Here is a 60,948-nt window from a genome sequence, read left to right on the forward strand (position 1 = left end):
ATCTCCAAATGATGTGTGATTATTTGTAAGTGTTAGCTTTCTATTGATATATTACTATGTTGGCCGTCATAAAATCTTGCTTTGAAAAAATGGCTTCTAAGTATTCCAAAAAATTGACATAATTTGACACAATTGAGTGATTTATGCAAACATGCATTAACATTAAAAAAATGTATATATATATATATATATATATATATATATATATATATATATATATATATATATATATATATCAGTGGCGGCTACTGGTCTGTCAGAGAGGGGAAGCTCATTTTCGGCCTACATCATAAAATTGTCTATTTATTTAAAAGTAAATTCTGCCCTACGTTCCTTTTCAAGAAAATGGTCTGTGACCCTGTCGTACCAACTAGGAGTCTTTTCAAGTGACTTGACCAGTGTCCTCTCAATGGCCAGCAGAGCTAGGCTGCTTAAACGGCCTTGGCCCATTGTGTTTCGGGTGTAGGACTTGAGTCGCTTTAAACAGGAGAAGCTCCTTTCTACACCTGCAGATGTAGCTCCAATTGTTGCCACTAATGAGAACAGTTTGTAAAGCTGAGGCATTGCACTGTCCAACTCCATGTCTTTAAGGAACACCAAGTAATCACACAGCTTTCCCCTGTTACCCTGCAAGTCCTGATCTGAATACAGGACTTGAAGTTCTGACCTCAGTCTTCCTGAATCAAAGTGATGGCCATAACTTTTCAGGACACTTTGGAAGGCCTCCTCTGGAAATACCTGTCTCATGTCATCAAATTTCCCTGGATTGACTAATTCTAAGAAAGAGCATGCTTTCCAAATTTGAAAAACGTCGAGGAATCTGCTCCAAGATGTTATCAAGGATGGCCATGTACAGATTTCTGCTGGACAATATCAAAGACCACATCAGTCTCAGAGAAGATTTGTTCATATGTGTACAACATGAACACAAACTCAAAATCCTCCAGTTTCCTCACAAAGCCTTTGGCACAATCCAGTGTATCATCATCCATTGTTGTATCTGCAATGATGTTCTCAAATGTCTGCAGGAGACCATCATAATTGTTTGCCACAGTGCTCACTATCCGTGATGTGAAATTCCATCGAGTAGGAGCGTTTCTGGGCAACCTTGAACAGCCTGCAGACTCCAGAAAAGATGTCCTCTTTGTGGATTTTGAAAAAAATGTGGCAAATCCAGAGAGTGATGCAAAAAAAATTCTGCACTCAGGCAAGCATTTAGCCCCCTGTGACAGCACCAGATTCAGTCGGTGTGCATAGCAATGCACAAACATTGCACTGGGGGCTATTGCTTTCACTTTGGCCTGCAGACCATTGAGATCTGAAGCCATGACAGCAGCCCCATCATAGGTCTGTGCCACAAGCTTGTCCTTAAAATTGTAGCCCTGCATGTTCTCATTTAATATTTCAAAAACGGACTGGGCATCTCGCCCCCCCGAAACATCAAAAAATCCAATAAAGCGCTCCTGAATTTTACCTGCACTATCCACATAGCGAACAATGACAGAGAGTTGGGCACAGCAGGATATATCAGTTGTTTCATCCACCTGCCATCCAAAAAAGGGAGCATCCTGAATTTCATCTCTGATCTGATCAGAAACGGTGGCTGCAAGAGCAGAGATCAAATCATTTTGAGTAGTATGGGACATACCAGAAAACACAGTTGAGGACTCGAATTGTGTGGACAGGACAGAGTCATATTTAGCTAATGTTTCTGTGAACTCCCTGTAATTCCCCTTGTTGGATGATTCACTACTCTCATCATGTCCCCTAAATGACAGCTCCTGCTGGCCAAGCAAGGATGTCACATCAATAAGGCGGTTTAGGAAGGCCCTGTTTTGTTTGACTATTTCATTATGTTTAGCCACTTGAATGCGAGCACCTTCATTTATTGCATGCTCAACCTGATCCTGCCCATGCAACTTAATCTTGCACATGCACTCACATGTTCATTGCTCTTTTCATGTCTTTTATATGCCCTGTCAAAGTTAGACAGATCTCCAAACCCCACCTTTGACCAAACAACACATCCGTGAGATGGTTTCATCAAGAGGCATGGCCAGCAGTACATTTTATTTGTCACAGCACTTCCAGTCAGCCAGCTAACTTTGTCATACCAGGAGAGCTGAAAAGACCTGTTATTTTTCCCTATCTTTTGCACTAAATCAATCTTAGGTGTTGATCTGCCCTGCTGTTTAATTCCTAAGTTTTTCCTCGTAAGGAACACTTTCAAATGGCTTCGCCAAAATCAGGTCGACAATATTAGCACCGTCTGCCATCGTGCGCAGTTTCACCCACGACGCTAGCCTAGCCTACTAACGTTATATGAATGAATGAATGAATGAATGAATGAATGAAGGAATGAATGAATGAACGATCTAAAAAAAAAAATATTAAACTCTGTAAAACTGAAACAAGGAATGTGGTGTATAATTGTGTGAAATGTATGATGAAAATCAAGCAATTTCGCCAAGCAAATATCAAAGAAATAGGTTGCAGCAGTTTTTATTTCGACTGAACTTGAGAAATCCGCGATGGGACTGAGCGCGAATAGCTTCAGTGATTCCTTATAGTACAGAATCGCTGTCAGTCAAAAGGAGATGCAGTCTTTCGACAGACCCTCCAATCATCACGCAGAAGATCGGAGTCCGGGCCAGCCCACTCCCCATTCACCCCCAGAGACGCTGTGCGTCCGTGGGCGGGACATAATCGCAGCGTTTATCCAATGACCGTCTAGTTTCGAAGCGCTGAAAAAAAACGTTCAAAGCAGCCCCATTGAAGTCAATGGACGCTGGGCTTCAATAGGGAAATGCACTGTGACGCTGCGGGAATGTATGAGAAGGAATCGAGTCAGCCGACCTGCTATATGTAACTGATTCTGAACGAACTTGTCTTTGAGATGAACGTTTTCTAACGCATTTTTAGTCAATAAAATGTTAATACAATAGTACATATTTGACCATTAATTTTGTGACATTATAAGGGAAGCAGAGCTTCCCTTGCAGTCTTAAAGAAATCGCCACTGATATATTTATATATATATATATATATATATATATATATATATAGTGGGGTGCAACAGTTCAGATTACTCATGGTTCGGTTTATATCACGGTTGTAGGCTCATGGTTTTGGTACGGTTCGCTATATCAAATAAAAATAAAGAAAATAAGTACAAATAATTAAAAGCAAAGATAAAAATAAATAAAGCTTTTCAGGTTTTTCATGCATCCAGTTTTAAGGTACAGAAATTGAATAAAGTAGCTAATAAAATTTAAAACAACATTGCATGTAATCTTCACTGTATAAATTAAATAAAGTGAATTATTAAGTTACTATTCCGTCACGAGCAATGAGTGATTTCCTTATCTTTTGTCGTTTGATTACCATTAAAAACACATTCAGACAGCAGGAATGCAAGGGCTGCTGTCTCTTTAAGACATAATACATGGATCAGTACACTGAAACTGAACACATGCGTTCTTTCTCGAGTGTATAAGTTCACTTTAGACATAACGACTATGCTTGCTAGGATACTCGCCAAGACGGGCATGTTGACATAATTTTGTGTGAATTTGTCTGTTCAAACAAAAGACATGAAAGAGACCTCAATATTTGGATGAGTGCACAAATCTTCTCACAGCACGCGCATTTTCTTTCGTGACTTGCACTCGAATGTTTAAATTGGCAAGGCTTAAATGAGTTTAGTTTAAATGCAGATAGCAACGTGTGCTGTTCAGGTCTCACCTGCGCTCACGCACTAACAACACCTGGGTGATGACGGCGTAAATGACTGGTCATATAAAGCATAGCCTACGGCATCCGCATTGAACAAAGTTCAGGGGAATCCAGAATGCGTATCCATTGACAGAAACATACATTAGCCTAACAGTTTGTCTGTTTTATTTATATTCTACAAGCCATATTATAAATGTGTATGCGTTGTTAGATAGAGATGAACCGTGGTGCAAGTGCGTGCCAAACCGAGTGTGCAGAACGGTATGGTTCGCTTTTTTTTTTTTTTTTTTTTTTTTTTTTTTTTTTTTTAACCGAGAACCGTTTCACCCCTAATATATAGGATGAAAGGCGCCCTGTTTTTTTTATTTTTTATTTAAACCACTAGATGGTGCAAAAACTTTCTAAAACATCCACTTTTCAAGATGTTTACTTTTTAACTTGATCTGGAAAAATAAACCAAACAAAAGTAAGAAAATATCCTTGTCAAATTATTTGAAGGTGGGTTAAATGTGTTAAATTCTTTTGAATTAAATTTTAAAAATCACTGGCCTTAACTTTAATACAACCAAAGAAACATATGGCCTCATATTATTTAAAATAAACTGGTTGGAGTGCATCTCTGCCATTGAGGTATTCACTTTTGTTTGTTTAAATTGTTTTTCAGCTAACAATATTCGTGATGTCATATGTCGATACAAAAGGCTTTTGAAGCTAACGAGACGTGGAGCCACCATGACCAAAGCCTTCAGAAAAGAGGGTGTCTCTCAGAATGCAGTGGCCCAGCTCGCCCCTATCGCAGAGCTGTAATTCGCGGACAGGGTGCAGTTCAACAGCATCAGCTTCACACCAGGGAAGCTAGCCGAGTTTGCGGAGAAATGCAGAGAACACATTGTGGGAGATGTTAAAAAAAAAAAAAGTGTTATCGATGAAAATTAAAAGGTTCACTTTTGCCTTTTTGTCTGAATAAGTGCTAGATAAGTTTGATTGCTATGTTCGCTTTCGCTAAGAGGATGTTTGCTATGTTTATATTTCTGTAATTTGCTACACTGTTTGAACTAAGCTGTTTTCTAAAAACAGACTATACTTTGTTCCCCATTTTTGACCCGAACAGACCCATACCCCTGTCAGAAACACACTATCTTTGATCGCTTATATATTATATTATAATTTATTTAATATTATATTTTATAATGTAATGTATTGATCAAAGCTGAATTTTCAGCATCATTACTCCAGTCTTGGATCAGTGTCACATGATCCTTCAGAAATTATTCTAATATGCTGATTTGCTGCTTAAGAAACATGTATTAAGATTTTCAGAATTCTTCTGATTCTGATTCTTTATCCGAATAGAAAGAACATAATTTATTTGAAATTTACATCTATTATAAATGTCTTTACCATCATGTTTGATCAATTTAATGCACACTTGCCATATAAAGTATTAATTAAAAAAAAATAATAATAATCTTACAAACCCTGTACTTTTGAACTGTATATACACAGTATGTAAAACGATAAGAAAGTGTAATCCTGCCTTGTTGTGATCCTATGACGATGTCACAATTTAAAAGGACGTTATTTATGTATTTAGAAAAAAAACAAAACAAAAAACTAAGTATTAAAAACATTAGAAATATCTGCTTACCCTCCTCAGTGATTGGGGAAATCCTATGGAAGCCCGTTCCTGCCACTAAATAAAAAAATAAAAACAGTTATTATGACTTTATCACAGAATTTTTTGTGAGGAAAAAAAATCTGAATTGTGACTTTATATCACGCAACTGCGAGTTTATATCTCGCGATTCTGACTTTATAACTCGCAATCGTGAGGAAAAAAAGTCAGAATTCTGACATACAAAGTCGCAATTACTGCTTTTATTTTTTTTTATTTAGTGGAGGAAACGGGCTTCCATAGAAATCGATTGGTAGATCATGCCGCAAGAAATGCAAGTTTTGATTCCCCGTGAACGAATATACTGATGCACAGGTTAAGAGAGTCAGCTAAATATAAATGTCTTCTGTAGCTTCTTCCTTTCAGAGGTTTATTGTTCTCAGGTGTGCTTTTAAAGCAGCTATTGGTACTCTAATAACTTTCCCCTTTATGCCAATGCGTTCTACTTCTTTACTCGTTTCTGAAGAAACATTGTTTCAGAAGAATATTGTTCTATTTTAGTCTATTATTAGAACTGGTAGGATTACTGATACAACAAGAAATATGTCAGCACTGCCCATCAATAATTATAAACACTGGACGTCTTCACAGAATATATTTACTTTGCTTTAGCAATATTTCCTTTGGGTTGGTTCATAATTAGTGCTGCTATATTGCGGTAATCTCATATTTATATGGTTACACTATTTTATGGTGTCCGTGTTACTATAAAATTAGACCCTTAAGTACTGAGTAATAATGAGTAATAATGATTAAAGGGTTACTTCAGGATTTAGCATTAAGCTTTGTATTAGTAGAATACCACTAGTATTTTCGAATTAGCGTGCTTTCCCCCTTCATATCAGCCCGAGATGAGAGATTTATGCATTTTTATTCTGTAAAAAAGCCTCCGATGACGCAAAATGACGATTTTTGCGTCATCGGAGGCTTTTTTGGCCAGAGGCTTAAAACTACAGCCAGTAATAGCAGGTAGTTCCGCATTTTTTCACCACGCCCATACATATGCGCTTTTGAGGTTACTCATGGACATAGATCAAAGATTTTATCAAAAGTGGGTGTCAATATATTTTTAAGCTTACAGTAATTAACTTTATTTTGTCTGCAGTGGTCAGTGGTTCATCTCACAAATTTATCGGTCTCTGCAGTCATCTCAACCAATACAGCAACAGGCTTTTGTGGTAACGTTAGCATAAATAGATAAATAAACTCAGTTTTACAGAACAGAGGCTTTACTTTGATAACAGTCAACTTATATGCAACTTATATGTAATTGTCTATCTAACGTTACTTTGCTAAGTTTGCAGTTTTACTGCTACCTACAACACTACATATAGGCTACTGTGTTATCAGTCTAGTATCAGCGAGTCTTACCTCTAGGCGAATACGCTTAGTACCAGATGCCCAGGCTGTTCGTCCTCTGGGAAAGTGAATATCGATGGTATCGCGGTGTCCTACAGAATGGTTCTCTTCATTGCAAAGATATTTGGTTCGTAGTCCTCGTGCTTGAAATGGAGACTACATATTCTGCGTTTTTTTTAGGTTTTCTATAACGGTGTCATCTCCAAACTTCGGGTGTTTGATGGCCCGCAGCCACTGTTTACATCGCTCCAAATCTTTAACTTAATCGGAAAATGATGGAAACTTACTTGTCCTTTCCTGGTTTTGGGTGTACATCCAGGTACAAAGCAATTTAGCACCATTTCGCTGTAAATGTATGAACTAACTCACGATTTATTTGTTTGAATTTTCCTGGATGCCGCCTGTAACCGATAGGCGTGGTTTGGGCGTGGCCTCGCAAGGGTAGCAAAACAAGTGCATTCTGGGAGTTGTTGTCTTTCATCCACATTAGTCAAAAATACATTTTCTGCCTTTTCTCAGTCTAGAAAGCTCCAAATTCAAAAATAATTTCACATTTCTACTACATAAATGACCAATTTTAAATACACATTCATCTTTCCAGGGGTGAAGTACCCCTTTAACTACATGTACTACAAGTGAACTGAACATGTCCCTTTCCAGTCACTGTAAATTTTAATCTAAAAAAAATATAAAGACATAGTGTAAGTATATAATATTGTTTTACAAAAAAATTCCAATCCTCTGTCCTTCTTTTGCACTTTGCTCTCTTGTTTTTAGGTTAGTCATCTGAGATAAGACAAACTTTATGTCATAAGTTGACATAATTGTTGATACTGTTTCCCAGAACGAAAGGTGGAGCTTACGTGGTTAATGAGCACGCTGGAATAGATCCAGTAGGATGTGTCACGTGATTTAGTCCTATTAAAGGAAGGGTAAGTGATTTGTTCCAGTTTTTTTTTTTTTTCTCTTTACTTCCTGATAGCAATCACTAAGTTAAGTGATTGCCATCAAGTGATCCTGTTCAGGATAAATTCACTGTTGAATTTTTACAGACGAGATTTCAGTTTGTTCTTCCTTTCCGGAAACTCTTGAAAATTCATCTAAATCTTGGATGACTGTTCTGTCAGGACCACTATCGTCAAATATGATTGATAATGCATAGAGTTTGTATGATAATGCATAGAGTTTGTATTGGCGGTATGATTCTGTTCTGGGCAAGAACTCCCTGCGCATCCATGCAACTTAGCATGGGTAAGAGCAGGGAGAGCAGCAATAACCCCCCTAGGGTAAACTGAACAGAACCAACATATGTAGATATAATTTAAGTCAATATTTATACATGTTTAACATACACATATTTCAAGAATTAGTTTGATTCAGGTGAATCATAAGGCCAATTCTGACTGAAGAGAGGAGGAGCTGGGGATGGAGGAGGGTAATTAGCTCCTGAGAAATGCAATAGCTGCTGATAATACTGAGGAGCTTATATATGGATGCTGTGATAGGCGTCGTATTCCTATAGGTAGACGGGAGTCACCTGGGAGTCAGCTGATGCCAGCTTGACTAACGTGACCTGCCAGAACTAACGCTAACGCTTGATTTCTGTCAGGACCACTATCGTCAAATATGATTGATAATGCATAGAGTTTGTATTGGCGGTATGATTCTGTTCTAGGCAAGAACTCCCTGCGCATCCATGCAGCTTAGCATGGATAAGAGTGCGAAAATCTGAATGCCATGTTCCTATAAATGTAGTTACCCGAATGAACTAGGGATGTGCACAAATAGTCGAATATTCGAATATTCGTTCTGTAATTAATATTCGAAAAATAAAAATACTATTCGAATTTTACTATGTTCCTTTGCTGGCCGTGATCCATGATAAATCCTAAGCACTAAAACTCGCAGTTTATAACTTACCGGGTGGCGCTTGGAGCATTTTAACAAGTTTATTTTATTTGATCGTCACATAATTTGTCGTCTGCCTCGCAAAGTTTTTTAGATGAAAATGATCTTACAAAATGGAATTACTTTTGATCAAATTAATTAATGAAACCGAGTTATCATAATATCAACACCATAATGAGAAAGCACATGAAATCTAAATACCCGTCGAGTGAGGAAAGACAGCTGTCCATCACTGCATTCACGACAGGTAAGCGCAGCTTTAAGTTATCCCCTAGTGAGCCAAGATGATAACTTATCTGATAGCAACATATGTTTCAAGTTTCGTGGAGGGAGACATATTTACGAACAGAAAACAAAGTGCTGCTGTTAGAAACTTAGCTTAGCACACAGTTATATAGGCTATTATTATCTTTGTGTCTCTGCCAGCACGTTTTCTCACCATAGCATGTAGATATTATTGTTTCTCTCAACATGAACATGTGAAACAATATAAACACGATAACCATATACTGACTCGAGTGTATTATGTACGTTTTGTACAATAACTGGCCCGCTCACGCTTTGCTTTTGTTCTTAATATTTTCTGTTTACACATATTGTTTAATGCTTTGAACTAAATTTTCATATTTATTTGCCTAATTGTTTGTTCAGAAATGGTTACAAAATATTGATGAATATAAAACAATAACGTCTTTCTCGTTTAATTTAAATAAACGAATATTCGAATATTCGTTTTTTACGAGCCCAAATATTCGAATACAATATTTTGGAAAAATGCCCATCCCTAGAATGAACCTAGACCTGCAAGAATCTAGATTAATTTTATTTATTTATTTATTTATTTATTTATTTTTTTTTTTTACTTTTTTTTAATATATGGGGGAAGCTTACACCCCCTAGCAGCAGCAAATCTGATACAACAAGCATGTTGTAAATACAGACTAGTATAAAACTAGTGGTAATCTGGTCGGAGAAACATACACCCATTGCCTAATACATAACTATAATTTTTATTTATTTATTTATTTATTTTCCCAATTTATTGGGGGAAGCTTACACCCCTAGTGGCAGCAAATCTGATACAACAAGCATGTTGTAAATCCCAGACTAGTATTTAAACTAGTGGTAATCTGTTCGGAGAAGCATACACCCATTGCCTAATACATAACTATAATTTTATTTTTATTTTTTTTTCCCTTTTTTCCCTTCCTTTCTTTCTTCAATTTATTGGGGGAAGCTTACACCCCTAGTGGCAGCAAATCTGATACAACAAGCATGTTGTAAATCCCAGACTAGTATAAAACTAGTGGTAGTCTGGTCGGGGAAGCATACACCCACAGCAATACCTCCGAGTTAGGTGCAGCTAGCAATGAAATACAGTGCTTCCTCATCATGAACATGATTTCTGCTCCAGTCGGGCTGATTCCCTCGACAGTGAAGTGAAGACAACAACTCCCACAATTCTACACTCCTTAACAGGATCATCAAGCTACGACGTAGTTAGTGTTGAATAAGAGACCTCTATGTATTTAAGGACAAGCATGTTATAATACTCTGATAAGTTTTAAGCCACAGAAAAATTGCTCACTTAACACAGAAAGTTGCAATATGATCGGATATCATAAAGAGCATAAAACAAGTCTAGACAACAGTTTAAGATAGCATGTAGCTGAATAAAAACTTACCACAGTATGTGCTTAGTATGCAGCAATGACACTAAAAGCTTCAGTAAGAAGCAATTACACGCCTTCCATACAACTAGTTAGCCTTAAAAACAGTTGTTCCCAATAGCAACTATACCTTTAAGAACAGCCTGAGTTTCTCCAATAGCAACTAGTAGGGCTGGGCGATGTATCGAATGCTTTTGTCACGCGCATTTCTTCAGTAAAGCCGGTTCCCTGATTACCGCTAAATCGCCATCACCTGCTTTCAAATGGAGCGGCATTTAATAGACAGAGTCGTAGATCACTGATAAGCCACGCAATATCGCGTTCAATATCGATATGTATCGCCGTCGATATTGAACGCGATATTGCGTGGCTTATCAGTGATCTACGGCTCTGTCTATTAAATGCCGCTCCATTTGAAAGCAGGTGATGGCGATTTAGCGGTAATCAGGGAACCGGCTTTACTGAAGAAATGCGCGTGACAAAAGCATTCGATACATCGCCCAGCCCTAGCAACTAGCTTTAAGAACATGTTCTTTTCCAATAGCAAATATAGCTTTAAGAACAGCTTGTTCCAAAAGCAACTATCGTTTTAAGAACGAGCATTTTCCAATGGCACTATAGACAAACAGCGATGATGTTTTTTTATGGGCGGAGCCTACCTGGTTGCAGAAAACGACAGTGAGCAGTAGCAGTCTATGGAAGCCACGAAATAAAAGAATAAAAAAAAGTTAATTTCGAGTTTATATCTCACAATTCTGACTTTTATTTCTCGCAAACCTGAGTTTATATCTCACATTTCTTACAAAGAAAAACAGAATTGTGAGATATGCTCGTTATCCTGTAACTCGTTATACTCGTTTTCTGAATTGCAATTTATCCCGCAATTCTGACTTTTTTCCCCTCAGAATTGTGAAATAAACTCACAATTGCGAGTTATAATGGCCGAACTGGGAGTCATAAACACGCAAATGCAAGAAAAAAAGTCAGAATTGTGAAATAAAAATTTTATAGACTATGTTTAAAAGTTATCTATGTAAAATGTTATAGGTTTAAATATTATTTCATGCTGTAACTGCTATGTATGTATGTCCTCTGAACTGCATATGTGAATATTGTAATAATATGTAGACTTACTGTTTACATCAAATTCCTGCTTAAATAGTAGACTAATCCTTGCAGGTGTCATCAGTGCAGTCTGTGAAACGGTCTCCATTTAGCTTCAAAGGACGTTTTCAACGATGGTTTTCTTTAAAAATGAAGACTATATTTTTTTGCATTCCGATTCCAACATCCAGAGGCACAACAAAACGTTTTTCTCTTATTCTGTGGATTTTGCACATTTTCCTCCAATTGCTACCGCTATTTTTCTGCAACCACTATGCGCGCGCAGCTGCAAGTGACGTAATTGTGACGTCTGCTCTAAAGAGGTCTATAGACAAATCCGGCGAAACACGGAAGTAAAGCAGCGCCGCCATTACTGCGTGCCTTGCTGCTAAGGAAGTAGCAGAAGTAGCGTGTTGGTCCCGTAGGCTGTAGCAGATGTTAGCTATATAGTTTTTTTAGTACCTATGCTGTCCAGTGATGCCGGGCAGAGCGTGTTGTGTGGTTGGTTGTTTAACAACAGCACAAAACTACAGGCCTGGAATAAAACCGTTTGTGTAATCCACGAAGCTTTGTTGCACATTGACTGCCCATGTTTACGGCCATACGGATTGCACAGAGTTCCTGGTCGAGCGGAGGACCAAGATGTGCGTCAAAAGTGGATGAAACACATAACCGAGATGGCTCATCGCATGCCAGATGATTAATAAAATAATCTTGAATACCTATAAGAACATGTATTTTATTGCTACAACTGGTCGTGGCTAAGGCCATCCTTAAAAATATTTTGGTTTGCCGTAACAGCCAAAAAAATAAAAAATGGTCGGTAGGTCGTAACATCACATTACGTGTATTGTGATTGTCAAAACATTTTAGTAACTAAGCTGAATTTTATTAGGTTTAGTGACATGTTACAATGTTTACATGGTAGGCTACAATTTCTGGTAAGCTACACTTTTTTATTATTTTTATTCAATTATTATTATTTAATTATTATTGTGATTTGATTTAATATTGACTCATTTGGATAAATATTAGCTAGGCTACACAAGGTAGGCATTAATTTTTCTCAAGAAAAAAACAACTCACCTAACTTAATGCTGTAAACATACAGAGAGCCCTATCAGCTGGCAGTATTATTTAAAAATAACAATTTAAATATAATGCAGATATAAGTAAAATATAATAAAGATACAGTACACATATCAGCCAAAACAGGTTCTGTGTGAGGGGCTGCTAGCTGACAGCGTTCGTTCATTTCTGAGAGATTTACCTCAGACGAAGGTAAGTGTGAATACATAAATCCATTTTGAAAAAACATGTTTACAAGAACATAACATTATACGTCGTTTGATGTTGTAATATTTTTTTAATCTGTATTTCTAGCATGTCACATTTACAAGCACCAAATGGTATTTATTGTTTGAATTTCGTAATAAAATTGACAGAATCTGAGAGCTGAGATTTTTTTCTATCATAAGTAACCTGCTCTGTCTAGTCTGTCGGTCTCTGTGTCCTCTTTACTTCGCGATTTTTCTGTGCGTGAGAAAATGGATGTGTAGCGTGAGAGCGTGTGAAAAGCGTCAATTGCGTGTGTCTCACATTTTATTGCATTTGTATTAGCTGTTTGAAGAGTAAAAAAAAAATCCGTGGGTCTTAACGCAATTACAATCGGCAAGTCGGTCGGACTAAAAGGGGAAAAAATAATTAATTGGGTCGGTCCTAAATTGACAGGGTCGGTCGGGTTATGGCAAACAAGAATATTTTTAAGGATGGCCTAATAATGATTTGAAACTTAAGCTTGTGAACATATTAGCAACACAGCTAGTAATGACAGCGTTCGGTTTTATTGTTGTCATCAATTAATACACTTCTTAATTACATTACATTACATTACATTTTTACATTACATTATGTTGTCAATAAATTACCTTTATCGGTAAGTTTTGGCCACTGCCTGACATCATCTACCCATGTTCCCTTTCACCAGACATTTTCTTTAATGAGCAGGATGAACTTTAATTGAAATGTCATTAGAGGGCACCGGCAAGTGTCACACCGTCACACTTCGCAGGCACGCAGTAATGGCGGCAGGCAAGATGGCGGCCCCCATAGAGTTCGCGGCGGATTTGTGTATAGCTTTAAGAAGAACGATGTTTACTATGTGCTGCACCACAGCAGTTCATTTGCACCATGAATCATTGTATTCCTGTCTCTACTGCAAAGCTGCTTGAATCTGCGTTGTACAGCGCTAAACACAGGCGATCTGACCAGCATGTAGTTGCTATACAAAGCACCCCGACCAGCTTGCGCAGCGATCGAGCCGGTTGCCAATGACAACAGATAAGTAACACACATTGCCAATAAGATCGCAAAAGCTTGCACAAACATTTTACTGAATGACTGGAAACCTAAGCAACACTGATAGCCTTAGCAACAGCATGTTGCTAATACCGAATGGCTTAAAACAATGGGCATGAAAAGGAACTTAGCTTAGCTTCTGAAAACATTCAGAGATGATGGAGAGTGACGTGGATGTTTGATCTTCTCTTTATATCCTTCTTCATGCGGGGAGTAAAGATCCATCTGAACGTATTCTTGAGTCAGTCAAATTAGTATAACATCATCGAGTCCATGTCTAATTGCAGCAATCAGAAGCAATCACTTAACCAGTCACTTCCATCAGGCGGCTTATGATCAATGCGGCAAATTTGCGTGTACAAGGGGTGAAATCCATGTGGGGAACGAATCCCTCTCGCTAAATTCCCGATTGCACAATTGTTAGTGAGATGGTGCGTTTTGCTTGTCGAATTCGCCATTTAATTAGCTCCTGAGAAATGCAATAGCTGCTGATAATACTGAGGAGCTTATATATGGATGCTGTGATAGGCGTCGTATTCCTATAGGTAGACGGGAGTCACCTGGGAGTCAGCTGATGCCAGCTTGACTAACGTGACCTGCCAGAACTAACGCTAACGCTTGATTTTTTTTTATTTGGCTTTTAGTGAAAAATAATCATATTTATCCCTTAGTTTTAGTAGATATCCTGTTTTTAAAGAATGTGTTGAATCCCTAGTTCAGCGCTGTCCTGATTTACATCTTTGTTAAAGTCATGAGTTTATTCCATTCAAATCTTGCTTTTATGATATATTTTGCTATATTATCTTGCTTTTATGATATATATTGCTTTTATGATATTGCTTTTTATTGCTTTTATGTTTTCTTTCCCGCTTTTCAAATGTGCAGTAAAATTTAAATGACAGTAAATACATTTATAATGTTAACAAACATTTCTATTATAAATAATTTAAAATAACTCACATTTCTATTTTTCATTTCATATTTCTATTTAAATCTTTCCATTCATCAAATATTCTGGATAAAATTTAAAAAAAAAAAATGCTTCCACGCATTCCACATTTTTATTTTACATTTTAAAATATTTTAAAATAGCAAATGGTTCTTTAAAATCTTAGGGCTATTTCAAAATATTACTGTATGTTTGATCAAATAAATGCAGTCAATGTTCAATATATCATCAACTGTAAAACTCTTCTGTCATGTTTTCTTTTACCTTCTACAGGAAGAACATGAATACTCACTCAGTGAGTTTTTATGCTTTTTTTCTTAGTGACTTACATTGTAGGAAGTCGTACCTAGGTCCTGGGAACAATGTTGGTTGAAGTGACTGTGGAAATCAACAGACATGAAGAGTGTGATTATCATGTCTAGAGAAAATGATCCCTGCATCCACTCCTAAGACATTTCTAATATGTTGTTCTACATGATATGAGATGATGGAGGCTCATTTCTGAGAGCAGATGAATCTCCAGGACTTTACCTCTGTCAGAGATCTTCTTGAGATCCTTTTTGCAGAAATCCTCCAGTTTGTATTTCAGCTGACGGACAGATCGTTTCACACCATCAATAGAGAAGAAAGGACTGAAGGGCTCATCATTTACGCCTGTAGATTCAGGAGGAGCTGAGAGAGACTGGAAACTCTACAGAAAACAGAAATCAAACCTCATCACTTCCACACTTGGGCCAATAGCCTGTACTACTGTCAGATTTGTTGTGTCTCTTGTTGATCTTTAGTAACTCTCCTCTTTTAATTCTTCTCATATTCATTATATCATATTAGAATTATACGTTTTATTGCTTGCCAATTACACTATATGTAAACTTTCTAGGAAATCACATGGATGATCAAACATCGGACAATAACATAAATGTAACAGATCAAGTGTATCAATAGAGTCACATGGCAGAGTTGAGTAGATTTGATCAGGAAAAGCAGTTCAGAGGCAACGAGTCGATTGATGATTAGGACACTATCTCAAGGTCAGGGTTTGTGGTTTAAATAAGCTGAAGCATTGCTAATATACAGCCTTACTTCCTGTTTGAGGACTTCACTGTCAGATTCATTAATGTTTTATGATCTGAGTAAAGAGACGATGGGAAATCTAACTGGGTAAAACTGGCACCATCAAGTCGCTGTAAAAATAAATTTAAATATTAGTGAAGTTTTGAACTATTATTTTTGTAGTTTTGAGCTTAATATATCTTTCAGAAAAATTTTTCCTAAGATATTTCTAGAGCTAAAATGCAGCTGTAAGTGCATCTCTTTCAGAAGAAGATGATCAGATGAGAGTTTCTCTGTGTTTCTCTGTGAGTCTCTTGATCCACTATGATCCTGTTCTTCTAGATCTCTATTACCTACAGGAAATGGACGTGATCCTGTGTGTGTGAAAGCTGCTCCAGCTCTGCATTTCTCCTCCTCAGATCATTGATCTCCTTCTCCAGTCGCTTCAGTCGTCCTTCAGCTGGACTCACTGCAGTCTTTTCCTGATCTCTGATCCGCTGTGTCTCCTCAGAGCGCCTTCTCTCAATGGAGCGGATGAACTCAGTGAAGATCTTCTCACTGTCATATCTGTCCAGAAGCTCCGTCGTGTCCTGTGGGCCAGGGCTTATTTAAAATGGACTGTTTTAACGTGGAAAAGTGTTCTATGGGCAGACTGTCATGATCACCTGCTGGAGTGCCCTTGTTAGCCACCAGAGGGCTCTCCACCCTAGACTATTGTCTCAAAATCACGAACTCCATCTCCTATAATCCTTTGTCCCAGTCATCAGTGACTACGTTTACATGGACAGCAGTAATCTAATTACTGACCTTATTCTGATTAAGACAATATTATGATTAAAGTGTTTACATGAGTTGCCTTTAAAATATTCCTTTCATGTTCCTTTTTTTACATGTTATATAACATAGATCGATTAAGGGCAAACGTCATTACGTCCCCACGGCATGCCGTCCGACGTTCTCTACAGAATTTCACGTATCACCACACAGTTTGTGCCATATACAGTTTTGGGTGTTTCATTTTGAATCTTACAAAAGCTTCAAGTGCAGTTAATTATTTGACATGCAATATATGTGCAAATAGATACGGAGCCCTGCACATGACATGCAAGAAAAAATAAATAAATTGTGCGCACGATTTACTAATTAAATTCCCTCGATTTATAAATGATATGCGCATGATTTATAAATTGAGGGAACAAATTAGTAAACCGTTCGCACGATTTAGCCTAGGCTACTATTTATTTTCCCTCTCATGTGAGGGGCTCTGTAAATACAATGGTGGATACAAATTCTCCAGCAACAGGCCTCCTGTACTTTAATTCGGCAACTTTCATTCATGCCACCACGACAAACTCAGAGGTTCTGGATGAGAGATGAGGTGAGAGGAATTTGATTTGTGGCTTCTTGCTTGAAGCTTGCTCTTGTTTGCCGTCAAAACGGTATGTGTCCTGTAGCAAAGTGCGGCGAAAACTGCCACATGACGTTAATAGTGTGATTAAGGTGTGTACATGTCTACAATGCACTCCAATGATGCGACTAAAATAGGAATACTCCACCTGTCTTAATTCGATTTGTGTTTACTTCGAGTATGACTTTAGTCGGATTAAGGTAATAAAACATTGCTGTTTACATGGTCCTTTCTTAATCAGAGTATTGTCTTAATCGTGTTAATATCGGATTACTGCTGTCCATGTAAACGTAGTCATTGATCACTGCACATAACTGTTATCATTTATGTTGTTAGTGTCTGTCTATTTATACCCAGTTTGTTTCTTTCAGTTTCATCAAGGTTTTGTAATTGTTACCTGCACTTCTGAGCATTCCCCTGGTTTCATGTTTTCCGGTTATTGGATTTTTGCCTGTCTTTGGATTTCCCTGTCTGCCTGTGTGTTTCTGCCCTGTTATCTGTGTGGACTGTTTTTCATGGTTTTTGACCCTTTGCCTGGCTGTGACTTTGATTCTGGATTTTCCTAATAAACTGTACTTGGATCTTACCAAAGCATGTGACACAGACGAGTCTAAATTTGACATTCTTGTTGGAAATCACGGACGCTGTGTCCTCCGGGCTAAAGAGGAGGGAGACCTTCCAGTGTGTTATCAACATTCAATTCAAAATCCAGCATCTCTGATGGTATGGGGGTGCATAAGTGCATATGGTATGGGCAGCTTGCATGTTTTGGAAGGCACCATGAATGCTTAAAGGTATATAAAGGTTTTAGAGCAACATATGCTCCCCTCCAGACGACGTCTATTTCAGGGAAGGCCTTGTGTATTTCAGCAGGACAATGCAAAACCACATACTGCAGCTATTACAACAGCATGGCTTCATCGTAGAAGAGTCTTGGTGCTGAACTGGCTTGCCTGCAGTTCAGATCTTTCACCTATAGAGAACATTTGGCGCATCATTAAATTAAAATTACGTCAAAGATGACCACGAACTCTTCAGCAGCTGGAAACCTATATCAGGCAAGAATGGGACCAAATTCCATCACCAAAACTCCAGAAACTCATAACCTCGATGCCCAGACGTCTTCAAACTGATTTGAAAAGAAGATGAGATGCTACACCATGGTAAACATGTCCCTGTCCCAACTATTTTGAGACCTGTAGCAGGCATTAAATTTGAAATGAGTTCATTTTGTGCATAACATTGCTAAATTTCTCAGTTTAAACATTTGTTATGTTATCTATGTTCTGTTGTGAATAAAATGTTGGCTCATGTGATTTGAAAGTCTTTTAGTTTTCATTTTATTCAAATTTAAAAAACGTCCCAACATTTCCAGAATTCGGGTTGTATATAAGAACGTGTCCTTTTTTCTGATAAACCACATTTTTCTTTAAACTTTATTATAATTAGCAGTAAGAGTACACTATGAAGGCTTTTCAATGTTCTACAAGTATTAATACCACAGACTACAAGGACGAAGAAAGACGAAAAAAAAAAAGACAATATGAAAACTAACAATGCTTGTGTGAAAGTTGTGTGACGTTATGATAATTTCAAATATTCAGAAAATGTTTAGCCTAAAGCTTTGCAAGTGTAAACCTTTTGCCATGTAAGCAGTTATTAGTCATGTAGTTTAATTATGACTCTTTTAAAAGAAACATACTGCACACGAAGGCATTGTTACAGTCAAGACTCATGATACTTAGGTTGTGTAATTGTTATAGAGATTTAATTGTGAAAAGTAAACCTTAGAATACATGTAAACTGAAAGCAGTGGCTAATATGAAACATGTTGTTAGATAAAATAATTTGGAGATCAAGTATTTCGAGAAAACCTCTTCTGGTTGAGCAATCTAGCACAGAAAAGCTGGTACCAGAGTATCAAATGGAAGACTCAGACACAGAGAGTGCAGTTCAACCAAGATACAAAGTTTATTCGGCCAGAGAGCCAATTATATATTGAAAATATAGGAAGTGAAAATGACAACTCTGCATTAATACAATCAGTAGGGGTTGTGGACAACTCTAAGAAAAGTAACATGTTCTCTAAGCATGATGTAATGGCTAGACAGAGATACAGAGACACAGAAAACAGGCACAGGATGTTCTCAGAATCTTACAATGGCCACTTTAAGACAGAATGTCTTACCCATTGAACATCCATGTGCATTTGTATGTATTCATTTATATGAAAATAAGAAATGATTCATATATAGATGTATATACTCTCTTCTTTTTTTTGGGTGTTAGTCAAAATATATTCTCCTGTATACCTATAACTAAAAGAAGATCTGGTTAGTACAAGATTAATAAGGATTACATCATCCTGAGTATCTGTATCAGATACATGTTCCTCTGATGGAACAACAGCCGGACGAACAAACGTGTGTATGCTTTGTGCACTCAGCATCACTTGATAAGTATCTCTTGATGTCATGGCTGTAATAGAACGCATAATAGAACTACTAATACATTGTTGTAAGCATGGAGCTATCAGCAGTAAAATCCACACAAGTACAATAACAGGTATAACAGTGTGAAAAATCCAGGTGCATTTGAAAATTCCGTTCTTTATTGTGAACAGGTAAAACAAAATTTTATCTGGATATGGTCTCTGAAGGATTATGTTCTCCAATCTTGGTTCTGACTCTAGGGAACTTTTAACCAAGTGGACAATATTCTCGCCAAATGCTTCAACAGCTACTATGAATGAACACTGTGTGAAACTCTCTAGCGGTGGTACCTCCATCATACGAATTTGGCCCTTAGTGCATATAGGGTTGTGTAAGGAGTTAGCACTGTTTGACTCAATGGGCCATATATGTGACCAGTCACGGAAAGTAGGGACACAAGTCGGTTCTGGGGCATTTTGAGTTATTCACAAATTCTGAAAGTGTAGTCTCCAAGCTTTCCAATGATGTGTAACACATGGAAATCTGATAATATTTGGAGAAGTTGTGGCCATTTGAAGGTAGGCACTAAAAAATGCTCAAAGGGCAGAAAATGACCTCTAATTTTGCAGTTCTCACCTGCTGGGAGTGACAAAAGGGCTCATTTACATCTCATTTAGATAAGCCATACCCCCTGTAAAGCTGCATGGTTGCATAGCAATGACAGACGCAACGGGAAAAATCAGACCGCATACTATTAATAATAAAGGATAATGTGCATTGTAAATGTCAGTAATTTATCTTTTTTTAAAAATTAGGACTTTTTTAACAGGATTCTGTGAGAACCGTATAGTCCTGGTTTAGACCTCAGTTAGTGGTTAGACCTGGTTTGAGTCAAAGGATTAAAAAAATCCTGTACATTAAACTCTTCAATAAATACTTTTACTTTTGACTTATAACGCACATTTTACGGCTACGGATGCTTTATACTTTTACTTACGTAGGAATTTAATCTGATACATTTACTATTACATTAGTAAATCCTTGTTAAGAATATTAAATAGTAACTGGCTAAAATTATTAGCGTCACATTCAATTCAAGAATAGTAAGGTTTACATGAGCTAAGTCATTCACACCAGTCAATTCAAGCAGTTGAAGCGTTATTCAAATTAATAGCAGATGCTAACATTACCATCTAAAAGCCCATTATAGTAATGGGGGTTTTTGGCAAGTGATACGATGCTAACGATTACAATTAAAACGAAACTCCTGAGCTAGCTAATGTCACGATCATTACTGGGAGTGCCCTTGTCTGCCACCAGAGGGCACTCCAACCCTGACTGTTTCCATCCTGGACTTTGGTTTTCACCCCACGAACTGCATTACCCATACTCACCTCCTGGACTCATTATCCTTGTTTCATTGTACCCAGCTGTCTTGTGTTTGTTCATTAGTGTCTGTCTATTTATACCTGGTTTGTCTCTACTCTTGTCATGGTGTCTTCATTCATGTTCCCGAGTCTCTGTTTTGGTTTGCTTTGTGTTTTGTTCCTGTCATTGTTTTGTTTGGACTGTCTCCCTGGATTTTTGACTATTGACTGGCTCATGGATTACGTTTCTGGATTTCCCCAATAAATACCTGCAATTGGACCTACCCTGTTTGTCTTTGTGTGTGCCGTGACAGAAGACACCATCAATTTAGGATCCAGCAGGATGGGGATTGTGATCACTCCTCCAGCCACGGTGAGGGAGCGGATGGCTCTTGTTCGGGCGGTGCTGGCTCTGCGACAGGAGGGAGAAGAGGTAGGAGGTTTTGCCCAGTTTTTCTGGACCATGGCGAGAGGGCTGCGCTATAATGATGAGGCGCAAAAAGGGATTTTCAATGGGTGCCTCGATGACCCGCTACCTCAGTGTGAGTTGGAGGGGCTCCAGACCCTGGATTTTTGGGGCTTTGTCGGCTATCTCTCCCACAAGAGTCGTTTGGCAACACATGCTCAGCCAGAGTCCGCTCCAGCCCGTGATTCTGCTCCAGAGCCTGCTCCAGCCTGTGAGGTCGCTCCAGAGTCCACAGAGGAGGTGGGCACAGGTTCACCGCCTAACTCACGGAGAAGGAAGAGGAGGAGGAGAAAGGCTTCAGTCAGTTCTTAAGGCCTGGAGGTCTTCCCGGAGCCCGCTCCAGCCAGTGAGTCCACTCCAGAGCCCGCTCCAGCCAGTGAGTCTACTCCAGAGCCTGCTCCAGCCAGTGAGTCCACTCCAGAGCCCGCTCCAGCCAGTGAGTCCACTCCAGAGCCCGCTCCAGCCAGTGAGTCCACTTCAGAGCCCGCTCCAACCAGTGAGCCCGCTCTAACCAGTGAGCCTGCTCCAGAGCCCGCTCCAGTCAGTAAGTCCGCTCCAGCCAGTGAGTCCATTTTGGGTGAGCCACCGCCTCACCCTCATAAGCGGAGGAGAAGGAGGAAAAGGGCTTCCTCCGTCCTACAAGGCCTGGAGACCACTCTAGTGGTTGTTCGTGGGTTCTCCAAGCACCTTGCCCTGCCGGCGCCACCGACGTGCCTTGCCCTGCCGGCGCCACCGAAGCGCCTTGCCCTGCCGCCTGAGCAGCCCGAGCCTGCTGCCATCACCGAGCTGTCTGCTCTCCCTGATACGGCCACGGAGGTCGTCCCCGAGCTGCCCGCTCTCCCTGATACGACCACAGAGCACCCTTGGTCTGTCCTGCCGCCACCGCCCAGATCTTCTGTCCTGTCGCCGTCATCCAAGCCTTTTTGCCCTGCCGCCCAGGTTTTCTGCCCTGCCGCCACTGCCCAGGCCGTCTGAACCGTTCCGATTTTTGACTATTGACTGGCTCATGGATTACGTTTCTGGATTTCCCCAATAAATACCTGCAATTGGACCTACCCTGTTTGTCTTCGTGTGTGCCGTGACAGCTAATAGCAAAAGACACATGAGATAACGTGTAGCCTACGTGTTCTTAGAATGAACACAAAACGACAAACTTTGATGTTTATGGAAACTCACCCCATAAGAAACAAAAGATCTCGTTGCCTCTAATGAAATAAGTTGTTCGGGCACACTTTCTCTTTGTCGGGGTCTTCTTTGTGGATGTAACCATCTCCGAAGTTTGCACTACTATGCGTCTGTTTGCCTCTAAATGTCCAATAATTTGCATGTCCTGCCACTCTTTTTTCCGCAGCTAAAGAATCCAGCCGTATGTTGTACTTCAAAACATTTTCGGTGTAACGGCCACGGTTCAGCTCGTCTGCGATATTCTTTGCGGCGTCCATCTTCATTAAATTTTGATATCAGCTAGAGCCGGCCAGAGTGCTGCATAAATAAGTAGCCACGCTTCCCTTGGAGGGCAGCGGCAATAACAAAACAAACAAAAGCCGGTGTATCCGATTCCAGTATGGAAATACAAGCAGACAGTGACACGCCCCTACTGTGAGATAGAATCCCAGAAAAACAAGCCGATTTCAACCTCAAAATGTACGCTTTTAAATAAACCAATACTGCTACCTAAAACACGTAGAAGTTTCTTCATGATCTCAACTAACAGATTCTGCAAAAAAACAAAAATCACCAATTTTGAAAAAAAAACGCTTCTTTCTCAGTTTGCTCAATAGTTGTGCTGCCGACTTGTGTCCCTGGTTTCCGTGACGGGTCACATATCTTCTCGCTTTGGATTACCCCCACCTCACTATTTGAGGTAGTTCCTTCCTCAGCTTTAATCAGTGTTTTTCCTCCTCCCTGTTAGGCAGTAAGGTGAACCCCCGTTCGAGATTCTATTTTTGAATTGGAGCTTGCCTGCTCTCCTGTAGGACAGTGCTTTATTCTTGAAGCGTGTATCCACTGCGGTTGGTAATCTGTCAGAACTCCTGTCCTGGTTACTGCAATCACAATGGCTGGTCCAAGATACCTCGATTCTCCCACCTTCGTTGGCTTCAGGCTTTTGATCAGCACACTTTGTCCTGGAACAAAAATGGTCAGTGGGGTTTTCTGAGGGAAGAGGAAGACACAGTGAGACATCTGCACATACGGAATTAAGTTTCTCAATGAGGGAAGTTACGTAGTCCTGTATCACCTCCAGGTCACCTAGGGAAGTAATGCCTGCATGACCTTTAACCCATGAAGTCGGGAAAGGCATGCCCATTAGTATTTCAAATGGTGAGAGTTTAGTTGTGGAAGATGGAGTCATTCTTTTCTCTGTCAACACCATGGGCAATAAATCTACCCATTTCTTCCCTGTATCTATGGCGGCTTTTGTGAGCCTTCTCTTGAGGGACTGATTCAGATGTTCGACGTTGCTCGACGATCCCGGATGTGGAACTTTCATGTAATCGATGGCGCTTTGTCTAAAAGCTGCGTTAACTTTGATGCAAATGGCATCCCATTATCACTGTCAGTAGTGGTAGGTATGCCAAATCGAGGAATTATTTCTTTGGTTAGAATCTTTACCACAGTTTTAGCATCTTCTTTCGTACACGGGAATACTTTTGGCCACTTTGAAAATCGATCTATAATTACCAAAAGATATTTCAAATTACATATTGGCAGCATGTGCGTTAAGTCAATTTGCACATTCTGAAACAGTGCTTGCGGATGCGGTAGTGCGTCATGTTTAATTGGTCTGTGCGGATTTACTTGTGCACATGTAAGACAAGAGTCTAGAATGAGCTTCGCAGTTTTGTGTACATCCGCAATACAATACAATTGATTGATTACTTGTACTACTTTTGCACAACTTGTGTGTGACAAACCATGGTAATGTCTGATGAGGATTATTAATCCTAACTTTGGAAGTGCTATTCTTCCTTTTTTCATCTCTCAAGATCCCTTCTTTATCTGGGGCACAGCCATGTTTTCCTAATGCTCTAAGTCAGCCTTTGCCGGTTGACTCTGAAGGATCTTAATGTCAATATTAGGTATATTAATTATATGCACAGTCATAGTTACTTGACTCTGGTTACCCATATCGAACATCGGTCTGATTTGGACCTTTGCTGCTTCTTTGGCTATTTCATCTGCTTTCTGTTCCCTTTGGCTTGTTCGCTATCCCCTGTTGCGTGACCTTTTACCTTTACTAAGGCCACTTCGGAGGGTAACTGTGCTGCCTTAGTCAATTGTCCTATTAGGTTAGAATGAGCTATGGGTTTTCCATCTGCTGTTTTGAATTCTCTAGCTTCCCATGTTTTGGCAAAGTGATGCACCACCCCCAATGCATACTTTGAATCAGTGTAAATTGTTACACGTTTTCCTGCCATCAGCTCACATGTTCGTATTAATGCAACCAATTCAGCAGCTTGAGCAGAATTGTAGTCCAAGGCAAAAGCCTCTATTACTTCTCCAATGTCTGACACCACTGCATAGCCACAAAGATAAACCCCATCAGAAGGTTTTGAACATGACCCATCAACATATACATTCTCCCCCCCATCCAGGGGCGTATCCGAAAGATCGGCCCTGGAGGAACATGAGGAAGTCAATTCAATGATACAATCAGGATCTGTTGAATTGTCTACCATGTCAGCCATTCCTATAACTCCTAACAATGCGCTGTCATATGTTGTGTCTGCATATTATGCAAAATAGTTCCCACCTGATTAGAGGTGTAAAGGATCAGCGGATGCGATAACACCATTATTTCTGCCATCTGTACAACCAGAGCAGCCACAGCTACAGCATGAAGACATGCTGGCATACCTGAAGCTATATTATCTAGTTTCTTAAACAGGTATGCTAATGGTCTATAAGTGGACCCATGCTGTTGCAACAGGACGCCAATAGCTACCCACTCCGCCTCGCGGGCATGCAAATGGAAATTTTTGCTGTAGTCGGGAGGCCCAAAGCTGGGGCCGTGGTGACAGCCTGTTTCAATGCGGTGAAGTGCAATTCTGCCTCCTCTGTCCAGTTCAAAAGCGTATTTGGCGGAGCTTTATGATCAATCAGGTTCCTCAGGTGCCCGTCATGCACCGCACAGTCAGGTATCCAGGATCTACAATAGTTCACTAGCCCCAGAAAGCTTTGAAGCTGCTGCACAATTCGAGGGGACTTCATTTCTCTGATCATCTGGACCCTATCCGTAGATATTGCTCACAAACCGGGCATTATAATGTGTCCCAAGTATGTCACTTTAGACTTGACCCACTTAAGCTTGTCTCTCGAGGCCTTGAATCCAGCTTGGATTCAAGGCACACTGCAGACAATGATGGAGGCCATTTCACAGTCCTCTTCTGTCTCCCCGGAAACCAGGATGTCATCTGCATATTGAAGAATGCAGACTGTAGAAGGTAAATCAGTCATTTTGGCTAATGTCTTTTGCACTGCTGCCGAGAAAACGGTGGGCGAGTCAATGTAGCCCTGAGCAAGGCGTGTCCACGTTAGCTGTTTACCTTGAAATGTAAAAGCTACAATGGGCTGAGTACCTGGATATACAGGTACAGAGAAGAATGCTGCGTGTCACAGAGCAACCCCGTGATCATGTTTGGACTATGCACATACACCATATCTAACACACACATACATTGTTGCAGCATTAACATTGTCTGTTTATTGACACTGATATCATGCATATGCAGACTTGTGCAATGTTTTTGAATGTTTGAATGTATTGTGTTTTATGTGTTTAAGATATGAGGGGGTACAATGTGCATTTGTTTGTTAGGTGTAGTGGATGTACAATGTGTTAGCATTAGCATTGCTCATTCATTGTTAGCATGAATAACCACAATACACGTGTCTGATTTTTAAGTTTTTATTTAAGATGGGCTTACACAGTATAACAAATATAACTTACCTGCTTGTAAAACACCAGTGATCAAACCTGTATTGTTTTAAAAGTAGAGTATTTAAACATGGTGGATGTGCCTTCTGAATGGGAGAAACCATGTTGGGATGATGTCATAGGGGGTTTATAATATTCCTGTAAAACAAGGTTTATCTTTGTTAAATCATTTGTTAAATTGTTATATTGTGTTATAGTGTCATTTAAATACAGATATATGTTGTTTTATATGCATAAGTGGATAAGAAGTGCATATGTAAGAAAGTACAACTTACCTGTAGAATGGTACACTCCAGGGTGTGGCCTAGACTACAAAATGGCTGCCAGAGGTAGCACATGTTGAGTAGAGTGAAATTGAATCTAGAGGGTCAGGTTGGTTGTGTGGAGTTGAAGTGAATCAAAGCAATAGGAGCATCTGTTCACGAAAGTTTGTTATTCAAACTACTAACTGCTGTTGTGACTACATTCCTACAAAGAACTTGTAAATATTTTTTTCTCAACATTTATTTTTGTTGTTTGGTTTTGTGTTTTGTTTTTTTCTTCGCTGTGGGATTTGCACTGTCTGCACAATAAATACACCTCAACTGGGATTTCCTGTCGCCATGGTCTTATTATGCCTCTGATCGCGAGTGCAATCGCTAACACTGCGCAAAGATCAATAACCGTGAAATATTTGTGCGTACATGGAATAGAGTTAACAACAGTTGGAACGTCAGGGACGATTGGTGCCAACGGTGTTATCAATTGATTTATAGCTCTTAAATCTTGTGTCAAACGCCATGTCTTTCCATCTGCTTTAACCACTGGATTAACCGGCGTGTTGTATGGCGAATGGATTGGTACGAGGACACCCTGCTGGATAAAATTGTCAATGATTGGTATAATACCAAATTCCTTATCCTTAGATAAAGGATTTTGCTTAACACTCTGAGGTCTGAAGGTATCGCCGGCGATACCACCGTGGTTTTTTTCTTATCAGTGTGAAAGAAACTCAAAATACTCCGTCAATGTTGCACATACAATTAAGAGTTATACACCATTTTAATCTGTGGAATATCTTCTTTCATTTGTGTACACTCAGAGTAAAAACAAAATGTTGTGCTTTTTGTAAAATAAAGAAAACTAACATGATGCGTGATCTCTCGTCTCCCTCTGAACGAAGTCCAATCTGATAGTTCTTAGAAAATGAACTGTAACTTAGTGAATACTAATGACAAAAAAATTACACTTATGTCTAAAAAAACGTTAAGATGTCAGGTTTTAAAACATATAAGTCAAATCGAAAACAAACCTTCTGTGTTTATGTAATCTGTATGAAAAGAGAGCCATGTCAGAAGTCTGTGATTCAGCTCATTATCCGCTAATGCAGCCACGCCCACGGAGCGAGCGCTATTCAGACGCAAATTCAGTCAATACATGCATTCGTCATCTCAATCGTGTATTTATTATCTTCAAAAGTGTTTTGAATAGCCATATTTAGCGATCTCTTGCCTCTGTTAGTTCCTTGATTGTCACATGATATGCCTCTTCTTTTACTGAGGCATTTGTGGACAAAAGGGGCAGAGCGCCCTCTGGCTCAAGTATGAATTAAAAACACAGCATCCAGCGCTCATAATAATGACAATAAATATAGAATAATAAATATTACTCCTCTGTATAGAAAATTGATATAAACATATGAGAATCCATCAATATTTCTCCAAATGTGTATGCTTTTAAGCATATTAAGAAATTATGGTCAATATAAGATTTTAAGAGTCAAAATGTGAAGCTTGAGTCTTAGATCTTTTTAATGATGTATAGTTTGTCAACTGCACATCAACATTTAGGCTCTATAATATAACAAATATAGTAGCCTATATGAAATGCCCTAGAGGTAGGAATGTTCAGACGCGTTGCATCACAGAAATACATTATATTTTAAAGTATATTAAAATAGAAAACCATTATTTGGTTAGAGACTTGAGACTTCTTTTAAAAACATTATAATGGCATGTGTTCAATCTTTTGACTGGTACTGTAATTTAACATAGGCCTATACAAAATTTTCTTCATATCATGTGCAATAATACGTGCATGCATGAGATCACAAAAATCATGTTTTTTTTTGTCCTGAGTGGATTTAATCCTGCTATCAGCATGATCACAGAGGGTTTTTTCACAGCCTACCTGACTGAAAGGCCTCATTAATATGCAAGTCATTTCAGGTCATTATTATTCAATTCTTTTGTCTTCTCAGGTGAGAATCACCCATTATACATGAGGATTCACGCCTCCATGCATACTGTGTTTCTTGACCAAAAGTGTCTTAGAAAATTTAAATCTCTCTATTGTTTTATATGAAGGAGTAGGCAGCATAATTTTTACATAATTCTGAAGCAAAAACTCTAGTCTACAACCTCCAATACCCAGAAGTCTTATGAACACAGATTTAATATACTTTTTTTGGCCTTATTTCAGTGACTTAAGTTTTTTGTTTTTTCATAACCACGCATAAACATTATTCCTTCAAAAATACAAACATGTACGTACATGTTCCTCACATATTATTGTAGCCTAGTTTGTGCTGAATACAGTGTAATGACACTTTTTCCATTAATATGTTTATGAACAACTGAAAAAAAGCACAAATGTCAGGGCATGTCAAAACTTCTCCAAGCCCCAAATCAGCCTCAGACTCCAGAGGGTTAATAAAGACTGGTTTGTTCGTTTTCAATTTGGCTTTATAGGGTTCCATATCAATGAAACCTGTGTCATCTTTATACTGTCACCACAACAATGGGTTGCCGTGTACCGCCTGAGGTGGGTCAGGCTTCGGTGGGGTAGGCAGTGATTCACTGGGTTCTTCCCATGTGGGCAATGGATCCATATTCAACCTGTGCATCATATTGTCGGCTCCTGATATTCCCACAGAGTTAACTACGTGATTAGGCAGAGGACCCTCATAATGTGTGGAGGTCATTGATGTTACATCCACTCCAGAATCTAAAAGGAATGTTTATTGTTGATTATTGTGCCATGTAGTAGGGTACATGCTAGCTGGTGTTTTACTTCTCTGTTGTTGTGGTTTAGCCCACAGCTTCCTCTGCAGTTGAACTTTCAATTCTCTGCAATCACACCGCCTATGACCCTCTCGCCCAAAATGATAGCAAACTATTGCTGGGCCTTTTTGCTGGGTCTAGGGTTATTTCACTTCTTCTTTTTTTGGTCATAAACTTTCACTTGAGGCTTTGGCTCTGTAAATATTGCTGTCTCAGTTTTAACTATGAAACCTCCAGACGATTCTAGTTCCCTAATTCGCTGACCCAATGCAGCAAAGGATAAATCTTGTCTTGCACCTATGCGCTTGTCTAAGGAAGCTCTTAGCTCCTTGAAAAAGATATCATGATTTTCAGGCACTTCCCAGAAATAAACATGCCTCACAATGCCTCAGTGATATCTTCTTGCAATGTTCTCAACAAAACTGCTCTGTAATCTGCCCCTGTCAGGTGAGCATATTTTGTATGCGTTTGCAGAACAGTCACAAATTTACCAGGATTCTGATGAGAAGGCAGGTTTTTGCATATTGATTCCATATCATGGATTCTGGGTTAATAAACATCCTAATTCTTCTCGATCTAAGCTCTGCATTTGACACAGTCTGCCATGAAATATTCATCTCTCACCTTTCTGATATCAGTATCACTGGTTCAACTCTTTCCTGGCTCATTTCCTACATTAGTGACAGAAAATAATATATCACCATACAAGGTTATAAATCTGCCATTGCTCCAGTCTCACAGGGTGTTCCTTAAGGTTCAGTTCTGGGTCCACTTCTGTTTATCATTTATATTTCTCCACTTGGTGACATCATACGCATGCATGGACTTCAATTTCATTGCTATGCTGATGACATTCAAATCTACCTTACCACCAGCTCTGATAGGCCATCCCTGCCTGACTCACTTACTGCATGCATCAGGGATATCAAGCATTGGATGTCCTTGAATTTTCTTAAACTAAATAATAACAAAACTGAAATATTAATGATTGGCTCTGCTACCTCAGTCAAAAGGATGGACCTGTCCTTTGAAATTGACGGGGTTCATGTGAAGCCTTCTTCCTCTGTCCGTAATCTTGGTGTCTTATTTGACTCATCTCTATCTTTTGCCTCTCATATTTCTTCTGTCGTTAAAAACTCTTTTTTCCATCTTCGTAATATTGCACGTCTTCGATCTTCTCTCACTCTAGCTGATGCTGAAATCTTAATCCATGCATTAATCACATCACGTCTGGATTACTGCAATGCTCTACTTCTTGGTCTGCCTAAAAAACTCATAGCAAGGTTACAGTATGTTCAAAACTCAGCAGCTAGAGTTCTCACCTCTACCAGGCGTTCTGCTCACATTACTCCTCTATTGCATGATCTTCACTGGTTACCTGTGGCATCACGTATTCACTTTAAGATTTTACTCCTAACGTTTAAGGCATTAAATGGTCTTGCGCCTCCATATCTGTCTGATCTACTCCACTCCTACTCACCTGCCCGGTCCCTCAGATCATCTGAGCTTGGTCTTTTGTCCATTCCTCGTTTTCAGCTGTCCACTGTAGGTGGTAGATCATTTAGTGTTAATGCTCCTAAATTATGGAATTCCCTACCCCTTGCACTCCGTAACATATCATCTTTGTCTACCTTCAAGACTCAGTTTCGCTTCCCCTTTTTTCAAATTTAGAATCATTCTGCAACTTTTTGGGTTTAGCACAGAAGGTGCAGATGGTTCAGGACAGTAGGGTAGAGGTTTTTTCTGCTACGAGCCCTTTTTTCTGGGCTACATAAGCAGCTATCTGTTTCCTTTCTGGCCCCTTACCCCAAATTTTCTTCATTTCTTTCCAGACATTAAAACTTTTTGTCATATAATCGTATTCCCATTCTGGGTCACCCCATCCTTCCTTCACTAAACGTTTAGCCAATTGCATATTTTCTTCTGTAAACGAATCCTCTCGGGGGTATGATACTTCAATTTGTGGTTTCATTTGTTCTGACCACCCTGCCATATTACTGATGTATGGTTCAGTGTAAAATCCCTGATTGTTTCTAAACATGAATTCAACTGGTGTTTCATTAGGTAGTGGTCTAGAGTCTGAACCCCCCATCTTCCACTTCAATGTGTTAGTAATTGATTTCAGCTTTAGTAAGCATGCGCAAATTTTTCTGTACTCAATTGCCCAACCTCAATTGCGCTACATGTATCGTATTGTGACGTGGGTGATGGTCCTATGTTAGGCTCACACAAGACTTTTCGTCCTGATCGCCTCTATATCACCTTCTTTTGTTTGGGTGTTTTCAGCTAATTTTTTGGGCTCTCGCCAAATTAGTCCAGCTCTCGCCAAACTGAATTCGGGTCGCCCCTAGAACACCTTCTTTTATGTCACAATATATCAACATGCAATAACAATTAAAATTATTTTCATCAATATCAAATAGTTAAAGTTTTTTTTTTTCTTTTTCCACGAACTAGTATACGCTGCCGTGATCCGAAGTACAGTGTGATCAGTACTGCACTTCCAACCACCCTAGTTAATAGCTTAATCAAAGCTACTGTTGCCAGCCGTAGTGTAACAACAATGGAAAAATAAATTCCACTAGCTACTAGTGATTAAAAACCTCTCGTATTTCCATGAGATGTTATAATAGGATCCTACAGGGGTAAGTGCCATATTTCCTTTGAGAAATATCCAAAAACACTTACCCCTTTTCCGTAGGTCCTCCGATCCCTGGCGCGCTTTTTCTCTTTTCCCAGTTCTCAGGGAGATTCCCCCCTGTTTCGCGGACGAGCCCCCAGACTGTTAGATAAAATAATTTGGAGATCAAGTATTTCGAGAAAACCTCTTCTGGTTGAGCAATCTAGCACAGAAAAGCTGGCACCAGGGTATCAAATAGAAGACTCAGACACAGAGAGTGCAGTTCAACCAAGATACAAAGTTTATTCGGCCAGAGAGCCAATTATATATTGAAAATATAGGAAGTGAAAATGACAACTCTGCATTAATACAATCAGTAGGGGTTGTGGACAGCTCTAAGAAAAGTAACATGTTCTCTAAGCATGATGTAATGGCTAGACAGAGATACAGAGACACAGAAAACAGGCATAGGATGTTCTCAGAATCTTACACAGTTTAACAAACTTGGAGCAGAAAGAGACACTTATTAAACAGTGAAATATTACAGTATAAATTCTATCCCTTATCCACACTTTATATCTTATGCTGGGTTTCCATCTGCACCAGTTTCTGCAGAACATAAACATGTCTAGAAGCAGCAGTTACATTCATGCAGACAGAACAGATGTTTTTGTTATAATATTCCCAAATCAAACATTTAAAAAAAAATCTTTTAAAGAAACTGCAGAAATACACGCCACCAAAATATGATGATTAACTAGTTGCCAACATTTGATTGTAGCTCGAACTGCTCCGATCAAATCTCATCTGATTTCACAAGTTTGTAGTTGATCTTTGATCCCCTGGATTTGTAGACCATCATTCCACACACCATGGCCACTACTGCCACAACACATCCAGCGACGAAAACAAGGTTCAGGTTCAAGCTTGGACTGATGGCCTCTGGAAGCAAATAAGGAACATTAGCATTTAAAACGCCTTACTTTTTGATTCCACAATCTGCGTAAATTACCATGGTAAAGTTAGGACGTACCAGTAAGTGATGCGCTCCTCTTCAGCCGCAGGGGTCCCTGGGAAATGAAGTGACTTCCGGTCTGGATGGCAGCTTCTCTTTTGTGAACGTGTGAGGATGGTGCAACGACCGTGCCATTGGTGCATCCCTGAGCGCAGCGAGTGTTGGGATTGTTGGCTTGACATATGATAATGGAGCAGCTGATGAACACCTAGAGAGGAAAAGAGAGACCATTAAAAAAAAACACACATTCATTGTTCCAGTAAAATATAGCATTTCTGTCATTCTTCAGTGTTTTTTTGTCCATCCTTACCTGGTCATATTGTCCAATAAACTTGAAGGCCTCCATACTGAACTTGACATTGGGATCATGACTTGTGTAGATGTTAACAGTTTCATCAGCCGCACATCTGGAATACATTGACAAATTGGATTTAAATTAATTTGTCTGAGAATGACACTGCTGTCAAAGCATTTAATTTGACATTTACATTACTGTACATTCTTAAAAAGAACGGCATACTGACAAAATACTTTTTCATTGCAGAAATACTAAGAGTAATATACAAGTATGTTATTGACCATGTAGGCGAATCAAACTCAGTGATTCCTGTGCACACATAAACCTGACCGATTTAAACTGAAACAACATTAAATTAAACATAAAGCTTTTTTTTTTGTATGATGTTTTTAGAGTCCTACCCATTTGTGATGATGGGATAAGAGATGGGATAATTGGGATTATCATAGGGTGTAGCTACACAGGACTCGAGGAAGACCTCAGTGTTTTGCACTAAATTGACAGGTGCGATCTCCATGTAGATTGTCTGTCCCACGTCATAGTCCAGTGGGTAGGTGTTGGGGCTTCTCATGTTTATGAAATTAATAGACTGATAAAACTCAAACTGATAGCTGAATGAACCGAAGCCTCTCTCAGTGAAATTGACAGCTGGCCTGTGAGCATCAAACATTGTGGTGACGCTGCTCTTTTTCTGGTACTTGCACATAACTTCAATTTCAATGTCATTTTTCCTGGTTATGATGAGGTTTGGATTATCGAAAGTAACAATTGTGTTCTTGAAGAGGAGATGTTCCTCAGTCTCCTACAAAGAAACAAGTATAAAAGTAGTTTAGATGCAGTGGAAAACTTGTTATTATTTATGTCTGTTAAAACTCATAGAAGTCCTTACTTCGATTTGAGTACCGCATCCATTTAGAGAGAAAGTTGTAAACACATGCGTGCTATTGGAATAAACCAAACAGGAAGCGTTGTTGTTCAGCCGCAAGTGATCTCCATGGATTCCTGCAATAGTGGCTCTTTCTATCGACACCGACATTGTGTCTCTAGAGCAAGTTACGTGTGCTCTTGGACCTTGAACAAAAAAAGAACAATGTATGTAGATGTATGAACTTTCTTTTGCTTCAAGGACACTACAGGAGTATAAAGAATTAAAGTCAAATATCAAGAAGAATTTCAATTAAAGCTCAAAATACCTTCAGCCTCCACCACAACAATAACACACCTCATCTCAGACTGATAGTTCCTAGACCTAAAATATTAAGAAGATTAATTAGCTTCATTTCATATGGCACATTTTCATTAAAGTAATCTAACTGTGTAATCATACCCATATTGGCCCTCAGCAGCGAAGCAAATTGGAAAGTGTTGGCCAAAATTCTCTGATGTTGGTGTCCAGTTGATCACATACTCTCCAGTGGTGGTGGTCTCCTTTGTGCTGTTCAGAGGTCCACTAAAGACCACATCAGTGATGCTGGACAATCGGGGGAAAAATCCAATTAGATGCACATGTATCAGTTTAGAAATTGAACCGAAATGATCCTGATTTTGAAGTTATAGTGAAGATTTAGATCAGTGGTTCTTAAACTTTTTGACTCCAAGTCCCCTGTCCACAACAATATTCAAATTTACACAAATTAGCAGTGTCCATATATTAAAGTGGTCCTGTTTTTTAATTTTCAACTTTCTTTAGTGTGTAATGTAGCTTTTTGAGCATGGAAAAGGTCTGCAAATAAAGTCCCTCCAGCGGAAGTTATTCTCTATATCAGTGTGCACTGTTTCTGAACTCCCTGAAACACCTCCATTGTCTTTAGTTTTCTGCTGGGAACGAACACATCACAGTATTCCTCATTTAAATAATTCCCGCCCAAAGCATACACAAAATAAAGGGGCGGGGCCTGGTTGAGTTAGTAGTGTTTTGAAACTTGTGGTCAACACACTTGAAGTGCTTAACCAGTCACAACACATTGGTCTTGCTGACCAGGGCATGTTAATTTGAAAATCTAGTTTGAGCTCAGAAGGAAGTATGAAGATCTAGCATCGACTTATCGGTGCTCAGAGGAAGGTGTTCACTGTGATCAGACTTTTAGACATTTCCTTCATACCTTGAGTAGGTTGCTGTAGCCTTTATTCTGATCTCTAGCTCTTGATTGACACGAGCCTGTAGGTGTTCTCCATGATAAGGTGTTGGGTGGATGAACCGAGGTAGATATTCACCCTCAATGCAAGATGGTGCAGGAGCCTCCACTAAACCCAAAACATAACATGAAGGTTGTGGCAGAGCATCACAATTAAAAGACCGGATAACAGTTTATTTTAAGGTGACATAATTACACGTTTACTACTTGTACTTACACTAGTAATAACAGTAAATTATGCATAATTACAAGTAACTAACCCTAAACCAAACCCTAACCTTAACCGTAACTCTATAATAAGTACATGTAGTTAATTAAAGGGGTCTTTGATTATGATTTAAATTTTTTTACTTTATATAGTGTGTATTGTTGCTGTCTGAGCTTAAACAACATCTGAAAAGTTACAACGCTCAAAGTTCAATGCACAGGAGATATTTTCTTTGACAGAAATAGCTTTTTAAGGACTACAAAAAACAGCTGGTATAGGGACTACAACAAGCTTCTTCCTGGGTTTGTGACATCACTAACCTTAAAATTCACATAATCCCTGGCCCGTGGAACACGCAAAAAACAGGGTGAGGCCAAGTTTGGCTGCTTTAGAGAAGAGGAAGAGTTGTTGTAGGAGAGTGTTGTTGCCATGCAGTCATTTTACATCAGACTGCTTTATAAACGAGGGTCAATTCAACACTGGATTTGCACAAAAGATTAACATGATGGCACATGCTAGTCAATGAGTTGAATCAACTCCACAGCAACTACATAAATTTATCAACTAACCATTCAGAAACGTCCAGTTTCATTCTAAAAGTTGTAACTTTTTCCTGAGTCTCTCCATCAGTGTCGACTCCGGTTTGAACAATGTAAGGCTGAACACCGTTACTGACAATCCTCATTTTGGCTGCGTGAGATTGTCCAGCTTTGTTGTTGTTGTTGTGAGCTGTTAAAGCTCCACCCTCTTCTGGAAAGGGGGCAGGGAGAAGCAGCTCATTTGCATTTAAAGGAACGCACAAAAATTGCATGTTTTTGCTCACACCCAAATAGGGGCAAATTTGACAAGCTATAATAAATGATTTGTGGGGTATTTTGAGCTGAAACTTCAGACATATTGTGGGAACACCAGAGAGTTATTTTACATATTGTAAAAAGAAGCATAATAGGTACCCTTTAATATTAATCAGTACTTATTTGAGTAAGTACGGTGTAACTATGTCACCTTAAAATAAAGTGTAACCAAAGACTGATTTCAGCACTGAATGGTACCTTCTAAAGCGAACTGGAGTGGTATTTTGCTCAATGGTGGCTTGGAAGATGCATTGACAAATGGGGTTCTGACCGCTGCAGCCATGGCAGTGTAGTTTAGAGTGATGTTCTGTTTGGGATAGTCTTCCATAACAAACTCAAATGCATAAACACCACGTGTTGTAGAGTTGCCAAATGACAGAGTACATGTGTTCTGGGAAGAAGAAAGATTTGAACAATGAATGATACTGAGAGCATGTCAGCTGAGAACATCTGGAAGAATGAAAGAAAACACTTCTTATTTTTGTATAATGATCAACTCTCAACACAATTTGTTGTACACTGTTCCTTGCTTATTCTCACCTGATCCAAAGTAAATCCTGCATGTTGGTTGCACATTCCACACTCATTTGCACTGAAAACTCCATATCTACACCTGACCTGATCATGATCTGGATCACAGGACAACAGATTGTAGTTCCTGGGGCAGTTCTGAGGAACTCTAGAAACAATCCAAAAACAGTCATCTTGAAATGACTTTTTTATCATTTAGTACACAGGCTTCAAGAAGTACTTGGACACTTCAGACACATTTACACTAAAATATTGTTGCAATTAATGTACAACAACTGGTCCTAAGGTGACTTTTACTGGATCATGATACAAAATGCAACAATAATACATACAACAATAATAAAAAATAATAGGTTAAATGATAAAATAAAATAATAAAATAAAATTATAGGGAATATATAATAGCCTATACAGATAAAAAAAAGATAAATAATAATTACAATGACATTATTGTGATATATTGGTTAAATTTTGAATGTTGAACATTCTAATGGTGTAGGTGAGATAAGCCTTGGTTATTCTCTTAAAGGGATAGTTCACCCAAAAATGAAAATTTGATGTTTATCTGCTTACCCCCAGCGCATCCAAGATGTAGGTGTCTTTTTTTCTTCAGTAGAACACAAATGGTGATTTTTAACTCCAACCACTGCCGTCTGTCAGTGGTATAATGCAAGTCAGCGGGAACTTGGACTATAAGAGTAAATAAAACACGACAGACAAATCCAATTTAAACCCTGCGGCTCGTGACGACACATTGATGTCTTAAGACATGAAACGATCGGTTTGTGTGAGAAACCGAACAGTATTTATATCATTTTTTTACCTCTAATACACCACTATGTCCAACTGCATTCATCACTCGATTCGTTTGGTCTGATCGCGCTCTGACAGCGGCAGTGATGTCTTGCGCATAAAGAGGGTATGCACGTGACGTCACCGTCGACCGTTACGACTGCGGTCACGCCCACTGAGTGGCAAAAGACTGAGGGGGCTTGCACACCGGACGCGAAGCTCAGCGCCTCGCCACGTCTTTAAAATTCGAACGCATTGTTTTCTATGAGTGTACGCACACCGGCGGCGACATTCGGCGCCTGTCCGCGGCGCCCAGCTATGACTCAGAAAAAAATATAAAACAATGCGTGAATTTGAAAGACGTGTCGCGGCGCTGAGCTTCACGTCCGGTGTGCAAGCCCCTTGAGCGGCAGCATTGGTTTTCAGCGTGAATGTCGTGAAAAACACACAAAACACATCCAAAACGGGAAAGAGCTTTGTGATTGACTGTACAAATAGCTTTGATACAAAACCTGAGGTAGGCTATATATTTAAAGACTGCAGAAAGCAATGACTCCAGGCAGAGAAACGTGGATTTGCAGTTTTATCATTTTGTGTCAAATTGTTGGATTTTGAGGTAAAATCATACCGTATATATTTTATTGTTATATATTGTGTTGACAACTGATATTTTCCATCTTATATTCTGCACAATTGTGTGTTTTTCAATAAACAACACTGACAAAAACTATACTATAAAACTATATATGTTTTAGGGCTGGACAATATGACAATATAACATTGATATAAGTGATTACGCAGATTTAAACCTACCTATATTGTAGTTATATAAAATATTCACAGGCAGATTTGCTTTATTTATTTCCCCGCCGTCGAAATCAGGCACATATAAATGTCAGGAAACACGACTCCTGGCTGCATGTCAATATCCATGGATTAGGTTTATTTGACAAGTTGTAACGAACACATTCAATTCCAACCTTTAGTGTAATTTGTTTGTTTTACTCGCGTTTTCGCAGTTTCCCCTATTAAATATAGTCACGCAGTAGGTTCTTTTGCCACTCAGTCCAGCTGAGGGAGCGCGCTTTCGGCGGGAAATTGACGTCGATGCATACCCTCTATACTTCAATGAGAGGGAGACATCACTGCCGTTGTCAGAGCGCGATCAGACCAAACGAATCGAGTGATGAATGCAGTTGGACATAGTGGTGTATTAGAGGTAAAAAATGATATAAATACTGTTCGGTTTCTCACACAAACCGATCGTTTCTTGACTTAGGACATCAATGTGTCGTCACAAGCTGCAGGGTTTAATTTGGACTTGTCTAAGCAAGTTTTATTTACTCTTATTGTAGAAGTTCCCATCCACAAGCATTATTTGACTGACAGACAGCAACGGTTGGAGTTAAAAATCATCATTTGTGTTTTACTAAAGAAACAAAGACACCTACATCTTGGATGCTCTGGGGGTAAGCAGATAAACATGAAATTTTTATTTTTGGGTGAACTATCCCTTTAATTGTTGTCTTGTTTCTATTATAAGACTTTTGATTCTGATTTGTGCAAGCTAACGTAACGTGACACAAAGTCTGAATTGAGGTTGTACATTTCTTCAAAAAGAAGACTGAAAATAAGTTACAATTGTAGCTACTGTATTGAAAAAAATTGGACATTAAAAAAAAAACTAGAAGACAGAAAAATCTTTATGTGAAGACAAACTGATTTTACCTGACAATGGGAAGTGTGGTGGCGACTGGAGATCTGTTGGGCTGAGAGGTGTCAGATCTCACTCCAAGGTCAATATGTGTGAGAAGTCCCCAGTTTCCACCAGTTGTGACTGTGTTAAAGATCCAGCAGCAACTACTTTGGCTGTTGACACAAGCATAGACTTATTTTTTTCTTTTGTAATAATTTAGTTTTATACTATTTTCAGTGCTGTTAGATAATGGTGTATCAGATTAGTCTTATTCCTCTGCATAAGTGCTTACTACAACTGAAATGGGCTGTTGTTGGGGACGGTTCTCTTCATGACTCCCTCACTCTGGCACCAGCTGCCACCATTAGAGCTGCTGTCCACTTTACCCATCACATAACTTTTAATGCCACAGTTTCCAGACCTGCAAGACCAGTTATCATACGAATTACAGGTATGAAAGGCGTCCTTGAAGCGGATATCCACCTGAAATAAAACATTTGTAAGTAACTTCTCAACATCCTTAATGGTTCTAGAATGCTATTTTCATAAACATTTTGGAATAAAATAATTTCATGACTACTATTTAATGTATCCTAAATACACAAAATATATATTATTTTCACACATTTGGCTTAATTTGACAAAATTACAGACTAATTTAAAGTGGAACACAATTAAAACTGATCATAATATAAAGTAATTATTATATTATCATAAAATATAACATTATTTTAAATTTTTAATGATAACGCTTTTCATATTTTAAGATTTTAAGTCTGGGTCCAGGTGGACAATGATTAAATAATAAAAATCTACACATAAAAGGCATTTGAAAAATCATTACAATAATTATTACTATAATGAAAGCATTTTCAATTATGGTAACACTTTACAGTAATGTTTCATTAGTTAACATTACTGTAAAAATTATTTTCATATCTTTGTTTTTTTTTTTTTTTTTCAAATCAACAAAGATAATTCATGTGGTTCAGATAACATAATATTTTGAGTTTCTGTTTCAATGAACTCAAAATTTTAAAGCAACCAAGTAACTTACTTTTTTTTAAGTTAAACCAACAATTATTTTCTACAGTGTAGTTAACTACTTTAGTTAACATGAACTATGAATTAACAATACTTCTATAATATTTATTAATCTTTGTTAATATTTATTTCAACATTTACTAATAAATGATTAAAATCAGATGTTGTATTTGTTGACATCAGTTAATGCACTGTGAACTAACATTAACAAACAATGAACAGCTGGATTTTTATTAAATACATAAATAATTACAGCGTTAACTACTGGCACAAGCTGATTGGTATATTTCACATCTGTAGCCAATGAGCTTGTTGCTCACACATTTAAATGGCTGGTTACATTCAGTTACAGTTTGCAGTATGCTTCAGAGGTCCAGCACTATGTCTTACTCACAGCAGCATAACGGCATATGTATTCAGTAGCCTCTCACTGCAGTTGAGTGTTACTGAAATTATAATATTTTTATGTGACAGTTTATAAATTAACATACAAAAGTTGAAAAATACAAAAATCCCCTTGCAGATAAAAGTACACCTAATTTCAAAAACACCTGTTCATGGTTGTAAATTAAGGTCTCACCTTGTAGGATCCATCAGGATTCTTTCTTGAGCTGAAGCTCATCGAGCCTCCATAGAAGTGAGAGGCAGTGGCTATGGACGCCAGCAGCAGCAGGGATGAGAGCAGAGCAGAGGCAGACATGATGCTCATGACTGAGGTTTCATCTCACTGCAACTGCCCTTTTTAAGGACCTGATGGAGGAAGTTTTCGAAAAAAAAAAGATGCACATTTACAATAAATGTTTCCAATGAATGGAAAGATATCTCACGTCTAATCCCAATCTAAGAATGACTGGCATGCAATTGTTCTGCAGCTCCATTGCATGTCTGTACAACTAGACTCTGCTTGGAGATTCTGATCAAGAGTTTCATTTTTTAATTATTTCCACTTAGTAATTTTAGTGCTTCAACTTAAACATTCCAGTTAGCTGCCAAAGCAACATTACTAATTTTTCCCCCGGTTTCACAGACAAGGCTTAAGCTAGTACTAGACTAAAATGCATGTTTGAGCTGTTTAAACTGAAAGGAATTTGCACAGACATGTCTTAAAATATGTCAGAGCCATTGTTTTGTCTCAAGATCCATACCAGTATTTTTTTTTTTTTTCTAGGGTATGTTTATAAAAGCTACTTAATGCTACTTAAACTGAAAAAAGGCCTAATCCTCACTTAGCCTAAGCCCTGTTTATGAAACCGGGCCTTTGTTTAATGTAAGTTTTTCCTCCAATATTTATATTTTATTTTATTTTATTTTGGCTTTATTTTAACTAACTTAAAAAAAAAAAATAAAAATAAATAACTACTACATTAACATATGCTACTGTGAATAAAAGCATTTCAGTGTTTAATTGCTCTCCTCAGATGCAATCAGAATTAAGTAAAACATGCCACTGAATGTTTCAAAGGTATATATATCATGTTTAATGAACTCATGAATAATGTTGTTAAATCTTCAGTTGTCATGAGACTAAGTGAAGGAACACATACCTTTTTCTGTTTTCCATTATTTCAATCTTAAATGTAAATATTTATATATAAAAATATTTACACTGTTCCAAATTATTATGCTTAAGAGACATATCAGAAGGATTTTAGAACAATAAACATTCAGATTTTATTTTTTCAAAGAATGTGTTTGTCTCGTATCTTTTTAGAAATAGTTTCAGTCTCAAACAGGTTTTTTAGTAGTTTCCCAGGTATTCTTAGGTGACAGAGAAACCTAGTTAAAGAGGTTGTTTCACATTATTAAATAAATCCATTCTCGTGAAAAATGAGGAGGGGGAAAAAATCTTTCTGAAGATTATTATTTTTAATATTTTGCAAAAAAACTGTCAAAAGATTTGTGAGTGATTTAGAGAACAGAAGAACCCAGTCAGGAAAAGGCTTATTAAAGAATGTTTCTGTCAAACAAATTAATTGTATTAAAAGGGCAGCAAATTAAACATTTTTTTTTTAAATCTCTGTTGAGCAGCAAACAGGTATTTGAAGCTGCCATCACAGATGTTTAGCTTGTTTAATTGTGACAGGGTGGAACACGAACATGACAACACAGATTTACCACAGACTTTCAAGCATAAACTCATATAAGATAAGATATTCAAGGTAAAACTTGAAACCAAGATCTGAAACATATCAGTGCAGCATTCCATCTTCAACTATTACAGAAGAAAAAAAAAAAAAAAAAAAAAAAACTCACAGAAGAATAAATAACAGTACAGGAACATTGTGACAGGAATGGCTTTCTTGGAGAAAAGAAGAAACTCAAATTGTAATTTAAAGGGGCAGCTAATGTTTCTATTATAATAAAGCAACTTAAATTAATTTATATGGTTCTTATCACACTTTAGACATTTAAAAATTTAAATATGCTTATTCAGTCGTCATTTTACCTAACACATTTATACATAAAAGGTCAAATGAATTAAATTATATTTTAAATTTTTTTTAAGTAATACTGCAGTCATAAAATAAAATTAAATTAAATTTTAGAACCATTTGTTTACAAAAAGAACTAAATTCAGATTTTTTTAGATACTAGAATAACTGGCTAAACAAGTAGAAGGGGGAGGGGGAGCATTTACGGGAACATCACAGCAAAACAGCTTTGCTTTCTTTTTTGAATGGTTTTGAAGACAGGTTGCATGTTCATTATATAAAAAAATTAATTGTCAAAAAGTTTTGGCAATGCATGTGTAAAGAAATCCTGGAGGATCCATTTATGAGTTTGGAAGACACTGGCTGTCACGTTTATAATTGACCCTTCGCCGGGAGTTTGATTGACAAGCGATCTAACCACTCATAACGCCGATTCCGCCATTTTGTACAACAAAATGAAAAATGGTGTGTACTGACATCTTTCCGCGCTTGAAACAACATTCCTTCTCATGTTCATTCATGTTTATTTGATGCTATAAATTAACTAGTAGGAAAAGATGATCGGTTCACAAGCCGCTTGAGCTGAGGCGGTACAGCAATCTGTCACGACACATTAAAGAGCCACAAAACGGTTTTTATTGTTCTAATTTCTTAAAAAATGACACACTTTGAAAGCTGAGACTTTGTTTAATATCATAAGTAACCTGCTCTGTCTGTTGTCAGTGTCCTCTTTGCTCCACAATGTATTTTTCACTCTGTGTGGCGTGACAGCGCCACGGCTTGTTGGACAAAGCAACAGTAACTAAGGGGGGCGGGTCTTTGCGAAGGGGCAATTAGCAAGCAGGGGGAAAAAATACATTTAAATTAAAATAAAATAATGTAAAATAAAAATAGACAAGGGAAACCAGAGTCATAGGTCTCATTTGGATAGCCAGACCCAGTGACCTGGCTGGTAGGTGGAATCAGGCCTAAGATGATGATCTGCTTGCTTCTGGTAACGGACTGCTCTTTGAAGATGGACATGCACTTGATTCCAAATATCCTCACTCTGGCACATCCAATCATCGACTGCAGGCTGTCCAATGGTTCCTCAAACCAGGGGAACAGCAGTGGTTGGTAACCAAGGATGCAGTTAAAAGGGGTGAGGCATGTGGACAGTTTGTAGAGGGAGTTCTGAGAATATTTTGCCCATGAAAGATAAAGGCTCCAATCGTATTACTTAAACTGGCAAAAAGAGCACAGGAATCTTTCGAGTTCTAAATGGTTTGTTCATCCAAAAACAAAAATTGTCATTAAGTACTCACACTCATGTCATCCCAAACCCATATGACCTTCGTTCATCTTCATAACACAAATTAAGATATTTTTGATGAAATCCCAGGGTTTCTGAACCATACATAGGAAGCAACGTCATTGCACTTTTTGAGGTCCAGAAAGGTATTAAAGACGTCATTAAAATAGTCCATGTGACTGCAGTGGTTCAACCTTAATGTTATGAAGTGACGAGAATATTTTTATGCGCAAAAACGAAACAAAAATACTCACTTTATTTAACAATTTGAACTGTTGTCATACGCTGTTGACGTAGTGAATGCAGTGCAGTCTTCAGTGTTCTATGTCTGAACGCTGACTCATTATTGGCCGGCTCCTGCGTCAGCATCATACGCATGTGTCGTGCTGCTCACATGTACAGCATTGGCCAATACTGAGTCAGCGTATGGACGTAAACACGGAAGCCTGCTCTGCGTTCACTAACTGCGTATGAGTTTTCCTTCCTACAAAGGGTGTTTCCCTTCGAGTTCAGGTGATCTGTAACAAAATCAAGGGGCGATGTGAGACCATGGTTGTTGTGGTATTGGTAAGGGTTGCAGTAGTCCAGCAGGCGGTAGTTCATGGGATTTAGAAGTGGCACAAATATTACAGTTACGGATAAAGTTTTTAGTGTCTGTGGTGATGGTTCTTCACTAAAATCGATTCTGCAGCAGTTTGATAGTTGCCTGTATACATGGATGTCTCGAATGGAGAGGAGTAAACACAACTCATAACCTGAAATCGTAATGTGCTAGGAACATATGTTCTTTGCGGAAAACTGTCCCTTGGAGGAGGTTCCAAATCCTGGGCTTGAGTAATGAGTAAAGATGGAAGACAGTAAAATTAGTTTGATTTCAGAGGATTTGTAGGTCTGCTCATGTATGCCAGAAATTATGATATGTTATACTAAAGTCAAAATTTGTGAAGAACAGTGCCCACCTTGCCTGAGGGGGTTTAAATCTTTTAGTGGACCTCTAGATTGTGGTGATCTGTGAGTACTTGAAATGGCTGTCTGGCTGTCCTCCAGCCAGTGTCAACATTCTTCAAGGGCTGCCTTCATGGCCAGTAACTTGCAGTTCCCCACATTTTTGCTGATATATAAATGCGCTCTGGCAATGAGAGATCACAGAAAAAGACGGCACAAGGAAACAGTTTGGCAGGAGATTTATGTTTTTGGGAAAGAATAGCTCCAATACCAGTGTACGAGGTGTCAGTCTCAACTATGAAAGGTATAGACAGATCCTTAGGGTGTAGGATGGGAGCATTGGTGAAACGGTGCTTGAGTTCATCAAAAGCCTGTTGGGCCGTTGAATTTATTACTTGTTCCATGAAGAAGGGATGTGACAGGGGAGGCCATAGGGCTGAAACTTCTAATGAAACATCTGTAGAAGTTAGCAAATCCAAGAAATCATTGTAATTCCTTAATGGTAGTTGGTACTGGCCAGGCCAGAATGACTTTAATCTTGGAGTTATCTATGGCTGCTCCTTCAGCTATGAAAATGTATCCCAGGATGGAAATGCTGGTTTAGTGGAACTCACACTTCTTGAACTGTAGTTGGATGTTGGATTAACAGCTGGATCCAGCTGGATCCATGGTGTGCAAAGTGTTATGTGATACTGCAGAGAGAGTCCAGGCACAAATAAACAGTCCAAGAGAATCTGTCAGAGCAAACGTGAAAACAGGTGTGGGTCGATACAAAGGCAAACAGTCCAATAATCCAGAACCAAGGAAGAGGCAAAAATTAAATCCAAAAAACAAGCAATGTCAAACACAGTTAAATCCAGTCCAAAGAATAATCTAAATGAATAATCTAAATGCACAGAGACATTTGCACAACGTGCAAGTGAAAATCGCTGCGCAGCATAAATGATAAATATATTAATATATATTATATTAATAAATAAATATATTATTATATTATTATCTGTGCATTTCTTCCTGTTTTCTTTCATTCAAAAAGTTGCATCGTATATGACGTAAGCGTGCTATCGGTGGAGCTGGAGGGATGGAAGACCCCGGTGGAGCCAAAAGAGTTGAGGGTCCAGGTGCAGCCAAAGGCCCAGAAGTCTGAGATGAAGCCATGGTGAAAACAGACCAAAGTGGCGCCAGTGGAATGAGGGAGCCAGGTGGAGCAGAAGATTTGAAAGGCCAAGTAAGAATCATGGGCTTGGAGGGCCAAAGTGGAGCCAGAGGGTCAGAATATTTAGGCTTATACTCTGAAAACCACAGTGGAAGTGGCTGGCAAGGAGACTGTGGTCATGTCAGTGGAGCAGAAGGGCTGAGGGGAGCCCACAGAGCAAGAGGCTGAGGAGGAGTGATGGCCTGGGGACTACACAAAACGAATGGAGAAGAAAAGATGAGGTAACTGGACGGAACCAGGTAAGCATCCGTGCTGGATGGGACCAGCGGAAAAGGAAGGTCTAGGGCTGCGGATGGAACCAAGAAATCTAGGCAGCTGGATGCAACTGGCAGAGCAGGAAGAAGTTTGACAGTGGGCACAAGGGTGGGGACTGGCTTCATGGCAGTCAGGTCAATCAGCAACTTTTGGATGGACTGAGCATTGGATGCTGGCTTTGAGATGAACCATGACTAAGGCTGAGGGTCTGTGGTGGCCAAGGGTACTGGCTTTGGTTCAGGATCCTCCTCCTCTACTCATTCAGTGATGCACCCACTGAGAATCCTGTTGAAAGTGCCCTAGTTATTGGCGATTCTATTACACGGAACGTGAAAATAGAGACACCAGCCACCATAGTCACATGTTTGCCAGGAGCCAGAGCACCTGACATCAAAGCAAATTTAAAAGTGCTGGCTAGTGCTAATCATAAATACTCTAAAATTATTATTCACGTCGGCACTTTGCCAGCCGGAGATCACTAAAATTAACATTAAAGAGGTGTGTGAACTCGCAAGTACAATGTCAGGAGAAGTAACTTGCTCTGGTCCCCTTCCTGTTCGTCGGAGTGATGAGATAGTTAGCAGATTATCATCACTCAATGGCTGGCTGTCTTAGTGGTGTCTGCAAAATAATATAGGTTTCATAGACAATTGGAAAAGTTTTTGGGGCAGACCTGACCTGTTGAAAAGAGATGGTATTCATCCCTCCCGGGATGGTGCTGCTCTTCTCTCTAGTAATATGGCACATTGTCTTAGAACAGAAACATGACAAACTGGGGCCCATGTCAGGAGCAGACAGACTGGCTAAACCGACCGTCTGCTAGCTGCCTCACGTTACAGAAGTCAGATAATTCCCAACACATAGAAACTCTTACACCTAGATATTATCACATAGAGACTGTGTCTGTACCCCGAATTAGTAAAAACAAAAAACTTCCAAACCCATTTAATGATAAAAATTTAATTGATGTTCAACAAATAAAAAATAGAGATAATAATGACAAACAAATGATAAAACTTGGGTTGTTAAATATTAGATCCCTTTCCTTAAAATCACTTATTGTAAATTATATTATCACAGACAATAATCTAGATGTGCTGTGTTTGACAGAAACTTGGCTAAAACCGGACGATTACATTACTTTAAATGAGTCAGAAACTATTGCCTCTGTCTTTTCCAGCACATTAGACTCAGTTGCTCCTTTGCATTTAAAAAAGATTAAGGAAATTAATCCAACGCCATGGTACAACGAGCACACTCGGGCCCTAAAGGTAGCAGACAGAAAAATGGAGCGCTGCTGGAAGAAAACAAAAAACTAGAAGTATTTTGCATTTTGTGGAGAGAGAGAATGATTGAGTACAGAAAGGCCTTAAAATCTGCTAGATCTGCCTATTTTTTAAAACTTTTAGAAGAACATAAACACAGGTATTTATTTGATACAGTGACTAAATAAACAAGAAATAAAGCTTCAACTTCTTATGTTTCTTTATGAACTTCTTTACTTGCAAGATTGATAATATTAGAGAAAAAATTATAACCATGCAACCGTCTACTACAGTATCACGTCAGACAGTGCATTTTAGTGTCCCTGAGGAAAAATTTTATTCATTTACTGCTTTAGGAGAGGAAGAATTGTCTAAACTTGTTAAATCATCAAAATCAACAACATGTATGTTAGACCCTATACCGACTAAGCTATTGAAAGAGATGCTTCCAGAGGTCATAGATCCTCTTCTTAATATCGTCAATTCATCTATATCACTAGGACACGTACCAAAAACTTTTAAGCTGGCTATTATTAAACCTCTTATTTAAAAACCACAACTTGATCCTAGAGAATTAGTCAATTACAGGCCGATCTCACATTTCTGTCAAAAATACTAGAAAAGGCAGTATCGTCACAACTATGTTCCTTTTTAGAAAGAAATAGTATCTGTGAGGATTTCCAGTCAGGATTTAAACCGTACCATAGTACTTAGACTGTTCTCATTAGAGTTACTAATGATTTGATCACAATATTTTTTTAAATAGACTCGAAAATGATGTTGGCATTAGTGGAATTGCATTGTCATGGTTCAAATCATACTTATCTGACCGTTATCAGTTTGTAGTAGTAAACGAAGAAATGTCATATCGATCACAAGTTCAATATGGAGTACCGCAAGGCTCAGTACTAGGACCGTTGCTTTTCACTCTGTACATGCTACCCTTGGGAGACATCATTAGGAAGCATGGCGTTAGTTTTCACTGTTACACTGATGATGCTCAGCTCTATATTTCTTCGTGCCCTGATGAAACTTACCAATTTACAAAATTAACGGAATGCATAGCTGATATAAAAAATTGGATGACCAGTAATTTCCTACTACTAAATTCAGAAAAAACAAAGATTCTAATTTTTGGACCAAAAACTTCTTCACATAAAAACCTAGAATACTGTCTAACACTTGATGGCTGTTCTGTTAAGTCTTCGTCATCAGTTAGGAACCTGGGTGTGCTCTTTGATACCAATCTTTCATTTAAAGGCCATGGTACTAGCATCTGTAAAACTGCATTCTTCCATCTTAAAAATATATCTAAACTACGACATATGCTCTCAATGAAAAATGCAGAACAGTTAGTTTATGCGTTCATGACCTCAAGTCTAGATTACTGCAACGCTTTACTGGGTGGTTGTTCTGCTTGTCTGATAAATAAACTACAGCTCGTACAAAATGCAGCAGCTAGAGTTCTTACTAGAACTAGGAAGTATGACCATATTAGCCCAGTTCTGTCAACACTGCATTGGCTTCCTGTTAAACATCGTATAGATTTCAAAATCTTGCTAATTACTTACAAAGCACTAAATGGTTTAGCTCCCCAGTACCTGAGCAAGCTCTTAAAGCATTCTTAAAGTCCTTCACATCTATTGCAATCTCAGAATTCAGGCAGCTGATAATACCTAGAATATCAAAATCAACCACAGGCGGTAGATCCTTCTCCTATTTGGCACCTAAACTCTGGAACAATCTTCCTAGCATTGTTCGGGATGCCGACACACTCTGTCAGTTTAAATCTAGACTAAAAACTCATCTCTTTAACCTGGCATACACATAACACATTATCAATTTATATTTTCAAATCCGTTAAAGGATTATTAGGCTGCATAAATTAGGTCAGCCGGAACCGGGAACACTTCCTATAACACCAGATGTACTCCTTACATCAGAAGAAGAATGGCATCTACGCTAATATTAGTCTTTCTGTTTATCCCGAGGTTTACTGTAGTCAACCGGATCTGGATCCAGGTTAGACCAAGGACCTGCGCCTTGACACGACCACAACGCAGCCCTGAAGTATCAGCAGAGATTGAGTCAACTAGATCATCCACCGTGAAGGCCTCATCAACACGACAACCAGTGGCACAGTTCCTCACCGGCGTGATGAATACGAACCTCAACTGGATGGAACTGAAATAAATACTTTGAATGTTGCGATCCTATCGGACTTATGATAGCAACCTGAATCGTAACAAAGCACTGTTCGCCAGAGGAGAACTGGTCCCCTGACTAAGCCTGGTTTCTCCCAAGGTTTTTTTCCCTTAATTTTAACACCTATTCACTATTCTTTAAGAGCTGCTGTGCAGCCAAAATAATGTACCAGTTATCAATGTAAAGCTGCTTTGACACAATCTACATTGTAAAAAGCGCTATATAAATAAAAGTGACTTGACTAGTGTACAACATGAGCCAGGTCTGAAAACTCATGTGTGTGGTCTAGATCCATTTTTGAGGACTGGTCTTTTGTCACAGCCAGTTGCCAAGGAAAGAGAGTTAAGGCATAGATCTAAGTGTAAATGCTTCTTAAATAATCCAAACAAAAGACTAGAGCACTCAGGAATGCAGACAAGGGGAAAAAAACGCAGTAAATGATAAGAACAGTCAAAGAACTGAACCAAACAGGGGAAAATAAATATACAGGATAAGAGGGGTATAACAATTCACAGGTGGGCCTGGTCAACTGATAAGAAACCATAGAACCAGGGACACAGAGGTTAAACACAGGTAAAGAAACTACATTTATAGAACCTAAACAGACAATATGCGACATTTGCTGCTACTGCAAGTTTATTATGGCTTAATTTTAAAACACCAGGAGTATTTCCATTTTCTTAGGACTGCAGGTGTTTTACCACATTAATGCTACCCGTGAACTAAACATTTACTTGACATTTAACTTGACATTTACAGGAACAATAGACATGAGCAATTTAAAAAAACTCAAAACCTGTTACAGGTATTTTCTTCTTTTCCCAGAAGCAAAAAATAAATCTTTACATTGTGTTAAGTGAAATGCATTTAAACGTTTATGTTGCGCAATAAAAACTTAGTCACAAGAACACAACGTTTAAATACCTGTAACAGGTTTGGTGAGGGTTTTTTTAACTGCTCATGTGTTTTTTTTCCTGTATGTCAAGTAAATGTCTTCCACTTTGAAGCAGTGCATTTCAAATGAGCCTTGGCCCACAGGACATGACAGCGCTTCTGGACCATGTTCACAAATGGCTTGCTTTTTGCATGATAGAGCTTTAGTTGGCATCTGCAGATGGCACGGCGGATTGTGTTTATTGACAGTGGTTTCTGGAAGTACAGGTGCTGGTCATATAATTAGAATATCATTCAATTCAATTCAATTCACATTTATTTGTATAGCACTTTTCACGATACATATCATTTCAAAGCAGCTTTACAGAGAATGCATGTCAACATTACAATTTAAAGAATGCAGTTAGCAAATAATGTAATAATTTAGGCAATTAATTTACAATCACTGTTAGCAGTTTAACTGAACGTAGAAGCAATGAGCTCCTGAAAAATGAATTACATTAACAATAATTAGGATATAGAAATTGTGCAATGTGCATGTTGATCCAGATGATTGCGTCTTCTGAAGTCCTCGCAGGAGTTGGCGCCGTCTCTTCACAGGTGTTGGTCATCTGAGGTCTTCTTAAGAGGCTGGATCCAAACTGAAGCTGAAGTCCTCTCTAGTCACCTCGGGACGGGTGTCCCGAGACAAAACAGAAAAGCAAATGAAGAATAATTAGCGTAGCTGCTGTTCATAACATTAAGCAAAGATAGTCATGTGCAACTGATCTGATATGAGATGCATTATGTGAATGCTTGGCTAAAGAGATGTGTCTTTAATCTAGATTTAAACTGGGTGAGTGAGTCTGAGCCCCGAACATTATCAGGAAGGCTATTCCAGAGTTTCGGAGCCAAATGTGAAAATGCTCTCCCTCCTTTAGTGGACTTAGCTATCCTAGGTACAACCAGAAGTCCAGAGTTTTGTGAGCTTAAAGAGCGTGAAGGATTGTAGGGTGATAGAAGATCAGTTAAGTACACAGGAGCTAAACCATTTAGAGCCTTATAGGTCATTAGCAATACTTTATAATCAATACGGAACTTAATAGGTAACCCGTGTAGAGATGATAAAATTGGTGTTATATGATCATATTTTCTTGACCTGGTAAGAACTCTAGCAGCTGCATTTTGTACTAATTGTAGCTTGTTTATTGAGGAAGCAGGACAACCAGCTAATAATGCATTACAGTAATCTAGTCGAGACGTCATGAAAGCATGAACTAACTTTTCTGCATCAGAAATAGATAACATATTCCGTATCTTAGCAATGTTTCTGAGGTGGAAGAAGGCTGTTTTTGTAACATATGAAATATGATTTTCAAAGGACAAGTTGCTGTCTAATATAACACCCAGGTCTTTAACTGTCGAGGATGGAGTAACAGTACATCCTTCTAAATGCAGATTGTAGTCTGCGAGATTCTGTGTACAGGTTTTTGGCCCAATAAGTAATACTTCAGTCTTATCTGAATTTAATAGAAGAAAATTACTAGTCACACAATGTTTTACTTCTTTAATACATTCTGTCAGATTGGATAATTTAGAGATTTCATCTGGTTGTGTTGAAATATATAACTGAGTATCATCGGCATAGCAGTGGAAACTAATTCCATGTTTTCTTATAATATTGCCGAGTGGCAGCATGTAGATTGAAAATAGCAGAGGGCTTAACACTGATCCTTGCGGCACTCCATAGTTTACTATCGTGATCTTAGATTTTTCCCCGTTTATATAAACAAAATTGTGTCGGACTGATAGGTACGACCTAAACCACCGTAATGCCTGTCCCTGAATACCAGTGTAATTTTGTAGTCGATCTAGGAGTATTTTATGATCTATAGTGTCGAACGCAGCACTGAGATCAAGTAACACTAGTATTGAGACACAGCCCTGGTCAGAATCTAGAAGTAAGTCGTTTGTAATTTTAACGAGCGCAGTTTCTGTGCTATGATGAGATCTGAATCCTGACTGAAATTTTTCATAGATAGTGTTTTTTTGCAAGAAGGAGCACAATTGGGCCGACACTACTTTTTCTAGTATTTTAGACATAAATGGAAGATTTGAGATGGGTCTGTAATTTGCTAATACATTTGGATCTAATTGTGGTTTCTTAATGAGAGGCTTAATAACTGCTTGCTTGAACGGTCGTGGGACATGACCTAGAGATAAAGACGAGTTGATAATATTGAGAAGAGGCTCTTCTGCTACAGGTAACAATTCTTTCAGTAGTTTAGTGGGTATTGGATCTAATAAACATGTTGTTGGTTTAGACGCAGTGATAAGTTTATTTAGCTCTTCCTGTCCTATAGTTGTAAAGCACTGCAACTGTTCTTGAGGGGCGAATATCATCAAAAAGTTGATTTATTTCACTAATTCCATTCAAAAGGTGAAACTTGTATATTATATTCATTCATTACACACAGACTGATATATTTCAAATGTTTATTTCTTTTAATTTTGATTATTATAACTGAAAACTAAGGAAAATCCCAAATTCAGTATCTCAGAAAATTAGAATATTGTGAAAAGGTTCAATATTGAAAACACCTGGTGCCACACTCTAACCAGCTAATTAACTCAAACACCTGCAAAGGCCTTTAAATGGTCTCTCAGTCTAGTTCTGTAGGCTACACAATCATGGGGAAGACTGCTGACTTGACAGTTGTCCAAAAGATGACCACTGACACCTTTCACAAGGAGGGCAAGACACAAAAGGTCATTGCAAAAGAGGCTGGCTGTTCACAGAGCTCTGTGTCCAAGCACATTAATAGAGAGGCGAAGGAAAAGATGTGGTAGAAAAAAAGTGTACAAGCAATAGGGATAACCACACCCTGGAGAGGATTGTGAAACAAAACCCATTCAAAAATGTGGGGGAGATTTACAAAGAGTGGACTGCAGCTGGAGTCAGTGCTTCAAGAACCACTACGCACAGACGTATGCAAGACATGGGTTTCAGCTGTCGCATTCCTTGTGTCCAGCCACTCTTGAACAACAGACAGCGTCAGAAGCTAAAGACAAAAAGGACTGGACAGCTGCTGAGTGGTCCAAAGTTATGTTCTCTGATGAAAGTACATTTTGCATTTCCTTTGGAAATCAGGGTCCCAGAGTCTGGAGGAAGAGAGGAGAGGCACACAATCCATGTTGCTTGAGGTCCAGTGTAAAGTTTCCACAGTCAGTGATGGTTTGGGGTGCCATGTCATCTGCTGGTGTTGGTCCACTGTGTTTTCTGAGGTCCAAGGTCAACACAGCCGTATACCAGGAAGTTTTAGAGCACTTCATGCTTCCTGCTGCTGACCAACTTTATGGAGATGCAGATTTCATTTTCCAACAGGACTTGGCACCTGCACACAGTGCCAAAGCTACCAGTACCTGGTTTAAGGACCATGGTATCCCTGTTCTTAATTGGCCAGCAATCTCACCTGACCTTGTGAAGAGGAAGATGCGATATGCCAGACCCAACAATGCAGAAGAGCTGAAGGCCACTATCAGAGCAACCTGGGCTCTCATAACACCTGAGCAGTGCCACAGACTGATCGACTCCATGCCACGCCGCATTGCTGCAGTAATTCAGGCAAAAGGAGCCCCAACTAAGTATTGAGTGCTGTACACGCTCATACTTTTCATGTTCATACTTTTCAGTTGGCCAAGATTTCTAAAAATCCTTTCTTTGTATTGGTCTTAAGTAATATTCTAATTTTCTGAGATACTGAATTTGGGATTTTCCTTAGTTGTCAGTTATAATCATCAAAATTAAAAGAAATAAACATTTGAAATATATCAGTCTGTGTGTAATGAATGAATATAATATACAAGTTTCACTTTTTGAATGGAAATTTGTGAAATAAATCAACTTTTTGATGATATTCTAATTATATGACCAGCACCTGTATTCCTTGGCCCATTTAGTAATGTCATGGACACAATCATGTCGATGAGTGATGCAGTGTCGTCTGAGGGCCCGAAGACCACGGGCATCCAAAAAAGGTCTTCGGCCTTGTCCCTTACGCACAGAGATTTCTCCACTTTCTCTGAATCTTTTGATGATGTTATGCACTGTAGATGATGAAAATTGCAAAGCCTTTGCAATTTGACGTTGAGGAAAATTGTTTTTAAAGTATTCCACAATCTTTTATGCATCTTTTGAAGACCCCTGCTTTATACTGTTATTTAGTGGCAAGGAAAAGGAGAGGCAAGGATCCAAATGCAGAGTAGTTTATTCAAAAAGCACAAACAAAGTTAAACCAAACAGGGAACGGGAGTGTAATCCAATCAGAGAATGAGAATGCAACAACTTTACGAATTATGCAAAGACAACGACTGACGTTTTAGTCAGTCGTTGTCTTTGCATAATTCGTAAAGTTGTTGCATTGACAAGGCCGAAGACCTTTTTTGGATGCCCGTGGTCTTCAGGGCCATATATATGCAGAGAAGCTGAAAATAACAAGGAAACAAAAAACATCTACTTGTTGGGAAAAGTTACTTTTAAAATGTAATTATTTACAATATTACATTACTCCCTAAAAAAGTAACTAATTGCATTAAAGGGATAGTTCACTCAAAAATGAACATTTCCCGATGATTTACTCACCCTCAAGCCATCCTAGGTGTATATGTATATATTTTTTTCAGACAAACTGAAATCTGTCTGAGAAAAATGATTCTGGCTATTCCAAGCTTTATAATGGTAGTGAATGGAGCTCACAATTTTGAAGTCCTCAAAGTGCATTCAACCATCATAAAAGTAATTCACTTGACTCCATGCTGGGGATTAATAAAGGCCTTCCGAAGTGATACGTTTTTGTAAGAAAAATGTATAGATTATAATAATGGATGGATGGGCTTTTTTTGGACTTCAAAATCTGGAGCGCCATTAACTACCATTATAAAGCTTGGAAGAGCCAGGATTTTTTTTTATTTTTTTATTTAACTCCGATTGTGTTCTTCTGAGAGAACACACCTAGGATGGCTTGAGGGTAAGTACAGTAAATCATGGGATAATATTGATTTTTTCTTTAAGTAACATGTTAAGTTACTTTTGCGTTATTCTTTTTTTCACCAGGGGCCGTATGTATAAAGCCGCTCAGAGTAAAATTTTAGTCTTAAGTGTGTCAAAATTCTAAGAATGATAATTTTACACTTACTTAAGAATAAGTATGATTCATAAAGGTTCCTAAGTGTCAAGACTAGGTCCTAGGTCTAAATTATTTAGGAGAGCTGAAGAGGTCTCCTAACATAGTTAGGAATAACAAAATGGCAGCAAAGAAGAGGAGACACATGCTTTCCAATGAAGATATGATGTATTGGAGTTATATGATGACATGGAGTTGATAAAACAATATAAATTTGATTGACAATTCTTTTTGTAACTGACATATTAAGAAATGTAATAACTAAATAAATTTAATAAATGTTAATAAATATTACTTAAACAATAATTACTACATTTAATGCATTTTAATACATTTAATGACTTTGAATAAACTTTTTATAACTTTAAAAGTAACAACTTCTCCCACTCCACAAATAAAGCCTTTCTCTTTCTCTACAATGAAAAGATAGGAGTTGGGGGAAAAAAAGAAGAGAATCCAGCAAGAGATACATGCCGCCCTGATCACGGCCCATCTCTGATTATGATACACATGAGCGAGCGCTTGCGTACATATGCATATATGTATATAATGCAAGGGAACTGAGCAGACGGGAGATTCCTTTTCTCTCTTGTTCCTATGATCGTGTGCAAACAAATTGTGTGTGTTTGCAATCTATGATTGGTAACACTTTACTTGAAGGGGTGTGCATAAGACTGACATGACACCTTCATTAATCTTGACATGACACGTGTCATGAATATGAAGGAGGTTTTATGCATGTTTATGACAACTGTCATTAAGTGTCATTCGCTTAATTATGTCATTTTTAATGCAAAGATGACATTGTTTGAGATGTCTTTGTTACGACAACTTGACATAAACCAAAACATCATAACCTGTCAGTGTCTTTGTCATGACAACTTGACATTAGCAAAACATTATAACCTGTCATAAACATGACATAGCAGATTGATTATCAAACTTAAAAAACTACTTAGCTTTATGGGTTAACATTACATTACATTATTTTGGTAACACTTCAGTATAGGGAACACATATATAAACGATTAACTATGACTTTTCCCTCAATAAACTCTTAATTTACTGCTTATTATAGGTAATTGTTAGGTTTAGGTATTGGGTAGGATTAAGAATGTAGAATAAGATCATGCAGAATAAGGCATTAATATGTGCTTTATAAGTACTAATAAACAGCCAATATTTTAGCCATATGAATGCTAATAGTAATAAGCAACTAGTTAAAAGACCCTAAAATAAAGTGTTACCATTATTTTATAACAGTGTCATCTTTTTTACGAAATTTGAAATTGTCTATTATCTGACCTTCTGTTGGAGGAAACTTAAAAAAACAAACAAAAAAAAAAAACATGAAATGAAAAATAGTCATGACGCTGTTATAAAATTATTTGTCAGAGTATTGTCACTTAATGACATTTTAATGACAAGTTCAATTTGTACCACTGTACTTGAGCTCAAGATACATATTCATGACACTATTATAATGGCCTCATGTCAAAACCAACCACATGACAGTTTAATGCAATGTTAACCAATAAAGCTAAATGATGTCAAGTTGTCATGACAAAGACACTGACAGGTTACGATGTATTGGTTTATGTCAAGTTGTCATAACTCGGACATCTCAAACAATGTCATCTTTGCATTAAAAATGACATAATTAAGCGAATGACACTTAATGACAGTTGTCATAAACATTCATAAAACCTCCTTCATATTCATGACACGTGTCATGTCATGATTATGAAGGTGTCATGTCAGTCTTATGCACACCCCTTCAAGTAAAGTGTTACCCTATGATTTTATGATACTTTGTTGAAACTGCTCTAATATGTAAATAACTATATTCAGCCTTTCATCCATTTACTTGTGTGGTTGAAAATTGACTGCATTAAATTCTGAGAAATTATTTAAATACTCATCTGATCTGAAAAGTTAGATGCTTGTATTAATATCTTGCCTGGCTGTTTCTTGGCTACATTTAATTCTTAGGAATTAAATGGTGAATGCCACCTCTGAGCACTCCTCCTGCAATGATAAAGCACATGAGGAGTTACTTGCAGGGCCGGCGCCACAAGGGGGCAAAAGGTGGGCAAGGTGGGCACCCTCAGATCTGATTTGTGCCTCCTCAATTTCAATTTTTTCCCCCATTCACTCCCAATTTTATCCTTTAATGCGTGCGATCACACCGGTGTGATTAAACTTTCAGTGCGTCACTGCTAAATTCAAACCTGCTTTCGCGCTGCTGGCGCTGAGCCAGAGATGGCCGCGCTTTGTGCTTTTCATATTTTACAACTATTCAGTGTTTTCAACCACATAAGGTTTATTTGAGGTTTCAGACATTTAAAAAGACATTTAAATTAAGTACTAGGCTATATAAAAAAAGACATATAGTGTGTTAAATGCAAACTCCAAACACTGATATAGATGCTGTAATAATCCTTTCGATTATAATTTGTTATTTTTTTATTCATATCAGATAGCCTACATTGCGTATGAAACAATAAAGTTGACTCTTTTCTCTCAGTTCACCAGCCATTTACGTTTATGTATTTCGGGAAAAAATGATGAATTTACATGATGTAAATCTGACTGATCCTCTGTTTTATCAACATGATCATTATAAACAACAAAACACATTCACTTCCACATATTTGGCAATCGGAAAATATCATATAATTCATGATATAGTTAACAAGTTTGTGAATGTTTTAAACAGTGGTGTCAAAAGTATTCACATTCAATACTCAAGTAGAAGTATAGATACTAGGGTTTAAAAATACTTCTGTAGAAGTTGAAGTATCAACTCAAGCTTTTTACTCAAGTAAAAGTGTAAAAGTACTGGTTTCAAAACTACTTAAAGTATAAAAGTAAAAGTAATGTAAGGAAAAAAAATGCCATTAAGGACAAAAGCTTAGGCCGCGCCACAGGGGTCTATTGTGCACTCCACCTCCTCAAAATGTCATCAATAACCTTTATTGGAATGTAAATGTACAGTACAGTCCAAAAGTTTGGAACCACTAAGATTTTTAATGTTTTTAAAAGAAGTTTCGTCTGCTCACCAAGGCTACATTTATTTAATTAAAAATACAGTAAAAAACAGTAATATTGTGAAATATTATTACAATTTAAAATAACTGTTTTCTATTTGAATATATTTCACAAAGTAATTTATTCCTGTGATGCAAAGCTGAATTTTCAGCATCATTACTCCAGTCTTCAGTGTCACATGATCCTTCAGAAATCATTCTAATATGATGATTTGCTGCTCAAGAAACATTTAATGTGTACAATATTTTTTTTCAGGATTATTTGATGAATAGAAAGTTCAAAAGAACACTGTTTATCTGAAATCTAATCTTTTGTAACATTATAAATGTCTTTACTGCCACTTTTGATTGATTTAATGCATCCTTGCTGAATAAAAGTATTCATTTCTTTAATTTCTTTTCAAAAAATAAAAATAAAAATTCTTACTGACCCCAAACTTTTGAACGGTAGTGTATAATGTTACAGAAGCTTTGTATTTCAGATAAATGCTGTTCTTTTGAACTTTCTATTCATCAAGGAATCCTGAAAGAAAAAAAGTACACAACTGTTTTCAACATTGAAAATAATCATAAATGTTTATTGAGCAGCAAATCAGCATATTAGAATGATTTCTGAAGGATCATGTGACACTGAAGACTGGAGTAATGATGCTGAAAATTCAGCTTTGCATCACAGGAATAAATTACTTTGTCAAATATATTTAAATAGTACACAGTTATTTTAAATTGTAATAATATTTCACAATATTACTGTTTTTTACTGTATTTTTAATTAAATAAATGTAGCCTTGGTGAGCAGATGAAACTTCTTTTAAAAACATTAAAAATCTTAGTGGTTCCAAACTTTTGGACTGTACTGTACATCCAAACTTAACTGCAGGAATCTGTGAGGGCAGCGGACAAGAAAAATGTGGGTAGTTTTGGTGTACCCAGGGCAGGCTTAGTAACAATCAGGGCTTGACATTAACACCCGCCAACCTGCCAAATGCGGGTAGTTTTCAGCTGTTTCAGTTCACACCGCACTCGTCTGTTGGAGTTTGTTGGATAGGTGTGATAACCCTGTTGGCATTGGTCGGAGTCTATTTTTACCAGACTGAACATGTTTAATCGGCGTTTGTTTGGTCGTCTGAGCATCCAACAAACGGCAACAAACTCTCGGTGCGTTCCAAACGGCATATATCGCCCTCTGAAGAGCACTTCGGAGTGAAAACAATCATGGCCGCCAATATTGAAGGGTTGTTCCAAACCGAAGTGCTCAAAACTGGCCACTTTAAAGGGCCCTTCGGAATGAAGGATTTCGAAGGATACAACTGATGGACACTTTGGGCCCCCATGATCCTTTGCACAGGGAAGTTGTTTGACGTCACAGAATGGGTACAGGAGGCTCGGAGTTCGATTTTATCTATAAATGTATGTATAGTATTTTTCTATACTACTGTAATATTTCTACGAGTTAGATTTAGTACATTATTATGGTCAAAACGACATTGTGCTTCAACAAAAATACTTTACAGCTCCCTTTATCAGTCCATTCAAATGTTTCAAATACATAGACACAATATACATTATGGTGCGA

The 60,948-nt window shown here is 38.2% G+C and overlaps 1 protein-coding gene across 1 annotated transcript; it reads right to left on the minus strand.

The window, feature by feature from the left end:
• Positions 1–32,362: 32,362 nt before the first annotated feature.
• Positions 32,363–41,391, minus strand: LOC125258431 (CUB and zona pellucida-like domain-containing protein 1). The gene is made up of 13 exons (XM_048175379.1): positions 41,238–41,391; positions 39,906–40,096; positions 39,646–39,786; positions 37,135–37,273; positions 36,793–36,985; positions 35,500–35,641; positions 34,725–34,868; positions 34,591–34,646; positions 34,287–34,468; positions 33,799–34,199; positions 33,410–33,506; positions 33,118–33,307; positions 32,363–33,026 (listed from the first exon to the last, which is right to left on the minus strand). The coding sequence occupies exons 1-13, from the start codon at positions 41,364–41,366 to the stop codon at positions 32,881–32,883; spliced, it is 2,151 nt and encodes a 716-aa protein (XP_048031336.1). The 5' UTR covers positions 41,367–41,391; the 3' UTR covers positions 32,363–32,880.
• Between the last annotated feature and the right edge of the window lie 19,557 nt (positions 41,392–60,948).

The sequence above is a fragment of the Megalobrama amblycephala genome, linkage group LG22 (assembly GCF_018812025.1).
Source record: "Megalobrama amblycephala isolate DHTTF-2021 linkage group LG22, ASM1881202v1, whole genome shotgun sequence".
Lineage (NCBI taxonomy): Eukaryota > Metazoa > Chordata > Actinopteri > Cypriniformes > Xenocyprididae > Megalobrama > Megalobrama amblycephala.

Coding starts and splice junctions, on each gene's coding strand:
- LOC125258431 (XM_048175379.1), bottom strand. CDS start 41,366: ATGAGCATCATGTCTGCCTCTGCTCTGCTCTCATCCCTGCTGCTGCTG. Junction 37,274..39,645: donor ACCACACTTCCCATTGTCAG/GTAAAATCAGTT, acceptor GATTGTTTCTAG/AGTTCCTCAGAACTGCCCCA. Junction 34,647..34,724: donor GCTGCTGAGGGCCAATATGG/GTATGATTACAC, acceptor TTAATATTTTAG/GTCTAGGAACTATCAGTCTG.